The sequence below is a fragment of the Erythrolamprus reginae genome, chromosome Z, assembly GCF_031021105.1.
Source record: "Erythrolamprus reginae isolate rEryReg1 chromosome Z, rEryReg1.hap1, whole genome shotgun sequence".
Taxonomy (NCBI): Eukaryota; Metazoa; Chordata; class Lepidosauria; order Squamata; family Dipsadidae; genus Erythrolamprus; species Erythrolamprus reginae.
In genome coordinates, this window is record NC_091963.1 from 131,057,786 (window position 1) to 131,129,874 (window position 72,089).

The following is a 72,089-nucleotide window of genomic DNA, read 5'->3' on the forward strand; positions in this document are numbered from 1 at the left end:
TTTTACATGTTCAATCATATAACATAACATTCAGGGGTCTTTTAACTAAAGTTCTAATTTAATATTCAAATCTCCAGTGGTCTTAGATACATGTAATCCAGTAAATATTTTCAATCATTCAGATGGTTATTCCCAAGGTCCTCTCATCAGCTGATGACACTCCCTGCTTTACGGTGTGTTATTGGCAAGTCTGATTTTAATTATTTTAAATTATAATTTCAATAAGAAAACAGTATTAATTTGTAAAGTCCCTAGTTCCAGCATTTTAAAATGCCTTCTCGACACCAATTCTTCTTACGTTAGGAGTCCAATTTTTAAAAAAATTCCTCTATCTTGAATTCTGCAGTATTTTTTCAAAATGCTTGCTTATTGCTTTAACAAATAATTCTAGATATATATTCCCCCCAGATTTCCTTGGGGTCAAATTTCAACAGAAAATATTATTTCACACAATTAACACACCATTCACCGTATCTTCGCTCCTGCATTTTCTTAGGTATTCAGACTATCCCCAGCTTCATGGTAGCCATATTGACTGCTGCTGCTTCTCGTCTTCAGATGAGGAGGGTTTTCTGAGTCAGGGAGAAGAGATGCGTCTCGTCTCAACCTGCAAGGTCCCCCCCTTTACTTCACCACCCCTAAAGGGTGACTATGGCTCCTTTCGGAGCCCTTTGACGAAGAGAGCTCAGAGCTTGCGGTCCTCACTTCCAATAGCACTGGAAATACAGCAAGAAGTCCCCATTTAGTGTTTTTTAATTTAATGGCAACTCCTTTTGCTAAGAGTGCATTGAGAGAAATCCCAATTTTCCTTTTTTTAATCAGCTAAAATGGAAACAGATTACAAGATCTACCATTGTGAGATGTCCATGGGAAGAAATTACATTAGTTGATCAAGATCACAGTGGATGAGGAGCAATTGGTGCACCTTCCATAAAGAAGCCCATTCCAAAAAAGTTCATTCAGTACCTCCAAGGGCTACTTTGGGTAGCATGGAAGGGTAGTATATAATGATTACTGTATGCACGTAAGAGAAAGGAGAAAAGGAAACCAAAGTCAGGAAGATCTGTAGAATGTTGATCAAGATTCCAAAATATCCTGGCCCAGGGATAGGCAAAGTTGGCTCTTCTATGATTTGTGGACTTCAACTCCCAGAATTCCTGAGCCAATCATGCTAGCGCAGGAATTCTGGGAGTTGAAGTCCACATGTCATAGTAGAGCCAACTTTGCCTATCCCTATCCTGGCCTAATATACCTCGACTAAGAATATTTAGTCAAAGTATATTTATACAGATAATCCTTGTCTTACAACAAGTTAGTGTGTTTAATGAGAGTTTGAACTTACAGCGGCACTGAAAAAAAGTGATTTGTGATGATCTTTCACACATGTGACCATTGAATCACCCCGTGGTCATGTGATCAAAATTCAGCCGCTTGGCAATTGACTCATATTTATGATGTGTTTCAGTGTCCCAGGGTCATGGGATCATTTTTTGTGACCATCAGACAAGCAGTCAATGAGGAAGCCAGATTCACTTAACCACCGTGTTATTAACAACAGTTACGGTTGATTCATTTAACAACTGTGGCAAAAAAAAGTAATAAAATGGGGCAAAACTCATTTAACAACTGTCTTGCTTAGCAAGAGAAATTTGGAGTTCAATTCTGGTCATGGGGGGCGCAATGGCTAGAATGCAGTACTGCAGGCTAATTCTGCCAACTGCCAGAAGTTCAATCATGGAGCAGTATACAGTATATGTCCAATGCAGTGATAGCTAACCTTTTCCAGACGCCCAAAGCATGCGCGCATGCCCGAACCCCCAAAATGCAATGTGTGCTTGGCCCCATGCATGTGTGTGCCCCTGCACACCCCTGTGCACGCTCTCACACACGCCACATGCACACATACCCCATGCCCACACCTGGCCCCCCATGCATGTTCGTGCCCTGCGCCCTGCTTCATACATGCGCAGCAGGGACCCAATGACCAGCTGGCTGGCAGGAGGTACGCACGTATTCATGGGGGAACTGAACTGGGGCAACAGCTCACGGTCCCACAGATAATTTCTGCTGGGAATAGGTATCATACACAAAAGAAAAGCATCCAAAACTAATTTGCTTTTAATTACAAGAAATATCAAACACTTTTTTTGTCTCTGTACAAATAGTCTGATAGTGGGTTGATAGTTAAACACATCAAGAGGGGCTGTTCTTATAGACATTCTCTTACGTAGTAATCCCATAAAATGAGCTATTACAAAATAATAAATGCAATGTACACATAGCCATCTCGGTACATCAGTTGAAAGGGTTATTTAAAAAAATTAAAAGATCTAACAATCCGTGGGGAACTAAGAAATAAGTTTCAGGATTATATCTTGGACAGGAGAAGCTTGGAAATGCATACATATAGCAGAGCAATAGCAAAGGATTTTATTTTATTCTCCCAAAGGAAAACTGGAGACCGGAGACCAGCCCCAATCTCATTTGCAGTCAATAACCAAACTTCATTAATGGAACAGCTTTGAAATCATACCACAAAAATAAAACACATTCACCAAAAACAGGGAGGAAAAAAGTGTCCAGTTTCCCCTATTTTAACATGGAGGGACAATTTGGGATTACAATATACATTGGTGGAGTACCCTCCATATAGTTTGGGCAACAACCTCTGTCATGATCATAAATTGGAGAGTTTTGAAGGTTGTAATCTTCACCACTCAATAAACCTCCCCCCCTCTTTAACCCCAACTTGCCTGATACATGAGACACATTTTTATTTTTTAAAGTAAATTAAAAACCTCCTCCTCTTTTCGGAGTATATTCACAATGCAGACATACTGCTTTAGAAATTGTAGCTTATATTAGGCGGTTAAACTCACCACCCAGGAAAGAAGAAAAAAAACAATGGAATTGTAACTTTGAAATAGACACACCTATATCTTTACTTCCCCCCCTCCCCCCCTCCTCTCACCTCTTTGTCACCCCAATATCTTTATTTGGTCTCCTTCATAAATGGCATCTCACTTCTATCATCGTGTTACTTTCAGGGAGTCCGATGTTGAAAACCAGAATTCCAGAGTAATTCTGCCACGAATTGGAGTTGATGCACTAACAATTTGGAGCAATAACTTGTAATATATTGTGATTATCTGATGAAACTTTCAGCTAAGCTCATGTTTCTAGCTGGCTGCAGTTGGAAGGTATCTCCACCCATAATGAATCTGAGTATTGACCAACATTAATTTATGGGACTCTAGCTTCTGTCGAAACTGTTTGTACATTACTTCCTCGAAAACCAATCTGTCTTCATACATTAAGAATCCCAAATGATGGAGAACCCCCATTTCCTTAAGCTTCTCTGATACCCTCTACTCAAATGCAGCAGTGGGTTATGAGCCAGAATGCTAAATTGTGCTCGCCGCGGTAAGTTCTTGCAGGACCAGCGCAATTTTGCTGCTGCATCTATGGAGGAAGCAAAATCACACACAGAACTGCAGGTGCGCCTGTGTTTCAGTGAGGTTTTTTTGCTTCCCCGCATGCTGAAACATGGGCGCACCTGTGGCTCCGTGTGCAATTTTGCTTCCTCCACAGGTGCAGCAGCAAAATTGCACTGGCCCTGCAAGAACCTAAGACCCATGGTGGCGAGCGCAATTTAGTGTTCCATCTCATAGCCCACCGCTGCCCAAACGTACATTCTTCAGCTAATAAACCAAGGGTGAAATGCTACCAGTTCGGTGGTTAAGAGAACTGGTAGAAGTGGCAATATGAGGCTCTGCCCACCTGTTTGGATGTCACCATTTTATTTTCTTTTTTTAACCCTCCTGCACATGTGCAGGGGGTGAAAAAGTGTGATGTTGGCACATGCGTAGTAGGGGCTGCTGCATGGATGATGCGGTATGCCATCCCAGTTGGAAAAAATGGAGATGCACACGCATCTCTGCGTCTCTGACATGTGCCCTGGCGATCCTGCATGAGATTTGGCTTCTGCGCATGAGGACGTTCACGTGCATGAGATTCCGTCAATTTTTGACTTTTTTTTGCTTCCTGCACGGACACAAAGAAATTGCCTAAAACCGGCAGAATCTCACATACACAAGCGTTCCCACATGAGATTTCGCTTCCTGCACATGCTCAGAAGCCAAATCTCATGCAGGCGTACACATTCACCCATTTCGGTTACTGGGAGAGCACTGGTGATGAGGAGCCCTTCACTGCGCGTTTGCAAGCGTGTACTTCCAAACTGGTAGGGAAGGTGAGTAGATTTCCCCCGTTGCAGGAAACACAGGTACGGCGGCATTATATTCATTTCCAACCTTGACATTGCTTGCTGGCCCATGGGACCCAGCAAAATAAAACCAGAGAGCATTATTTCCCACCACAAAGCCAAGACAGCTTTCCAAGAAAGGATAAGTGACACAAAAACCTGGTCATCACTTTAACAGTCTTTCCAATGCCCCATCCCTATTTGCCTGTTTCATTTGCAAAAAAAAGGGGAGGGGAGGCAGAGATACCTGGTGCTATAGTAGAGGTTTAATCCCAAAGGTGCTTTTTAAAGAGGCAACTGGACTTTGTTTTTCCTTGAAGACGTCCAAGAGGAGAAGCAAAACGTCTTCAAGGAAGCATAAAGTCCAGTTGCCTCTTGAAAAAGCACCTTTGGGAAAACAATGACCTGGATCACTGAAAAAATCTCCATAAAGTACTAAAGGGTAAGCAACTGAGATCTACTGCAAAGATATTTAGCTTTTTATGATCAGAAGGATGCATCTGGCTGTTTAATTGGCATATGCTCTCAAAGCCAGACAAAGACGTTGAATTTTTAAACAAAAGAAGAGTCTACATGATTGCTCTCTGTGAAATTAATTAGTTCTTCCTCCTTCCTTATATTTAAAACTACAACTCAGTAGCAACTTCTGGAGAAGTTCAAAGGCTACATCCAGAGCTTCTGAAAGCCACAGGTTATTTTAGTGTTTCTCAACCTTGGCAGTGTTGAAATTGGTGGAAGTCAACTCCCAGAAGTGGATTTCAATTCCCATGTTGGCTGGGGAATTCGGGGAGCTGAAGTTTTACCTTACAGATGCTAAGGTTGAGTTCACCATCTTATCTTGTAGCAATGTCAGTTCTAGTAATATACTGAGCACCCTTTATCTACTTTAATTCTGACATATTTAAATCTTCTCCATTTAGGCAGAGAGGAAGGAGTTGGTAACACTCACTCTGGCAGTGAAAGCAACTTTTCTTTTTTTTGTTTGAGATAAATACTTCAGGTAAGGCCAAATACATTAATTCTACATACCTTTTCCATTACAATAAATGAATCAGGGGTAAGAACACAAAAGCAGAAACATGGTGGAATTAAAAAAAACAACCATACAGACTAGATCCGCCTGTAAGCAATCCCTAAAACATCGTTTCTTAACTTTGGCTATTTTAAGATGTTGGCTGGAGAACTAGGGGTTGATGTCCATACCACTTAAATTTGCCAAGATTAAGAAACACTGCCCTAAGGAGCTGATAAATCTACACTAGGAACGGGAGGATGGATAAAGTTTATGGGGCAGAACCAAGGGGTACAGTAAGGGGAAGGCCTTATTTCTATATAACTATTCTTACATTTAGCACAAACAAATCTACAGCTGTACCACCACCTCTGTTTGTGCACAGAAGACAGGCAGATTTGTTTCCCAACTGTTTACCATTAACTTCCAAAAATAAATTGACAATGTTCCCGCAGGCCAGTTTAGGGAAGCCAAGATAGCTGTAACAGAATATCACTTAAAAAAAAAGAATGTAAAAGAAATATCTGATGGGCAAAAAGACAAGCTATTAGTTTGATGGATCTGGGATTACAAAACTGTTGTTCAGAAAAATACATTGGCCAGTATAAATTCCCTCTCCAGTTATTGCTGCTTCCAGCCAACTGAATTGTATTAATTTTAAAGCACCTGGTTTTAAACGGTTTATCCAGTTCAAATTGGAGAGAGATGCTATCTATGGATGCAACTTTGCCTTACCACCCAACCCTATCACAGCTTTAATGAAGAAAAAAAAAAGATGCGTATTTTTTCCATACGATCACTCCAACTTTTGTCCTTCATAAATAAATCCAGCTACCATATCCATTGAAAACTTTAGCCATTTTTGTACATGACTGGACTAACAAAAACAGATACTTCTTTTACACGGGTGCAAAAAGCATTGAGGTGGGCCATTGGCAGAAAATTCTGTCCCTTCCTTTTCAGAGGCAGCTAGGTGCATGGTTAATTGCAGTCCACTCAGTCACTTCTAGTTATGAAACAAGCATCCTTTCTTCATTCTTCATGCCATAAACGGATCTTCATCCTTTTCATGGACTTCAAGAAAACATGCTGAAGTTCTTTTGTCTACCCTCTAATCATGCTCTTTTCTTAATACAAAATAAACTCTTAAGAAAATATCTCAAAATTGCTTGGATACACAATACTGCTTGTATATACAGATCCACAGGTTAAAGAGGGGTGGGGGAATTGAATGAATTCTGAAATCGAAGCTATTGAGCTAGGCTGTGTTTGTCTGTTGAAAAGAGACTAGTGGATAGAAGAAGACTTCATACCTTTGAATGTCCCAACAGCATATGTGTTGGTACAAGAGACTGGCTGCATAGTTGAGGGTCATTAGACCGAGTTTCCGAAATGGCATCATTCTCTTAGTCTGTATTTTCAACCAGGTGCCTCTCGGTTAAGACTGTGTCTTCGCACTCTTTCAGTCTGTTCTCTTAGATGACCTTTCCTCAAAACATATTCCCCGTTCATAGAAGGAAACCAACAGTGTGGGTTGGAGAGCTGGAATTCAAGACGGTTAAATAAAAAATGATAAACATAAGAGCAGATGATGGACAGAGAGTTTCGTAACAGGCTCAGTGGTATGTCACTTTGATTCCAGATAGAGAGATGGGCTGAAGCCAAGACGTATTTTTCCAGTACAAAGAAGCTGCACTGTCCCAGCACTTGGAAATAATACAAGAAGATGGGGAAAGAGCAAGGATTATTAAGCCCCTTCTGGAACTTGTTTTTCAGAAGAAGCATCATGGAATGTGTTTCAACACCACAATAAGAAATCTGAAAGTTAAAAAAAAAAGGCTTCTCTATGGGAAGAAGCAGGGATAAGGTGGTGGATTAGCTAATAGTCATTTGCTAGCCATATTTGGCCAAAAGGCTGCCAGTTGCTGACTACTGCAGTAGAGGCTGAAAGACTCTGTAAGTGCGGGCTGGCAGAAATGTTAGGGTAGGGAGAAGAAAGAGCAAAACAAGCTGTTCCTCCTCCTATAACCCAATCTCTTCATCTTGTTCGTCTTCAAAACTGTAGCCCTGTCCCTCCTCTTCTTCCTCCTCCTCCTCTTCCTCTTCTACTTTTGCATGTTGCTGCTGGGAGCATTCCAATGGGCTTGGGCTACCATCCCTCAATACTTCCTGATCCTGCTCTTTAATATTGTCCCAATCTTTATCCATCACTCCCAGCACATCGTCCAAGATGGAAGGGCCCAAGTCCAGCTGGAAAGAGAGAAGGGATTCGGCGTGGTCTAATGTGGGGCTATCCAGCGATAATTTCTCTTGCAGGTCCCAACCGTTTCCATTAGGAGGCTTCCAGCCAGGATTCTCCGGGCTCTGCAGTACCACAAAACTGCCATCAGGGGTCGATGTTGTTGGACTCTGGACTACTCCATTCCCGCTCCCAGGAGGAGAGAGCAGTTCAAAGCAACCAGAAACATTTCCAGAAGAACCAAGGGACCCAGGAGACACTGCTACATCATGGGGCAACCCATTAGTCTTGGCGCCTCCGTGGTTGCTGAGGAACGATGTGTCTCCAAAAGCATCGCCCCCACGGCCAATGTGCATTGTATGTCGAAAGTCCCCCAAAGGGGCGCTAATCATGGCTCGATCCAGATGGGGCTTCTTCTTGGAATGAGAAGCTGGAGATTGTTTGAGGATGGGCATCTGAAAAGAGAGACATACGATTAGGCTCCGAAGCGTTTCCACTGGAACCAGCACGAGTTCATTACTTTCCTAAAGACTTTGATTTGAATCTGATCACAAAGTTTGCCAAACCCCCCCCCCCCCCCCCGACACCTAGTTACAGCAGTGAAGGGCTGCAAACCTTTTTACTACCACACTGTGGGCATGGCTTATTTTGTGGGTGTGGCTTGCCGGCCATCTGACCAGGTGGGAGTGGCTTCACAATCATGTGACTGGAGGGTGGTTTAAAGGTCATGTGACTGGCTTAACCCTGCTGTTCTGTTCGGGTCTGTGAGACCCGAAATCAAGGTTTGAGACCCTGTAAAAAAATTTCCCTGCATATCTGAAACTTGAAATTTCATGACTTTTCATCATTTCAGGGGTTCTCTCTATGAGAATTTTTTTGGGGGGGTGGGAGGTTTCTTTCTTGCTGAAAAAAAAAACCTCCCTAATGTTATGTTCCCGGGTCACCCTGACCCGGACCGAAAACTCTTCATTTGCAGTGCTTATGTTTGGTCTTTTTGAAAGCTTTTTTCACTTGGAAAGTAGTCTGAACATTTCTTCACACAATGGAATGAAAATTGAACTGAAAAAATTAATCCTTATTGGTTTATTTTGCCCATAAATGTGCCTCCCCCCCCGTTTTTGTGAAAGTTTTTTCAATTTATGGATAGTTTTGGTTGCAAAATGCAGTCTATTTTACTGGAGTTGGTGTGGGAATGGTACCTTGAACATTTCTGAATATAAGAAAAATATAAAGGAACTGAAAAAAATGATTCTTACTGTTTTTTTAACATCAGAAATAAGGCCTCCCCCCCCCCTGGCTGCTTGCAACAATTTTCACTTTTTATTTTTTTATGCTCCAAATCCGAAATATTCTTTAAAATCTTACGCATTCATTTACTCAATTTAACAATGCTGATCATCAAAAAAATATTTGTGGGGGTGGGGGAAAAATTTTTTTCTTGGCAAAAAAAAAGTCACATTTACTCTGTTCGGGTCATATAGACCCGGATCAAAATGATTTTTTTTAGGTACTTGAATTTGGTCTTTTTGAAAACTTTTTCCACTGGAAAACTAGTTTGAACATTTATGAACATAATGATATGAAAATTGAACTGGAAAAATTGAGACTTATATTTTTATTTTGATCAAAAAGCCCCTCCCCCCATCCTTTTTGAATTTCGTGTCAATTTATATTTTTTAAGGCTACAAATCCCTAAGGAATTTCCCCCCAAAAGGTTTGATATACTAAATTGAACAATCCTGAACATAAGAAAAATATAAATAAACTGAAAAAAATGACTCTTATTGGTTTATTGTTTTATACTCGAGTATAAGCCTACTCGAGTATAAGCCTATTTGAGTATAAGCATGGGGGCCCATTTATGAGCAAAATAAACCAATAAGGATCATTTTTTCAGTTTAATTTTCATATCATTATGTTCAGAAAGGTTCAAGCTACCAATCCCACACCAAAATAGAATAGTAAAATAGAATGCATTTTGCAGGCAAAATTATCAATAAACTCAAAAGTTTTGATATACTAAATTGAACAATCCTAAACATAAGAAAAATAGAAATGAACTGAAAAAAAATGATTCTTATTGGTTTATTTTTGAATATAAGACCATATCATTTTATACTCGAGTATAAGCCTACTCGAGTATAAGCCTATTTGAGTATAAGCATGGGGGCCCATTTATGAGCAAAATAAACCAATAAGGATTAATTTTCTCAGTTCAATTTTCATATCATTGTGTGCAGAAATGTTCAAGCTACCAATCCCACACCAACTTTAGTAAAATAGAATGGATTTTGCAAGCAAAACTATCCATAAATTGAAAAAACTTTCACAAAAACGGGGGGGGAGGCACATTTATATGCAAAATAAACCAATAAGGATTAATTTTTTCAGTTCAATTTTCATTCCATTGTGTGCAGAAATGTTCAAACATGTTTCCAGGTGAAAAAAGCTTTCAAAAAGACCAAACATAAGCACTGCAAATGAAGAGTTTTCGGTCCGGGTCAGGGTGACCCGGGAACATAACATTAGGAACTTTTTTCGAACAGAACAGCAGGGTTAAAAGTGGCCAACTTGACATCATTCATGTCAAGGGTTTGGGTTAGGGTACCTGGCCTCTCCTCGCCTCATAGAGATACAATTTTCTTATCTATTTACTATTACTGAACATCCAAAATATACTCTTTAATTCTATGTATATATGACATGTGTGCATACATATTGCACACAGGCACACAAAAATATACATTATCTACTATATAAACTATGTGTATGTACAGAGAGAGAGAGAGATCCTAAAATTATACACATTCAACCTCATTTACCACGATAGGAAAAACATACCCACAGTCCAGAAGGAAAAAAAAAAAGAAAAGAAAATCAAAATTTTTCTACCGGTTCTGCATACCTGACCGTACCCCGTAGGAGCCCATCATTGAGCTACAGCCTAGTTATCATCTTTTGTGAGGCCCCATGAGAACAAAATGTCCTTCTGAGAATAAATAAAAGATTGCACATCCCACTGCAAGTCAGGAGCCCGAAGTACGAAACCAAAGCATGAGCTGTTTATTTATTTAAAACATTTATGTAGCCGAAGCATGAAACCAAAGCACTAGTTATTTACTTGTTTGTTTATTTTTAAAAAACATTTATATAGCTGCCTACCTTAAAGCCAATTCTGGGCGGCTCCCAATCAACTCTCGTTGAATTTTGTCCTAAATGAACATAATCCATTTTTAATCACACCATATATTAATTACTTTACCCATGGCAGGATGTTTGCCTTTAGTGCTAATGTTAACTTGCGATAGCCCTCTACGTAGCAGTTCTTGCCTTCCCATATTTCACATTTTCCTTGACTCACAACGCAGCTAACCCTCTGGGCACATGACACATCGTGAAAATCTTCTGCCATAATAAATTTGTTCAACTTGAAGGCAGCCAGCAGACAGTTGTGGCTTTCTTCTAAGAGAGACACTACAGGAACGGATGATATGAAAGAATAATAATCTCAGAACACAAGTTTTTGAATAACAGTTACGCTGTCTGGATTTGTATTTTGTTTCAAGGTGATAATTATGGTGACCATGGAGCTATCATATTTTAGCTCCTCTGAGATATAATAGACAAAAGAGAGAATCCCTTACACCAGAGGTCTTGAAACTTGGCAACTTTAAGACTTGTGGACTTCAACTCCCAGCATAGCTGGCTGGAGAATTCTGGGAGTTGAAGTCCACACAAGTCTGAAAGTTGCCAATTTTGGGGACCCCTGCCTTACACCAAGGAATTATCTTGGTTTTGCTCAATCTACCGAATTCACATAAAATGTGCTAAAATTCACAGGGCTGATTGATGCAAGACTATTACAGGAGCCGGTTTGGTCTTGGTTTCCTTTCAGTCTAAGGGAGCAAAGATTTCAGTTTTTGTGGCAGGTAGAACCTGGGATAAATGAAAAAGTTGCAGGAATACTGCTCCCTGCTAACCCAGGTTAGGATATTTTTCACCTACCAGCCACCCACATATAACTTGTCCAACCAGTTCTTTGATTAAGGAATACTTAGGCTGATCTGGAAGATTCAAGTTCCTGAAGAAGAGGGGTAAGATCTGTAGGCTAGAAGATTTTAAGGATGGCCAAGAGGAAAAGATCCAAAATTAGTTATCATTTCTTCGACAGAAGATTTCAAGTTGCCAAAAAAGCCTCTAGAGTTGTTAACCTGGTCCTACGCAGCTTCTGCTCAGGCAATCTCACACTACTCACAAGAGCCTACAAAACTTTTGCCCGAGCCATCCTAGAGTTTACTGCTCATCTGTCTGGAACCCATACCACATCTCAGACATCAACACCCTTGAAAATGTCCAAAGATATTTCACCAGAAGAGCCCTTCACTTTTCCACTCGAAACAGAATATCCTACGAAATAGACTAACAATCCTTGGCCTAGAAAGACTAGAACTATGGCGCCTAAAACACGATTTGAGTATTGCCCACAAGATCATATGCTGCAACGTCCTACCGGTCAATGACTACTTCAGCTTCAACCACAACAACACAAGAGCACGCAACAGATTCAAACTTAATACTCCAAACTTGACTGTAAAAAATATGATTTCAACAATCGAGTTATCGAAGCGTGGAACTTATTACCGGACTCAATTGTGTCAACCCCTAACCCCCAACATTTCTCCCTTAGAATCTCCACGATTGACCTCTCCAGGTTCCTAAGAGGCCAGTAAGGGGCGTACATAAGTGCACTGGTGTGCCTTTCGTCCCCTGTCCAATTGTCTTTCCTTTCTCTCATATATCATATATATTTTCTTCCTTTCATATATCCTCTCCTCTAAGTTCACTTTTACCCTTATATATATTACCACATGTCTTTTTTTCTTCCTAAGTATTTGTGTATTGGACAAATGAATAAAATAAATAAATAAAAATAAAAAAATTAGCTGTATTCATAGCGGAATATAGCATATCCAAGATGTCACAGATTATCTATAGCAGTGGTTCTCAATCTAGAGGTCAGGACCCCATTGGGGGGTTGAATGACCATTTCAGAAGGGAAAGACCAAGGGAAAAGACAAATTTCCCATGGTGTTAGGAAATAAAGCTTGTATTCTGGCTCCTTGGAAGATATTTTTACAATCTGACCAATCAGGCGTTTACTGTTGTGAGCCGCCCCGAGTTCTCGGAGAGGGGTGGCATACTCTGTTGGGAGAATTGGCGCTAGACTTATGGTTGGGGGTCACCACAACATGAAGAACTATATTAAGGGATTGCGGCATTAGAAAGGTTGAGAACCACTGATCTATAGGATCTATGCTTGAATTTACACAACACTAGGATGCATTATTTACTTAATTGTAGTTTATTAACCCACAATTGCCCAAGTTTTAACACATCAACCCATGATTAGGAAACCCAAGTCGCTGTGTTTACTCAGCACACTAAAGTGCAATGGGGCAGCTTGTTGTATTAAAACAAACTAAGTCTATCCATGGGTAACTGGAATGGATGCATTATCTAAAAAACAGTGAGTTCCTTTCTGTACAATGCTATGAACACTCGTGGTAATCACATCAGCAATATCGTTGGATACTTTAGTATGGAATTTGAGGTGTGGAAGGGAATGGCTGTTAGAGCAGGAGAGGGTTTTTTTCCCTTCCCTTCCCTTGACTCAGATACAGAAAACCAAACTGCAAGGAAGATCTCTCTGCTTCCGCGTTTTGGGTGCTTTCCCCCAAATATTGTCCTGATGGCATTGTTGGCCCTCCCCTACAAACGAAGTGGACCAGGCTTACAGATGTTGGAGTTTCCTGTCTCTCGTACCTGCCCAGCATTGCAAAGTTCTCGTCGGAGGTGTGATGATCTAAGAGAGGTGATTCATGTTGAATGGGAATAATGGAGCTGCATTGGGGGTGGAAAGGAGACATTGTCTGGGCAAGTGTGGAGGAGGGAGGCAGAGGAGGAGAAAGGAGAGTCAAACAAGGCTTCTCCCGAGAACAGAAAGTGCTGACAGGAGCGGAAAACGGCCTAAGAGTTGACTCAGCTGTGGGTGGTAAATAAACCCAGCATAGGTATCAGGAGTCAGGGGGGAAAAAACCCTCCAGGAGGCCTGGATTCTTTCATCTTCGCTCCTGAGCTTCCTTGTTCCCTTTCTTTGGAATTCAGGAATCTCATCCCGTTCTTGATAACGAATCCCATTGATACCGAGGTTAGTTTCAGGAGTTGGCGGAGGGTGGGGGACCTTTTCCTTTGTGGGTGGGAAGGGATGAGGAATCAAGGATGTTACAAATATTACTCAACTTACAACAGCTCATTTAGCGATCGTTCGAAGTTATGACGGCACTAAAAAAAAAAGCGACTAACGTTTTTTCACACGTACAACCACGCAGAATTCCCACATGATCAAAATTCAGACTCTTAACAACCATAGTTATGGACAGGGAAGGGCTGCCCATCGCTGTTGCTCCCAGTGTGCCCCTGGTGGCGAGTGTGAGCGGGCACTTGCGTGTAGGCACTGTCACCAGCGCGAGATTTGGCTTCATGCGCAAAAGCTGATTCTTGCGTGAGGGTGCTCATGCGTAGGATTTTGCTGACTTTCAGTAATTTCTTTGTCTCTGCAGATGCACGGAAGCAAAGAACCACTGGAAATTGGCAAAATCTCGCGTGTGTGAGCATCCTTACATGAGAATTGGCTTCCTGTGCATGCGCAGAAGCTGAATCTCGCGCTGAAGCAGGTGCCCGCCCACTGGTCAGCTGGAGCTGCCTGTGTGGTTCCATTTTTCCAACCGCAACTGTGCACCTGACTGTACTGACTACAGCCCAATACTGGTTGTGACGGTTGAGATAGAGCCGGGGATCCCATGATCAGTTTTTCCAACCTCCCGACAAGCAGAGTGTACGGGGAAGTCAGATTCACTTATTACTAACCTAACATCTGCTGTGATTTACTCAACAACAGTACCCAGATAGGTCCTAAAATGGGTCAAAACTCACTTTAGCAAAGGCCTCACTTAGCAACAGAACCTTTGGGTTCAATTGTGCAATTTACGATTCAAAGGAATCGTAATTCCTTTTTCCTCTGTTCCTTTTTATTGGAAAGTATTAGAAGCACAGAAGAAGAAAGCCAATAGTCCAACAGGGTCCAGGGCAGGGGTGGGCTGCTGCCTGGACAAGGGGGGGGGAGCAGTGGGGTAATGAAAATGGAGCTCCACCCCAGAGCACCCAATTTGCACTGAAAGATGTTGAAAGAGAATGCAGGGTGTCCTGCATAAGCCACGCCCACAGTGTGGTGGTAAAAATGTTGGTAGCCCTTCACTGGTTCAGGGGTCATGAGAGGGACTCTTCCTCTTGAAGGATGTCATTTCCTCATAGGGAATCTCTTTATGAGGGTCCTCTAGGGCAGTGTTTCCCAACCTTGGCAACTTGAAGATATCTGGACTTCAACTCCCAGAATTCCCCAGCCAGCATTCGCTGGCTGGGGAATTCTGGGAGTTGAAGTCCAGATATCTTCAAGTTGCCAAGGTTGGGAAACACTGCTCTAGGTATCCATGATATCCAAAATGACCAAAGCAACACTACGTCACAAACTCCCACCTTTTCACACTCATGAACAGCTCCATGATGCACGTATAAGAGGGCAGGTAGTTTGCATTGCATCAGCCCGATGTTGGCTACTCTGGCTGTGCTATTCTGGCTATTCTGCAAAAGACTCCTTGTTAGTGGGTGATATTAATCGTTTGGTAGAAATAAAGCCAATTCTCTAGATTCAGTTCCATAAAAAATATTTTAAATCAAATAGGGATACAAGCATCTTACCTATCCAAAGCACTAACATTTTCTGCTCAAGGTTGCAAGGCACAGACGTGGTTTCTTACCGGTGCACCCTGGTGAGCCGTTCCAGTAGTGGCCCTCCAATTGCGCAATCTGTGATGGTGGCTCAGGTGCTGGTTTGCTGGTCCATGTGCAGCGCCATCTTTTCCCCCTAATTTCCGGCAGGGTTTTTTTTAAATCTCTGAGCATGCGCAGAAAGAAGATCATCCCTCTGTGCATGCGCAGAAGTAAAATTGTATGAGGGGAACACAGGAACATGCACAATCATAGTGAGCACACACACGTGCGAAACATCACAATGCACAAACAACGCACTGCTAGTAAGGTAAGAGGAACCCACCACTGGCAAGGCAGCTAGGGAAGGCAGCTACACAAAAGATGCAACTGCCTTAAAGAATTTTTGAGAACTAAACCCCCAAAGTGTCCCAGGCTGAAGATCTTTGACACAGCCTGCAGTGATCTGAAAGCAGCCCAAATCCATGTTTCTCAAACTTGGCAACTTCAAGATTAAGTCTTCAATTCCCAGAATTCCCCAGCCAACATTTCATGGCCTAAATCAACAGTCCCTGGTCTTTCTATTCATTTAATTAATTAATTAATTAATTAATTAATTAATTAATTAATTAATTAATTAGCTAGATTCTGCACTATAACACTGGGGATTTGTTGGAAACATTACCTATTTTACACAATTAATGCAGCAAACCTTTTTTGCCTTACTACTCTTTTGCATTTTAATATCTAATGATTATGGGTCTCACAGTTTTCAGGATTATAATATAATTATAGTATAATAACATTTATTATACTACAGATAATATATAGATACTGTATCTATTATAATATAGATAATAGATATTATCTATAGGATAATAGATATTATTATACTATAACAATATCTACTATACTTGTGGCTTGTATGTTATTTATTATTTTATTCTAAAAATTTTAACTGGATATTCCTGGCGTGTTTTAACTTGTTCTGGTTGCTGGTCTATGACTGTAATAAACTTACTTGGCTTAACCTTGCTTAGCAACAGAATTTCTGGTCCCAATTTTGGCCATAACTGGAGGACTTTAAGAGGATGTCAAATAGTTTCCTAGACAAGCCAAAAAAGTGATCCAGAGTTTGCCTGATTCCTGCTGAAATGTATGTTTACAGGGACAACTTATTCCATGATGATTCCAATTTGGAAGTAGGCTCTTAAATGCAATCCTTTTAATTCCAGAGCCCTTGATTATTATTTTAAGAGATAATTGGCCACAAAGTAGCATAACTGGCCGCTTAGGATGAGCTTAAACCTGCCGCAGCTTACAAATGGAAGATGCAAAGAGAAAAAAAGAGGCAGAGCCAGGAATGTGTTTCCTCTCTTCAGTTTAAACCAAAATATCCCAAGGGGTAAGGAAGGCCTCTTGCTTTTTAAAAATGAAAATGAATTTTTCTAGGGAATGCTCTAACATTGAGAGCAGTAGGGATGGGGCGAAGGGACTATCTTGAGAAAGCCATATGAAAATTGGAAGCGCCATTTCCACCCCTGTCCCGGTTAAAAGTGGCGTTCCCCAAGGCAGCATACCAGGACCTACTCTATTCATTCTCTACATCAATGACCTCTGCGATCATATCACAAGCAACTGTGTTCTTTTCGCCGACGATGTAAAACTTTTCAACACCACGGACAACACATCTACTCTCCAAAAAGACTTCGACTTTGTCTCACATTGGTCTAAAAAATGGCAACTTCAAATATCAACCAGCAAATGTTCTACCCTCCACATCGGCAAAAAGAATCCGAACTTCATGTATAAACTGAATAAACAAAATCTCACAGCCAACCCCCACTCAGTAAAAGACCTTGGAATATTAATATCAAATGATCTAAGTGCCAAAGCCCACTGCAACAATATCGCCAAAAAAGGCTTCTAGAGTTGTTAATCTGATCCTACGCAGCTTCTTCTCTGGCAATCTCACACTACTCACCAGAGCCTACAAAAGTTTTGCCAGACTCATCCTTGAATACAGTTCATCTGTCTGGAACCCATACCACATCTTGGACATCAACACGCTTGAAAATGTCCAAAGATACTTCACCAGAAGAGCCCTTCACTCCTCCACTCGAAACAGAATACCCTATGAAAGCAGACTATCAATCCTAGGTCTAGAAAGCTTAGAACTATGCTGCCTAAAACACGATCTAAGTATTGCCCACAAGATCATATGCTGCAATGTTCTACCTGGCAATGACTACTTCAGCTTCAACCGCAACAACACAAGAGCACGGAACAGATTTAAACTTAATATTAACCGCTCCAAACTTGACTGTAAAAAATATGACTTCAGCAACCAAGTTGTCGAAGCGTGGAACTCATTACCAGACTCAATAGTGTCAACTCCTAACCCCCAACATTTTTCCCTTAGACTATCCACAATTGACCTGTCCAGGTTCCTTAGAGGTCAGTAAGGGGCGTGCATAAGTGCACCAGCGTGCCTTCCGTCCCCTGTCCAATTGTCTCTCCTTATCTCATTTATCTTTTCTTCCTTTCAAATATGTTCTCCTATACTTTTATATCTTTTCTTCTATTCTTTTATTTATATTATTACATATCTATTCTCTTCAATGTGTATTATGTATTGGACAAAATAAATAAATAAAATAAATGTATTTGTGGGAAGCATGACATTCACAAAACAGTGGATAGGCAAATTACCTTTGAGAATGAACAACCTTTAAACCAGTGCTTCTAATTTTGGGGCAATCTGGCTGGGGAAATAAAGTAGCCCTGCTGAGGAATTATGGCCATTTGAAAGTCCACACATTTTCAAGCTGAAAGCCTTAGTTATCAGATCAAACAAACTTTTATCGAATAAGTCTATTTTCCTTTCAAAGCTTTTTGCTCGAAGCTCTCAGCGGCCACTTGAGGTCTGCCTGTAGGGAGGCTTTGTGCAGCTTGTGGACAAGAAACTTGCATTTGGTGTGGGTTTTTTTTTAAAAAAATGCTTTTCAGCAGAATCCCAGCATTCAGGAATGGCACGTTGGCTGCCTACCACAAAAACACATCACAAGGGCATACAAAAAATATGAGGCGGGGAACAGCTGAGAATCAGAACCACTGGATCTGACATGATCTTGGCATGATCCCAGGCAGGCTTATTCTAAAAGGTCTCTTGGGAAAATATATCTATTCCTTTTCCTTCCATCCTTCCCCTCTCTGTGTGCGGATGACAGATATGGTTACCAGCCCCAGAGGACAATGACGGAATTTCCTTCCCAAAAAAAAAAATTAACACAAATCCTTTTGTAAATGCTTTAGCACAGCTGGGATGAAGGAAACAGTTGGGCACTCGGGCAGGGGTGGTGGGATTCTGGTGGGATTTTTCTAACGCTGACGGAGCAGAGAAACTACAACTGTGTGGAGAAGGGCCTCATATTCTGTATTTAATCTAGAAAAGGAGCTACACCCAGCAAGCAGGAAGCGGAGAATGAGTTAGAAGAATGCATTCTGGGGTCCTTAAAGGGAAAAAGGATATCTAAAGGAATATTGGGCTAAAAACAACAACCTGAATTGGGATTTCAAGGGGAAAGTTGGTGGACCAGGAGAAAAATCTAGGGAACCACAGAAGAAAGGATCTAGAAGGAACAAGAGGGCATTTTATATCAGGGATCTTCTTAAGAACTAGGTTAGTGATGGCGAACCTTTTTTTCCCTTTGGTGCTGAAAGAGCGTGTGTCAGCATTGTCGCCCATGCGCAAGTGCCCACACCCATAATTCAATGCCTGGGGAGAGTGAAAACAGCTTCCCTGCCACCAGGAGCCCCCAAGGAGGCAAGAAATGGCCTGTTTCCCAACTTCTGATGGGCCCAGTAAGCTCACGTTTTGCCCTCCCCAGGCTCCAAAGGCTTCCCTGGAGCCTGAGGAGGGTATAACGCCCTCTCCCATCCCCCTGGAGGCTCTCTGGAAGCCAAAAACGCCCTCCCGGAGCTTCTGTGCAAGCCAAAAATCAGCTGGCCAGTACACACATGCACATTGGAGCTGAGCTAGGACAACGGCTGGTGTGCCAGCAGATATGGTTCCGCTTGCCCCCTGGGGCACCCGTGCCATAGGTCCACCATCACTGAACTAGGTTGTTCAAGAGCTGAACCTCAAAACAGTGGGGGGGTGTGGGGAAGAGAGGTGGAGGGGGGTTGCCTTGAAAGTTTTGAGATGCCAGTAGAAAAATCCCATGAAATCAAGGCAGAGATCTGTAGCTGGTGGGGTTAATGTAGCTTAGCCGCAGCCCCCGCTCTTGTGTCGTGTTTTCAACCTGGCCCCGGTTTGATTTATGACCCCCTCACTTATTCCTTCCCCTCCAGACACACACACACACACACACACACACCACAGACAAGACTTTGTGCTGCCACACCCCCAAGTTTCCTTTTAATCCTTGTGCCGAGATTAAAGGTCAGTTTACCCCCAGCTTTAGAGAAGAGAGCTATCCGAAGAGATCATCCTTTTCCCCGATGCCTGCATTGCCCACCAGGTTAGGTTAGCTCTCCAGGTGAAATGAGACACACAATTAGTTTCTTTTTCAGCTCTCTGAACTCCCAGGGTCTCATTTTGAACCTACGATCCCCTGCTGCAGTTCCAGCTCATCCGCTAGCCATCTTAAGTCACACTCTATAGTAGGGGGCTAATGAGTCCCAGTTCCTGGCTGGCTTGTTTTACTACAGCCCAAGATACAGTCAGAATCCCACACACACACCGCCATCCCATCCCCACCGCAACACCAATTCCCTGCAGCCAGCCAGGAGAGATGTCAGATGGTTCAACACATGTCTTTCTTCAACTGCCCGGCCAGAGTTCCCCAGGCGCCGAAAGATAAAGGGGGGGGGGGGAAAGCAGGTCTTTTAAGTTAGCAAACTTACCTTTGGTAAAAGGAGCAGGGCAGCTGCCTTTTTCCCACACCTCAAATGACTCAGAGCAACGTCCCGACTCTCTTCCTGCTTTTGTAGTCACCCCAATCCGCTGCCTCCGCCAAGGGGCCGTGCCAAAGGAACCCACAAAAAAAAAAAATCACAACCCACTCAATATCCTCCCAGCATTCAAAGTTGGATCCTGTTCCACTTTTGTCCAGCAATGTCCGGGAAGTTTGCTTCGAGTTCTCAGAAATCCCCGGAAAATTTCTTTTTCTTCCCTTTCATTTGTCCACCTCTCCGACTCTCTTTTCCTTTTCTCCCTCCTCCTTCACCAGCGTTCCCCCCACCTCTTCTTGGGTGGCGGCCCAGAAAGTACGTTATTTATACCTGAACAAGAAAGAAAATATCGCAAATGTCAGGAACACCATTAAAATCCAAACTGCGCCACAGAGGATATTGTAAGAAAGGAACTGGGAGCCAAAAGCCAAAACAAATATTATCCCCGGGCAGGAAGTTTAAACGCATACCCACACATTAGGGGGAAAATAAACAATTTCTAACTTTGTATAAAGTTTAGCACATTCCTGAATTCCATGGTTTGGTTGGCATATTCGGAAACCCGGCTAAGAACCAAATGACAGATAATGCAGATATGTGAAAGGAGAGTCTCTAAATGTTAGGTTTGAAAAGTGAAGTGACACGTACTGGCATGTGTTTCACACACACACACACACACACAGATACTAGTTAGACAAGGATGGCTGAGCTAACCTCACCTTCACTTTTGCCAAAGAAACTTGACAGCTGTATGGGAAATAAAAAAACAGCCACGTGGAAACCATGTTTGCACGGTCCTCAACTTATGACCACGATTGGGAGCAGAATTTCTGTTCTAAATTTATTAAATGATTCACACTTAATTTTACACTCAACCTTTTTGCCATGATTGCATGAATTGCCATGAATCCTCAATCTGAGTATTGTATTGGCAGTTCTGTGTTAGCAAAAACTTCAGAAGAGAAGGACTTAGGGGTAGTGATTTCTGACAGTCTCACAATGGGTGAGCAGTGTGGTCGGGCGGTAGGAAAAACAAATAGGATGCTTGGCTGCATAGCTAGAGGTATAACAAGCAGGAAGAGGGAGATTATGATCCTGCTATATAGAGTGCTGGTGAGACCACATTTGGAATACTGTGTTCAGTTCTGTAGACCTCATCTACAAAAAGATATTGACAAAACTGAATGGGTCCAAAGATGGACTACAAGAATGGTGGAAGGTCTTAAGCATAAAACGTATCAGGAAAGACTTAATGAACTCAACCTGTATAGTCTGGAGGACAGAAGGGAAAGGGGGGACATGATCGAAACATTTAAATATGTTAAAGGGTTAAATAAGGTTCAGGAGGGAAGTGTTTTTAATAGGAAAGTGAACACAAGAACAAGGGGACACAATCTGAAGTTAGTTGGGGGAAAGATCAAAAGCAACATGAGAAAATATTATTTCACTGAAAGAGTAGTAGATGCTTGGAACAAACTTCCAGCAGACGTGGTTGGTAAATCCACAGTAACTGAATTTAAACATGCCTGGGATAAATATATATCCATCCTAAGATAAAATACAGGAAATAGTATAAGGGCAGACTAGATGGACCATGAGGTCTTTTTCTGCCGTCAGACTTCTATGTTTCTTATGTTTCAAAGTTTTGTAGTTGTTCAGTGAATCATGTGGTCGTTAAGCGAATCTGGCTTCCCTCATTGATTTTACTTGTTGGAAGCCAACTGGAAAAGTTGCAAATGGCAGATTGTATGACTTCGGGATGCTGCAACTATCGTAAACAGGGCGGTTGTTAAACACCAAAATTTTGATCACATGATGCTGGGGGTCATGTGGTGGTTGTTGAGTACGAAGACCATCTCTAAGTCATTTTTTAAATAATGATGTTATAACTTTGAATGGTTGCTAAATTACTGACTGTATGTCAAGGGTTACCTGTATATACCTATACAGGTATTCTTGAAGGAGATCAAAAGTGTAGAACAGGAGTGGGCTAATGCCCGGACTGGGGGGTACACAATGGGGTAGCAAAAATTGAGCTCTACCCCAGAGCAGCCAATTTGCACTGAAAGATGTTGAAAGAAAATGCAGGATGTCCTGCATAAGCCACGCCCACAGTGTGGTAGTAAAAATTTGGGTAGCCCCTCACTGGTGTAGAACCACTAACAGAGATAGTCAGAAATTTAAGAAGTGGCTGGCTAAGGAGGCATACCTTTACAGACCGAGCCAAGTTCTGTAGTCCAGTGTTTCCCAACCTTGGCAACTTGAAGATATTTGGACTTCAACTCCCAGAATTCCCCAGCCAGCGAATGCTGGCTGGGGAATTCTGGGAGTTGAAGTCCAAATATCTTCAAGTTGCCAAGGTTGGGAAACGCAGCTCTAATCTTCTAGAACTAAAACTTACAAACATACATCTCTACTTTGTGTCCCCCTCCTTAACTTTCCAGTTCATCCTCAACATGGGTTCTGAAGATATGACAGCACAAAAATTTGCATTGTTCTACATCTACATCTTTCCCAGGTAACGCCAGTTCTTTGGTGTGGTGGCAGTGGCAACAAATTTGACAACTCCCCTGCTATAGATACTTTATGTTTCAAATATTTCTTAATTTAAGAATATCCTCGGAAGTGTTTTAAACATAGTAACAGAGGCTTTAAGTCAGGTGTTTTTTTTTAAAGAAAAATGTCTCTATGTATGTACATGTGTACATATTTGTACCTAAATCACAGAGACAAAGAGTGATGCTTGAATCACCATTCCAATACAATGCAATAAACACATTAATAACAATTCATGACATGTTGTATAGATCAGCATTTAAAATATATCCTGGTTTAAATCCTGTTTTGCCAAGCAGAGACACATTCTGTTGATCAGCATGAAACATAATTCATGATTTTTTAGCATCTCATGTGCATTTTAAGGAACCCAATAGTGGTGAGAAAATTAGAGAAAGAAAATAGAGAAAAATGGCCAATGATAATTAGCTTTCAATGTGAAACTCTTCATAAATAAAAGTCTACACAGGCAAAAAAAAAAAAAAAAATCAGAGCATTTCCTTCCAACATGCCAGCCATTTTTAAGAGTTGTTTAAAAAATTGCTTTTATCCAGGTTTTTAATTATAGCTTTCTTATAATCTCATCATTAGCTGTCTTAAATTGCTACTTTTAGTAGAAAGATGGACTAAGAAACTAAACAAACATATTCATGGTTTATGACAACTGCAGTTAGTTACTATATAACCCAGCATACAGATAGTCCTAGACTTAGAACTATAATTGAAGCCAAAATTTATGTTGTTAAATGAGACATTTGTTAGTTTCTTTTTAAAGTGCCTCTTACATTATGGTGCACATAGAAAGATTAAGGCTTTGATCAAATACAAGTAGTCCTCAATTTATGAATACAACTGAGCCCCAAAATTTGTAATACTGAGATGTTTATTAAGTGAGTTTTGTCCCATTTCTTGCCACAATTAAGTAAATCACTTATCAATTGATAAATTAGTATGCCGGTTGTTAAGTGAATCTGGCTTCCCCATTGACTTTGCTTTCCAGTATGTCGCAAAAGGTGATCACATAACATTGGGACACAGCAACGGTCATAAATATGAACCAGTTGCCACGTATCTGAATTTTGATCATGGGATGCTGGCAAAAGCTATAACTGTGAAAAACGGTCATAAATACCCATTGCAACTTTGAACGCTCACTAAACAAACTGTGGTAAGTTGAAGACTATACTCTGCACATGTTTGGAGAACCTTTCCTCATTGCTTAAACCAAACCTTGAATTGACCAGAACAGAAATAAAACTATAATACAAAGGTTTTTTGCCAGTGATATTTTGCTTCTGACCAAGAAGCTCTTTTTTTTCCTTTTGGAGAATGGGTCAAGAAACCCACAGATAAATGAATCAGCCCAGACTATTTAGAATATTATTTTTTTCCCTCTTAATTGAGCAATTAACTCAAATCATGAGTTGACAAACATAGTTGGCTTACTGCCCCTGCATTCCAATGGATTGATGTAGTGTTGGAGACAGAAAGAGGGTGAGATTAAGGAAAAGAACAGACTAAAAGATGAATGGTTGAAGAGGGGAAGAGCGATTGCTCTGAAGATTTGTTATGTTTTTCTTTTTAAAAAAATGGGAAGGCAGATCTGAGATGGTGTATGGAACACAGGGGTGAAAGAGGTTAGTGCAAATAGCCATAAATCTCCCTGAGGATTTTTTTTTTATCTCTGTTACTGAACATCAGGTTCAAAGCTTATATTTCAGAGTGGACAAAACAAGGAACGGATAACGAGATCAAAAGGTGAGCAAGAGACAGCTAGGGGTCTCTGTAGCCCCCTTCTACCACATTCCTCCACCATCTCAGCATCTTTCTTGATCTATTTATTTATATCTTTTTTCCCCCCAGAGAGTTGAGGAAGGCCTTCATTTCTGCATGCTCAGGTTGACTTCTTTTTATTTTATTTTATTTATTTATTTGTCAAACAATTATAGGGTGATAATTTGTACATATAAAACATTAGATAAGTAATGATAAAAAGTAGACAATAGGACAGGGACAGTAGGCACAATGGTGCACTTATGCACGCCCCTTACAGACCTCTTAGAAAGGGGGAGAAATCAATTGTAGATAGTCTAAGGTTAAAGGTTTTGGGGTTAGGAGTAGAAACCACAGAATCAGGTAGTGCATTCCAGGCGTTGATTACTCTGTTGCTGAAGTCGTATTTTTTGTAGTCAAGTTTGGAGCATTTCACATATAGTTTAAATCGATTTTAAGAAGTTCTAGCAAGCAGAGAGGGGAATTTCAACCCTCCAGTCACCTGAACTGGCATACTTGATCATTTATCTATTTATTTATTTTTCCTGTTTTATTAGCCCTATAAAAATGGATACCGTTAGGTTAAACCTAAGATTAAAATAAACTACGGTTAGCCTAATGCAGGGGTAGGAATATATCACCTGGCACCTTTCAACTCTGCCTAACTTGAATATCTTTTTGTTTTAAAGGAAACAACACAGCAGTAGAACAAATGCCCTGTTGTTAACATCAACCTTTTAATGAGATGACCTTGGGCCTCAAATATCTCCGCAGAGAATAAAAAGTTGTAATCCCTATTGGTTATTTTGAAATGCCCCACCTTCTCAAAGAAGAGGAGAAAAACACCGAAGGAGGATAGAACATCTTGAAAGAGTTAGTAAGGAAAATGAATTAAAACTATTTCTCTTTGGAGAAAAATGCCGGGACTGCTCATGTCTAGGATTTGATTTTGATTAATGGCCCACCTTTATTATTGTTACAAATAATTCAAGGCAGTGAAAAAAAGCCAGTATATGTTTCTCCTCCTATTTTCCCCTTGAGGTGAGGTAAGATGAAGCTAAAGTGGGACTTGAACTCATGGTCTGATATGCTGCACTAATAAAAATTTATCAATTCAGGTTTGCTGATCATTGGGCCAAGAGTAGACAAAGTTGCCTCTTCTATGACTTGAGGACTTGTGACCAGCACTGGGCCACAGCATGCAGAAACCAGGCCACCCAAATAAGCAAAGCCCCATCTGAAAGAGACAGGCAGTACATGAAACCATTCTGTTCTACTCCACTGTTCTAAGCCACAAAGGAGGCGCTTTGAGAGCTGTGTGCCATGAAATTTCACTTTAATGTGTGCCGATTAGTGTACATTAAAAGTGACAATAACATTATTCTAATATCTATCACCCAGGCTTGCTACAAGGGATTTGCGGTCCCCCAGTCTGGAGCATTCCAGATTGAATATCTAATTTGACTCTAATTAAAGCAGGGCTATCCAACGTTAGCAACCTTTAAGATCTATGAACTTCAGTTCCCAGAATTTCCTAGCTAGCATGGTTGGGTGGGGAATTCTGGAGTTGAAATCCAAAGGTTTTAAAAGTTGCTGAAGTTGAACAGCTCTGTGTTTAGGTCCATGGCTGATGCACCTCTGTGTAGGTCAGGGGTAGGGAACATTGGCTCTTCTATGATTTGTGGACTTCAACTCCCAGAATTCCTGAGCCAATCATGTTAGCTCAGGAATTCTAGAAGTTGAAGTCCACATGCCATGGAAGAGCCAACTTTGCCTACCCCTGGCCTGGGCCCATGCGTGAAAAAACTTATTTTGCTGATCTCACCATTCTCTGCTCTTGACGATTGCTGGAGGGATGGAATGATGAGCAAAGGGCATATCTGATCCCATTCTGCTAAAGGCCGGGAATTGGGCCCATTGTCTAAAACTAGGACTTTATTTGGCAAATATTTACAACCCAGCAAAGGCTCTGTCTGACACCCAGCCCTTTTATACAGAATTTCAGACAGTCTAGTCCAGGGGTAGGCAAACTTGGTTTTTCTCTGACATGAAGACTTCAACTCCCAGAATTCCTGTGCTATCATGATTGAGTCAGGAATTCTGGGAGTTGAAGTCCACAAGTCATAGAAGAGCCAATGTTCACTACCCCTGACCTACACAGAGGTGCATCAGCCATGGACCTAAACACAGAGCTGTTCATCTTCAGCAACTTTAAAAACCTTTGGATTTCAACTCCAGAATTCCCCAGCCAACTATGCTGGCTAGGAAATTCTGGGAACTGAAGTTCATAGATCTTAAAGTTTGCTAAAGTTGGATAGCCCTGCTTTAATTAGAGTCAAATTAGATATTCAATCTAGAATGCTCCAGACTGGGGGACTGCAAATCCCTTGTAGCAAGCCTGGGTGATAGATATTAGAATAATGTTATTGTCATTTTTAATGTACACTAATCGGCACACATTAAAATGAAATTTCATGGCACACAGCTCTCAAAGCGCCTCCTTTGTGGCTTAGAGCAGTGGAGTAGAACAGAATGGTTTCATGTACTGCCTGTATCTTTCGGATGGGGCTTTGCTTGTTTGGGTGGCCTGGTTTCTGGCATGCTGTGGCCCAGTGTTGGTCAACAGACCATGATTGGGGATCCTTAGTTTAGAGAATACCAGATTGGGCAAATGAGTTCTGCATAATTTTATGACCCTTTTTCCCCATGGTTGTTAAGTGAATCACTGCAGTTGTTAAGTGAATCGCATGGTCATTAAGCAAATCAAGCTTCCTTATTGACTTTGCTTGTTGGAAGCCAATTTGGAGGTCAAATAACCCCGGGATGCCCCTAATATTTATGTTTATGTTTATTAGATTTGTATGCCGCCCCTCTCCGTAGACTCGGGGCGGCTCACAGCACAATAAAAAAGAGTTTATAACAAATCTAATAAATTTACAATTTAAAATATTTTTTAAAACCCCATTATTAAACAGACATACACACAAGCATACCATACATAAATTGTATGGGCCCAGGGGAGATATTTCAGTTCCCCCACGCCTGACAACAAAGGTGGGTTTTAAGGAGTTTACGAAAGGCAAGGAGGGTAGGGGCAGTTCTAATCTCTGGGGGGAGCTGGTTCCAGAGAGTCGGGGCCGCCACAGAGAAGGCTCTTCCCCTGGGGCCCGCCAACCGACATTGTTTAGTTGATGGGACCCGGAGAAGGCCCACTCTGTGGGACCATGCTTGCACATTGCCAAGTATCCCAATTTTGGTCCTGTGACTGTGGGGCGTGTAAGTGCAATGACCAGCTGTTGGGGTTTTTTTCAGTACTATTGTAACTTCGGATGGTCACTAAACCAATGGTTATTAGCAGGGGTGAAAGGCTCCCAGTTCACTGGTGCCTATTGGTCATAGGAGAATCAGTTGCGAAAGGAGCATGAGGCTCCACCTACATGCCCAGACACAGGTGGGTGGAGCCTCGTGCTCCCCTCGCGACTGGCTCTCCGACACATGAACAAACCGGGAGCATTTCACCCCTGATTATTAGTCAAGGACAAGGGCTAGTTTTGATTTATTAGGCAAAACAGCCATCTCCTAGTCATCAAATCTGTTAAAATGTCTAGGTAATAAACCTTCAACAAACTTTAAATAGGCTTAATGTAGCAATGTGGGTTAGTCAGTCAATGAATCAGACTTAGTACAAAATAGAACAATATTATTATTTACAGATAGGCAAATAATCAATAGTAGTTACACAGTCCAAATGTCATACGCATATAATCCTAATAATATGCACACAGCAAAATATACACACAGCAAATACAAATATCTCTAGTATAAACTCCCCCAAGTGTAACGGCTCCCTCTTATGGGCAACCAGTAAATATTTCTTAAAAGTACAGTCCTTAACTTACATTGTTAGCTTCTGTATATTTGTTATATTTGTTAGTATACTGTATGTAACCATGTTGGATATTGCAATATATCCAACATGGTTACATACAGTATACTAACAAAATCTATACTATAGAATCATCCTAATCTCATTTTGGGGTGCATGGTCATTATGATCTTATAAGCTGAAGTTGCAAACACAGGATATTAGGAATTAGAAATCTACAGAAATTCCATAGGTAGTAGTGTTGGGCAAACCGAACCCGCACAATTCAGGTCCAAACCAAATTTTGTGGTGTTCGGCATGCTTCGGTTTGGCGTTCATGTTGAACACCGCGAAAGCCACTGCCCAGCTGTCATCTGCTGAGAAGAGGAGGAGGAGCCGGGCACTGGTGGTGAGAAGAGGAGGAGGAGGAAGGCGAACACCGGGGAGCTGTCGACCGGTCGGGAGGCACAAAAGGAGCTGGGGAATCCCACGAAGAGATTCCGGGTGGCGGAGCTTTGACATCACGTATATTGGCAGGTTGCTAAGGACGCCAAGGTGATCACCTTGGCATCCTTAGCAACCTGCCGGTATACGTGACATCAAAGCCCCCCCCTGGAATCTTTTCGTGGGAGGGATTCCCCAGCTCCTTCAAATGGAGGTCTTTTCATATATATAAAAAAATATTTTTATGAAAAAGAATGCCACAGCGGCGCTGCAAGCAAAGGGAGGTCTTTTCACGTAAATTTTTTTTAAAAAAATTACGTGAAAGGACCTCCCTTTGCTTGCGCTGCTGCTGCGGCGTCCTTTTTCGTAAAAATAAAAATAAAAATAATAAATCCGTTAAAATAAAAAATGATGGGATTCCGGGGGCAGAGCTTTGGTGCCACGGACCGTTCAGGTTCGGGTTTGGCCGAACTTTGCGTGAAGTTCATCCGAACTTGCCAAACCCGAACACCGTTGGGTTCGCCCATCAATAATAGATAGTCCTTGACATAGAACCACAATTGAGCCCAAACTCTATGTTGCTAAGTGATACATTTATTAAGTGAGTTTTGCCCTATTTTACAACCTTTCTAGCCACAGTTGTTAAGTGAATCATTTCAACTGTTTAATTAGTAACATAGTTGTTAAGTGATTCTGGCTTCCTCCGTTGATTTTATTTGTCAGAAATTGAAAAAGGAGATCACATGGCCCTGGGACATTTCAACCATCATAAATACGAGTCAGTTTAAATCGAGGACTGCCCTTGTAGATATGCAGGAAAGTTATGGGCCATCGAATTTCCATCCACATACACACAGGTCACAGATATTGTACTGGATGTTCACATACCAAATTGATTCTGCAAAACCCCCCAGCAATATTACCATATAAAGATCACGTTCAGAGTTTCATCCAATAGATCCTGGGATCGGATCACCTTGGATTGAACTGAGAATGCAGAACAAACCAGCATTTCCTTCCAAGCAACCACCATATCCCAGCCAGCATTATTTTCCAGATGTTATCCATCCTACACTAAAGAAACCATTTGCTGTGGCAAGTAAAGTGATAAACAGGTTTTCAAATTTCATTGCTCTTGGCTTGTGCCGAAGTTTAATGTCTTGTTTCTTTTTCCATGCTGAGGTGCTAAGCAGCAACACTTTTCTCCAAAGTGGTTTGTTTGGCATCTCTAATTAAAAGCCAAAGGCTGAATTTAGGCGAGCTGGAGATTTTCTCCTAAAATTGTTTTGCCTATGATATTGGTCATAAGCCAGGGTGCAAATCTGGTCGAGCGGTCAGAACATTGAAATTCAGTTCCACACTCCGTGCAGTTTACAAAGCATGCCCTGGGATGGCCTTCTTTTTTTTATAAGCAGCAAACAACATGCCCTGTTTCACCACGTTACTCTTGAGAACTCATTTTCACTTAGACCTAATTACTCCATTCAAAAACATAAGAAAGACTATGCTAGCCTCTACTTGAGGACTTTTCTAGATAAGAACCAGGTGTTCAAGATTTTTTGCCTCTTCTTAAGAACCATTTTCTACTTAAGAACCTGGTCACGGAAGAATTTCCTAGGATATTTGAGAGCGGCTCAAAGGCCCAGCCAGTTTCCTGCCATTCCCCCTGGGTTTCTCTCTCTGGCGCAGTGGGTGGGAGGCAGCCTCCTGCCGGGTGCGTGCTCCTCCTTGCCGCCTCAAAGTACCTCTTTTTAAAAAATAAGTCTGAAAATTTTGCATTTGTATTTTTTTAAATTCCCCTCACCTCACTTTCTTCCTTCTACAGCGACTGTCCTCCTCCTCCTCTTCCCACCCAAATTCTGGGCTTTTATTTCTTTCCTAATGGGTTTGCATGCATTATTTGCTTTTACATTGATTCCTATGGGAAAATTGCTTCTACTTACAAACTTTTCTACTTAAGAACCTGGTCACGGAACAAATTAAGTTCTTAAGTAGAGGCACCACTGCACAGGTTTTTAAGTGAGACATGCCCAATTTTATAATGCCATGGTTATTAAGTGAATCAACTCAGTTAAATGAATTCTGTGCTCAAGCAAATCCAGCCAAAGCCCCATTGACTTGTCAGAAACCAGCTGAAAAAAAATGCAGATGGCCATCCCATGACTTGGGACAATGCCACCCTCATAAATACATGCCAGTTGTTCAGTGCTCAAGCGACTGTGGGGATGTTTCAATGGTTCTAACTGTGTGGACCGGTCACAAATCATTTTTTGCAGTGCTGTTGCAACTTTAAATGATTGCTCAACAAATGGTTGTAAGTTGAGGTGTACCTATAAATCATCGGTTATTAGAGTACAAGTTGTTCTCAACTTACTAACACTTGTTAGTTAGTGACTGACCAAAGTTACAATAGGACTGAAAAGTGACTTGTGACCATTTTTCACACTTATGACCATTGTAGCATTTCCATGGTTACATGATGAAAATTTGGATGCTTGGCATTTATATTTATGACGGTTGCAGTGTCATGGAGTTACGCACTTCCCTTTTGCAACAAGCAGAGTCAATGGGGAAACCAGGTTCACTTAACGATGTTACTAACATAACCATAGTTGATGACTTTCTATAGTTAAATAGAACTTCCCTATACAGGAGAAGTAGCTCTTTGAATACAGAGTCTAGCGAGAAATGGCCACTGTGACCAGCTCTATCTATAGACTTTCTCGAGACAATTTTGGCTGCTGAAAGCAATTGGTCTAACTATAAAAACCCAGTAAGGATTTGTTTATTTCATTATCAAATTTATATCCTTCAGGAGCCCTTCAGGTGAATTACTCAGTGTGCTCAGTGCTTTCTTCCTCTTTTCCCCCACAACAACCCTGTGAGGTAGGCCAGACTAGAGCAAAAATAGAAGCTACAAAACAAGGTTGACCGTCTAGTATGTGCCTAACATGGTTAATCCAATTTTCATGTGAAAGTGACCTAACGGACAGCAGCAACATTAAAACGGGGGGGGGGATCAATTTATTTATTTATTTATTATTTATTACTTGGATTTGTATGCCGCCCCTCTCCGAAGACTCGGGGCGGCTCACAACATGTAGAAACAAATCATAAGTAATCAAACAATTTAAAATTTTAAAGATTTTTAAAAAAAACCCATATACTAACAGACACACACACAAGCATACCATATATAAATTAAACGTGCCCAGGGGGAGATGTTTCAATTCCCCCATGCCTGACGGCAAAGGTGGGTTTTAAGAAGTTTACGGAAGGCAGGAAGAGTAGGGGCAGTTCTAATCTCCGGGGGGAGTTGGTTCCAGAGGGCCGGTGCCGCCACAGAGAAGGCTCTTCCCCTGGGGCCCGCCAACCGACATTGCTTAGTTGACGGGACCCGGAGAAGGCCCACTCTGTGGGACCTAATTGGTCGCTGGGATTCGTGCAGCAGGAGGCGGTCTCGGAGATATTCTGGTCCAATGCCATGAAGGGCTTTAAAGGTCATAACCAACACTTTGAATTGTGACCGGAAACTGATCGGCAGCCAGTGCAGACTGCGGAGTGATGGTGAAATATGGGCATACCTAGGTAAGCCCATGACTGCTCTCGCAGCTGCATTTTGCACGATCTGAAGTTTCCGAACACTTTTCAAAGGTAGCCCCATGTAGAGAGCATTACAGTAGTCGAACCTCGAGGTGATGAGGGCATGAGTGACTGTGAGCAATGAGTCCCGGTCCAGATAGGGCCGCAACTGGTGCACCAGGCGAACCTGGGCAAACGCCCCCCTCGCCACAGCTGAGAGATGTTGTTCTAATGTGAGCTTTGGATCGAGGAGGACGCCCAAGTTGCGGACCCTCTCTGAGGGGGTCAATAATTCCCCCCCCCCAGGGTAATGGACGGACAGATGGAGTTGTCCTTGGGAGGCAAAACCCACAGCCACTCCGTCTTATCCGGGTTGAGTTTGAGTCTGTTGACACCCATCCAGGCCCCAACAGCCTCCAGGCACCGGCACATCACTTCCACCGCTTCGTTGACTGGGCATGGGGTGGAGATGTAAAGCTGGGTATCATCCGCATATTGATGATACCTCACCCCATGTCCTTGGATGATCTCGCCCATCAATGCCTTATGCAAGAAGGGAGGGGGAGAATGAATCACATGGTGCTCATTTCAATAAATCAATAAAAGAACCCAATTTATATAACATACAGTAGACCCCGCTCCCTCCCGCTGCCCTAGAGATCAGGAAAACGCTTCAAACTTGTAATCTTCAAAGGTGTGGCTGGGAGCATAGACCTCAGCCCAAATAGGGCAGGTTTTGCCTAGGGGCACAGGCTAACCTTGCTTCATACAGCTCAAGGATACCATAGTGTTATTGAAGTTCACTAGAAAATCCACAATTCTCCGCCCCAATAATTCTGTCAGTCCTGGGGCCCAGCTGCCTTGAGTTTCTAATCTTTTGGAGAGCCCCCAAAATGCAGAAGTACTGTATACTTCTGCCCCACGTCTACTTAAAATATCCACTGGTTCCCAAATGCCCTGAGCCCTAATTCCTGCCCCACTCCCCCACTTATTTTTCCATCCTGCCCCAACCCAACGCCACAAAAAAAAATATGCCACAATATGGTACAATATTCAAGATTTTGTGGTGGTGGGAGAAAACACAGCCGTTGCACAAGGACCAGATACACCTTCGTCCTCGTTTCTTAACCTCGAGTTTGGGTGGATTACAGCTCCCATCATCCTTGCCCTGCAGGGCCAAAACCGTGCAGAAGAAAGGCAATTCGACCTAACTCACCTTTAGAAAGAGGGAGGAAAGCCCAGCAGAGAGAGAGGAAGGGGGTGGGGGGAAGGCTTTGGCGTCCCTGCAGTTTTACGCCCTCCACCCTTTGTTTCGCCTTCACTGTACGCCTTTTCTGCCGTTCCTTTTGAATTGATTCAATTCCACGCCGGTGGCTCACAGCTCACCATTCCCACGTATTGAGACGCCCCATTTCTCCACCGCTAGCCCGCCCCACCTCGCCCCACCTGGACACCTCACACCTCTCTCCGAGGTAGGCACAGCCAAAACGGCAAAACCGGGGTGGGGGGTCCTGCAGACCAACGCCTTTCTCCCAGGAGAGAAAAAAACCCCCACAATTTCATTTACCCGCTGGAACTCTCTGTTTTAGGCTCCACTCCCTTCTGCCACGAATCGCAGACACGGGCTGCCTTTTGTTCGGCTGCGACCCATTAGTACTGCGCTGCCCCACGCGAAGCGGTCCTCCTTCGGCAACTGCGCCGCTCCCCTCTCTGCAATCACCTTGAAGCGCTCCCACACCGGTTTCTAATCCACTAAACCCCGCGTCCCTCCCCTTCCAGCAAGCCCAAGAATCCCGTTAATCTGTTGAGATATCAGGAAGGTTTCTTTCTTTCTTCCCCAGCCCAGGACTTCCAAATCTCTTTCTCCGCTTCTTCTTCTTATGATTATTCTCTTTCCCTCCCCACCACCCCAAAACGGAGCAATTAATCCCAGTTATACCGGCGACGCGCTCTTACCTGGAGCGTCACCGCCAGCCTATGATCCGGCTTACCGCTTTCCAGAAGAGGCAGCTCCGGGAAGCTAGTAGTTAAAAAGGGAGTGGGTGTGTCTTGCAAGCCACGCCCACTTTCTCGAAGGGGGGAGTTTTGCCCTAGCCGTCTTTTTTCTTAAAGCAGCATCCCCCCCTCTCTTATACACACTCACGCACATCCCAAACCGAGTAATTGCAAGCGCTCGAGGCGATCAACAAACAAACAAATGGGGGGGGGGGAGAAATGGGAGATAATCGATTTCCAGGAGACCCAGAGGGAGAGCGTAGATCGTGGAAAGGAGGAAGAGGAGGAAGAGGAGGCAGAAGGGAAAACGCATTGCTGAGAAAGGGACTCTCGCTCTATCCCCGCCCCCCTCCCACCCATCCCAAGGTTTACCCAGCCCGAAGATGGAATTTCCTGAAAGTTTCTTTCCCAGGGAGAATAATTAGTTCCAGATGGAAGGGGGGAGGGAAGGGGGAGGAAAAGCAGGAGGGTTGTTGGAATAGAGTAAAGAGGAGGAGGAGGAGACTGGAAGGTATATGGAGGAGGGTCCGCCTTTCCCAACCTGGCACCCTTCAAATTGCGGTTAGTCTCATCACCTCCACGGGCGACGCGCTTTCTGCTTTGGGAAGCCAGAGAAGGGCTCGCAAGAGAAGCGCCAGGACGCGTACGGCGGGAGAGTGCCGGGTGGGTAAGGCAGCAGGCGACTGAATGGCTGAGCAAGCGGAGGAGCAGGAGGCACCTCCGCACGTATAGAGTAGACCAAGCTTGTTCTAAGCACGTTCCATTAAAGCATGGTCACGCCTGCCTCTTTTCAGCGCGTGTGAATGCAGAGCAGGCGGGGAGAGCAAGCAAAGGTCCTGCGTTCAGGTAACGCGACGCTTCAAGGGAGCTGGGTCCTAGAATTAGTAACAGCCTGAAACGCAGCCCACTTCCCGGGTTTAGGAGTTTTGGGGAGGGGTGAGTTGGGAAGAGCCTGCTGCTCCGAGCCCTCCAAAAGAGCACGCCCAGACACTGCTGCTGCTGCTTTCCCACGAGCGATCTCCGTGGCCGGAGAGTGGGTGGAACGGCGATGGGGTATTTGCAATTGGGGCCCTCCGGAGCCTCACGAAGCCTGCTTTTTGGGGGGATCGCATTTTCCCTGGAAAATCTCTTGCCAACTCCCCAGAAACAGCAGGGCTATGGCTGGTTAGGGTCCATAATACCCCCCCCCCCACCCATATTCCATTGCTTTATCCCTCCCTCTTTTTCTCCCATTGTTTTAAATTTAATATGTTTTTCTCTTTATAATTTTTCCTCTTTATTTTTTCACCCCCATGATTTTCTTACTCTCATTTGTTCTCTTTTCCTTATTTTTTTCCCTATTATTTTTCTTCCTCTTCTCTTTCTTTTTTTTTTCAACATTCCCATTCTTTTCTTTTTTCCCATTGTTTTCAAGGAATCCTCGGAGAGGGGCGGCATACAAATCTAAATAATAAATAAATAAAATAAATAAATAAATAAATAAATAATCAAAATCACAACCCGGAAAAAAGGTTGGAAAATTAAAAAAGCATCCCATAATAGTGTAAATAATGAGGAAAAATACAATATTAAACCTAAATGGATACACATAGAAGGTCCATCATTATAAGCAATATGACATGTTACACCAGAAAGTTGCAGATATCCTTGACTTATGACCATTTGATTTGCAACCATTCAAGGTTACAAAGGTGCTGAAAAAAGTGACATGCAACCAGCCCTTGCACTTATGACACAGTGTCCTCATGGTCAACCTGTTTAAAATCTGGTCCTTCAGCAACTGGCATGTGCATATGACACCTGCCATATCCAGGGGTTATCTGGTCACCATTTACTACCCTCTCAACAGGCTTCTGACAAGCGAAGTCATATTAGATTAGATTAGATTAGATTAGTAGAGTTGGAAGGGACCTTGTAGGTCATCTAGTCAAACCCAGTTCCCTGCTCAAACAGGATGCCTACACCACTGATGGCGAATCTTTTTTCTCTCGTGTGCCAAAAGGGCATGCGTTTGCACTATTGCGCATTTGCGAGTGCCCACACCCATAATTCAATGCCTGGCGAGGGAGAAACCAGCTTCCCCCAGACTACCCAGAGGCCAGAAACGGTCTGTTTCCCAACTTCTAGTGGGCCCAGTAGGCTCGTGTATCGCCTTCCCCAGGCTCCAAAGGCTTCCCTGGAGCTGGGGGAGGGTAAAAGTGCCCTACACATCCCCCCCTCGGAGGCTTTCTGGAAGCCAAAAATGCCCTATGAGAGCCTCTATGACAGCCAAAAATCAGCTGGTCGGCACACACATGCACGTTGGAGCTAAGCTACAGTACACAGCTTGCTTGCCAGCAGATATTTATTTATTTGTTTGTTTTGTCCAATACACAATAATACACAATGAAGGTTATAGAGAATACAGTGATCCCTCTATTATCGCGAGGGTTCCGTTCCAAGACCCCTCGCGATAATCGATTTTTCGCGATGTAGGGTTGCGGAAGTAAAAACACCACCTGCGCATGCGCGCCCTTTTTTCTATGGCCGCGCATGCGTAGATGGTGGAGTTTGCGTTCCCCGCCGCCCACGCAAAGGGGAAACCCCGATTCGGCTCCTCCCTGCTGCGCTACCGAGCAGATCAGCTGCTGGGCGGCCGAAGGAACCTTCCCTGGGTCTTCCCGGCCACCCACGCAAAGGGGAAACCCCGGCTCCTCGATGATGCCCGCCGCTCGCCCGCCCGCCAGCAAGAGGGGGAAGACCCAGGGAAGGTTCCTTCGGCCGCCCAGCAGCTGATCTGCTCGGCGCAGCAGCAGCGAGCAGACGAAGATCGGGGTTTCCCAGCCGCCCACGCAAAGGGGAAACCCCGGCTCCTCGCTGATGCCCCCGCTCGCCCCGCCCGCCGCCCGCCGCCCGCCAGCAAGAGGGGGAGAGATAGAGAAAGAGAGAGAAGGAAAGAAAGAGATGAGAGAGGGAGGAAGAGAGTGTGAGAGAGGAAGAAGCAAGATAGAGAAAGAGAGAGAGAAAGAAAGATGAGAAAGGAAGGAAGAGAGTGACGTCATCGGGTGGAAAAATCGCGATATAGCGTTTTGCGAAGATCGAGATTGCGAAACTCGAGGGATCACTGTATATACGAGTAGAATGTATCAAAGAGAGTATAGAAGAGAAGATATAGGAGTAAAATATAACTAGAGAGAATAGCAGAAAATATAAGAGATAAAAGAGATAGAAGAGAAGATATATGATATATAGGAGAGACTATAGGACGGGACGGTAGGCACTCTGGTGCACTTATGTACGCCCCTTAATGACCTCTTAGGAACTTGGTGAGGTCAACCGTAGATAGTCTAAGGGTAAAGTATTGGGGGCTAGTCCGGTAATGAGTTCCACGCTTCAGCAACTCGATTACTAAAGTCATATTTCTTGCAGTCATATTTGGAGCGGTTAATATTAAGCTTGAATCTGTTGTGTGCTCTTGTGTTGTTGCGGTTGAAGCTGAAGTAATCATTGACAGGAAGGACGTTGCAGCATATAATATTGGGGGCAATACTTAGAACGTGTTTGAGGTGTTGTAGTTCTAAGGTTTCAAGATCCAGTATTGTAAGTCTTGATTCGTAGGGAACCCGTGGCACCCGTGCCATAGGTTCGCCATCACTGGCCTACCCCATATGAGACAAATGCCCATCCAATCTCCCTTTGAAAGTCTCAAGTGTTGGAGCTCTCACAACCTTGGCAGGCAAGCCGTTCCACTGGTTGATCACTCTCACTGTCAAAAAATTCCTCATTTCCAGGTTGAATCTCCCTTTGGTCAGCTTCCATCCATTGTTCCTAGTCTGGCCTTCTGATGCTTTGGAAAACAGCCTGACCCCTTCCTCTGTGTGGCAGCCATCAAATATTGGAAGACTGCTATCCTGTCTCCACTGGTCCTTCTCTTGTTGCTCAGTTCTTATAACCACTCTTCATATCTTTTAGTTGCCAGCTCCCTAATTATCCTTAGATTTGTTGATCTAATTTTAATTAATTAATTAGATTAGATTCATTTTAGAACTGCAGGGTTCACTTTATATCCATGGCAAAAATCGTAAAATTGGGCATAACTCAATGAGCATCTTGCTTACCAGCAGAAACTCTGGTTCCAATTGTGATAGAAACTTGAGAACCACCTGTATAATAATAATATTAAAAAGGGTATAATAACTAATGCATTTGTAAAACAGGCTGATACATTTTCACATCAGCCAAACTTGTCTTGATGAGCTGCGATCTTCATCATCACGAGGTTATGCAGTAATGCTGCAGTGGCCTTTCTAGTAAAGTTATCTAGAATTTTAATGTGAACTTTCAGAAGATAACACCAACAGATCAGAATGAGTTTCCTTAGCAGTTACGAGTAGAGTGAAAACAACAGCAGTGTGTTGGGGTGTGCCATGTAGTATTAACACCACTGAGAGGTTCCAGTAGGACAAGTTCAGTCTTCCATATTTCTCACTCCCATGGCACCTGGGAGAAAACCGGAAAACTTTTAGGAAATTTTTAATAGGCACGGAAGCAATATCTCTCTCCCTCCCTCCCTCCCCTCTCTCCCTCCCTTTCTCTCCCTCCCTCCCTCTCTTTCTCTCTCTCTGTTTCTCTTTCTTTCTCTCTTTCTCTCTCTCTCCTCTTTTCATCCCCCCCTCTCTCTTTCTTTCTTTCTCTTTCTCTCTCTCCCCCTCTCCCTCCCTCTCTTTCTCTCCCTCTCTCTTTCTTTCACTCTTTCTCCTCTCTTCCTCCCTCCCCCTCTCTCTCTTTCTTTCTCTCTCCCCCACCTCTCCCTCTATTTCTATCTTTCTATTTCTTTCTCTGTCTCTGTCTCTCTCTCTCCCCCCCTCCCTCTCTTTCTCTCTCTCTGTTTCTCTTTCTTTCTCTCTTTCTCTCTTTCTCTCTCTCTCCTCTTTTCATCCCCCCTCTCTTTCTCTCTCTCTCTTTCTTTCTGTCTCTTTCTCTCTCTCCCCTCTCCCTCCCTCTCTTTCTCTCCCTCTCTCTTTCTCTCCCTCCCTTTCTCTCCCTCCCTCTCTTTCTCTCTCTCTCCTCTTTTCATCCCCCCTCTTTCTCTCTCTCTCTCTTTCTTTCTGTCTCTTTCTCTCCCTCCCCTCTCCCTCCCTCTCTTTCTCTCCCTCTCTCTTTCTTTCACTCTTTCTCCTCTCTTCCTCCCTCCCTCCCTCTCTCTCTTTCTTTCTCTCCCCCCACCTCTCCCTCTATTTCTATCTTTCTATTTCTTTCTCTCTCTCTGTCTCTCTCTCTCCCCCCCTCCCTCTCTTTTATACCATCTCTACAGTAAAACTAACAGTCCAGGTACGTATTTCTCAATCTTAGCAACTTTAAAGTACAGTGTTCCCTCGCTTTTCGCAGGGGATGCGATCCGAGACCGCCCGCGAAAGTCGAAGTTCCGCGAAGCAGAGATGCGGAAGTAAATACACTATTTTTGGCTATGAACAGTATCACAAGCCTTCCCTTAACACTTTAAACCCCTAAATTGCAATTTTCCATTCCCTTAGCAACCATTCAGATTATTACTCACCATGTTTATTTATTAAAGTTTATTTTAAAAAATATTTATTAAAGGCAGACGAAAGTTTGGCGATGACATATGACGTCATTGGGTGGGAAAAACCGTGGCATAGGGAAAAAACCTGTGAAGTATTTTTAAATTAATATTTTTGAAAAACCGTGGTATAGACTTTTCGTGAAGTTCGAACCCGCAAAAATCGAGGGAACACTGTATATGAAGTTTGTATGTTCCCCAGACAGCATGCAGAATTTTGGCTGTTGAAATCTACATACCTTAAAATTGCCAGGGTTGAAAAACCCTGCCTTGGATAGCCTTTACTTAATTTAATTTGCTACTTTATATTCTATTAAAACTCGTGTGTCAGTTAGATTGTTTGCAATCTTCAGCTGTGTTAAGTAGTGCAAAAAGGGGCAACAATTTGCAACCAATATCTGGAACCCATGACTCTGCCCCGATTAAAATTTGACAAAAATGTGGTGGCTTTAGTACAGCTATGTGGTTTCAGTTGTGTGATCATCATTTCCAACCTGCCTTGTTAGTTTCCTGCAAGAAAAATCACTGGGAAAACCGACAGGAAATAAGAAGTCACTCCTACTGGTCATATCTTTCTTTCTTTGGTAAGGAAATAACTTTGAAACAATGAGTCAACCTATTACAGGTCGCCTAGTCCTTTTTATAGCAAGAAATAAGCTGCATTCTTGTTGCAACCCAAACTGCTACCAAGCAAGGAAATAATTCTTCCCCTGCACCAACATTGCTGTTTGTCCAGTGATGAATGCAAATCAAGAGACTCTCCTTTGGCAAATAGAAATTTAAGTAATCTCCCTTCTTATCAGAGGTCATCAACGCATACTGTAGAAACAACATCCATAGATTAATTTCTGTCTGACTGAGAATATGCGCTACCCAATCAATTTCCATACGAGCCCTCCTGGAGCCAGAAAGAATAGGAAAATTCCCGTCTCCTTGTGGAATGTTACTCATAATTTTATAGGCCTTTGAGACACAATCTCTTGGCTAATCGCTAGCATTTCAAATACTGTTGTCCTCATCTCATGATTATGGTTGTCTTTTGTTTTAAAAAAATCTTTCCAACTCTGTATCAGATTTTGAATGTTGAATCAAAATAAAACTTGTAGATTCTGTGAAAGGACTATTTTACTGAAGGCTTGAATCCAGTTCTATACAGTTTGTTCACTTATGGTCAAATCCTGCTGCATTCAATGGGCTCCCGCTCCTACAACTCAAAGTGTAAAACTGCAACCTCACGGTTTAATTGAGATGCAGCCATTTCTGTATGTATTTGATGAAACCTTAAATCAGACGTCTTCAAGTCCCATAAAGATTTAGGCGCAGGAGTCCCCAAATTTGTCAACTTTAAGACTTGTGGACTTCAACTCCCAGAATTCTTCACCAAGCACAGCATAGCATAGCTCTGATGGTTTAGCTACCCTAAATCTTTACGAGCCTGCTAGACACTTAGGAGCCGGTAGATGCTCTGTGATTTGGCTTTAACACCATAAATTCACTCAAAAATTTATTAGTCTAGAAATTCTTAGTTGACTCTCTAATTCAACATTATTTTTGAACTTATTAATCTGAATGGGCATAGTGATGTTGATTTATCAGACTGCCATAGCCTGATGTCATTTATTTATTTATTACATTTATATAGCTTTATACCGCTGCCCCTCTCATGCAAATGACTTTGGATGGCATACATCTTTAAAAGACAAAGTTGAACAATAAGCATAATTCAAACATAACTGTTAAAAACCAATTTTTTGCAAAGAAAAGAAATCTTACAACAAAAAGAAATACATTCTGAACTTGTACTGTACAGTATATTATTATTTATTATTTATTTATTTATTGGATTTCTATGTCACCCGGTGAAGGGCTACCAAAATTTTTACTACCACACTGTGGGTGTGGCTTTTGCAGGACGTCCTACATTTTCTTTCAACATCTTTCAGTGCAAATTGGGTGCTCTGGGGTGGAGCTCCATTTTCACTACCCTACTGTGCCCCCCCATCTGGGCAGTAGCCCACCCCTGCCTGTCAGTCTCTCTCCAAAGACTCAGAGTTCGCCCCTCAATTTGTTATATTGTTTTCTAATAGCTGAGAATTGTTAACTCTTTAGTTCTTTTACAAGTTGCCTTTCCTATTGTTATTTGTCCGTCCATCCATCCATCCATCCATCCATCCATCTATCTATCTATCTATCTATCTATCTATCTATCTATCTAATCTACCAATGATCTATATACTGCTAAAGATCTTATCTATTTCAGATTCCAAATAAAATTCCAATAAATTGAATCAATCTAACATTAAAGCAATGAAAATCAATTAAGAATGGTAATGGTTAGACAAATCCCTCTGTATTCCTAATTAAACTGAGTTTCTCTCCTTCCTACTATAAAATAATAATAAAACAAGCATAAGTGGTATGGAACAGAGTAATTTTTTCTGGTATTACCTGAGAAGCAAAAAAGAAAAAAACAGCCCCCATGTATTTTGCTAAGTTGGTTGAAAGTACATAAACAGGACAATGCCTGAACTACTAAATCAGATTAAAGCTGTGACAACTCACCACTTCCCATCATGGCACAAAACCAGATTGGCCAAATGTAGCCTGTACACATGATGGAATTCCAGGGCCTATCAGCCATTGTCAACATGGTCAATGGTGGGGGATGCTTACAACTCTAATATCTAGAGGCCCATCCTTTCCTTGACCCTGAAATGCTGTAGGAATTGGTTGCCTTAAGATCAGAAGCTTCCAATAAGATTACATGCAAATCCTGAGCAGTGTTCAAGCTTGTCTTTTGAACTGCTTGATTAGATTTGCTTCTTGCTCCTTCTGAGTCCTGAGGCAGATAAAAAGAACTTTTGAAGTGGACTGAGACCTTCAGCCGGCATGCAAGCTGCCCTCTTCTCCATATGTGGCCAATCCACAACGTTCAAAGCAACTTAGAGGAGAAATCACAGCTTCTTTACAGCTCAGAAATCTGCATTTTACAATATATGTTTAGGTATCGGTCCTTCAGCCTTCCTCTTTCTTTCTCCCTTCCTTCCTTCTTTCTTTTCCTCTTCTCTTCCTACTTCCCCCAAAATAGTCACACTGGAAATAAATTTCTCTTTTAAAAAATAGCAGTTGAGTTTGCAGCCTGCTAGAGAACAGGATGAGCGCATAGGAAAAAAATTAACCTTTTTTGAAGAATTAATTCCCCCAAACTCCCAAAGATTAGATAGATAGATAGATAGATAGATAGATAGATAGATAGATAGATAGATAGATAGATAGATAGATAGATAGATAGATAGATAATAGATTAGATAGATAGATAGATAGATTAGATAGATAGATAGATAGATAGATAGATAGATAATAGATTAGATAGATAGATAGATAGATAGATAGATAGATTAGATAGATAGATAGATAGATAGATAGATAGATAGATAGATAGATGATAGATAATAGATAATAGATTAGATTAGATAGATAGATAGATAGATAGATAATAGATTAGATAGATAGATGATAGATAATAGATTAGATAGATAGATAGATAGATAGATAGATAGATAGATAATAGATTAGATAGATAGATAGATAGATGATAGATAATAGATTAGATAGATAGATAGATAGATAGATAGATGATAGATGATAGATTAGATAGATAGATAGATAGATAGATAGATAATAGATTAGATAGATAGATAGATAGATAGATAATAGATTAGATAGATAGATAGATAGATAGATAGATAATAGATTAGATTAGATAGATGATAGACAGATAGATAATAGAATAGATAGATAGATAGATAGATAGATAGATAGATAGATAGATAGATAGATAGATAGATAGATAATAGATTAGATTAGATAGATGATAGATAGATAGATAATAGATTAGATAGATAGATAGATAGATAGATAGATAGATAGATAGATAGATAGATAGATAGATAGATACATAGATACATAGATAGATACATAGATACAGGAGATAGAAGGTATAGTCAGCAGTGTGCAGCAACAAACAGGAAAGCTAATACAATATTGGCTGTATAAACATAGATATAGAAACAAAATCATGTGAAGTATAAACCATTTGTTTCCTATGGTTTTATATTGGAATATTATATTTATTTATTATTTATTTATTACTTAGATTTGTATGCCGCCCCTCTCCGAAGACTCGGAGGTTTGATCACCACATTACAAAAAGATGTTGAGATTTTGGGGGGGGAAAAGTCCAAAGAAGAGCAATTGGGATGAATAAATGCCTGGAGACTAAAACACATGAAGAGCAGTAACAGGAACTGGGTATGGGTAGTCTAGAGAAAAGAAGGACTGGGGTGTCGTAATAGCAGTATTCTAGTATTTGAGGGGTTGCCACAAAGAAGAGGAAGGGATCAACTTATTTTCCAAAGCACCAGAAGGCAAGACAAGAAACAATGGATGGAAATTAATTGAGGAGAGAAGCAACCTGGAATTAGGAAGAAATTCATAACAGTGAGAATAATTAGCCCGTAGGACCACTGGAGGTTTTTAAGAAGACAACTGGACAGCCACTTGTCTGAAATGGTATAGGATCTCCTGAACTAGAAGACCGTCAATATCTCTTCCAGCTCTATTCTGATTATATCTACAATATAGTTTTAGACAGTTGTATCAATGAAATGTAACAATCCCATTTCACTGTAATGAAGAATAATTTACTTCTTGTTCATGTCACAGGTCATCAGGTTTTTCCATTCACAGAATAATTGGGCACATATATTTATCTTTCCTCTGTTGGGCTATTCTCTTAATGTCAATCTTTAAGGAAAGGGTAGAGAATCTAACTCTATTGAGGAGCATTCAGTTTCCATGTAACAGATACATAGTTGAAAAGAAAGTAGAGGTCTGAACATATTAAAGCCTGCCTTAATGCCCAATTAATATGAACGATAACTTCTTCCCAGAAGAGACAACTGATAAGGTTAATTAGAATTACATGTGAGACAAAAGGGAATAGAGAGACAATCTGACGACAGAATTTATAGCTAATTATTATTAGAACTTTTCAGAGTTCTGTCCTTTCAAGATTATAGACAATTCCTTTCTCTCTCAAAACAATGGTCTCTGCTTTTTTCAGTGTCTTTAAAGTTACATTTTGACCTCAATTCTTTCCTGTTCCAGAAAAGGTCCAGGAAATTATAATCAGCCTGTTTATTCTGATGAAGTTGATGAAAAGCTTTAACAATATGATAATCATGGAAAACACTTTTTTTTTTCAACTTTGAAACCTTTAAGATGTGTCTTAAGAATTCTGGGGAGCTGAAGTCCGCATATATTAAAGTTCCCATGATTGAAAAACATTGTCTTTACATACTTAATAAGGTATTGTTAAAGCAGTTGATTAAAAAAACAAGCAGAATTGAACTGAGGCTTTTAAAATGTGTTGAAAAAGAGCAACAGATAGATAAGTTAGAGAAGGTTTTTGACAAAATCCTTTTCAAAGCTCTTGAAATAAAAAGAGGTCTTCTTAAAAATCAGTAATCCGTTAAAGAACAGAGCGTTCTTCCCTCTTTAGAAGAAAAATAAAGACAGGCAATCCTTGACTTAAAATATCTGTGGCAAGAAAGGTCGTAAAATGGGCAAAATTCACTTAACTTTTTTTTTTTCATTCAGCAACAGAAAGTTTGGGCTCAATTGTAGTCACAAGTCAAGGACTACTTGCAGTGACAGCAAAAAATATAAGAAAGTTATCAACCGTTGTCCATATAATTTGGATTTTCTATAAATTGGACGAAAGTCAACTGCAAATTAAAATGTTGTCTTAAAGAAGGTTAATAAGTCACAGGTTTTTTTTGAAGTGGAGGGATATAAACACAAGTTCTACATGGATTAAATGTAGATCTATTTTTGTTTGGTTGCACCAAAGGTTCTTTTTCAAAAGACAACTGAACTTCCTTGGTTTTTCCTTGAAGAGGTTTTGCTTCTCTTTCGAGAAGCTTTTTTCAGTTCTGAATGAATGGTAGAGAATGGAAAGATTGTGGAAGGGATTAAAGTCTTGTTGCCTCTTGAAAAAACACCTTGGGGACAATCAGGATCTGGGTGACTGAGGATCTCCATAGATATTTGCTTGTTTGTTTTAGGCTTGGCTGTAGTGGTTCTTCTTTGACATCTCCTTTAAATTGGTCCTTGCCAGGCCTGCTGAGAAACTCCGGGAATTAATGTGAATTAAAGTTGCGAGTGTCCAAAGCAGCCTGGCAGGCAGATCTTCTTGCCACAAACATCTCTGAATTGCCATGAGGGAAGAGAAGATTATATGCATCAGAAGCCAGATGTTAAATGGGGTGAATAGAAGAGGCAGACAGAAATGGCTTCAAAACGACAGGAGCTGCCAGACAAGTCTAGCCAATCCCCAGTCAGTATTTTCCCTCCAGAATGGAGGACCTGATTGAAGCCTATGTGTTTCATCTGAGAATGTAACACCAGATTTGCTCCAAACATCATATTCTGCTGATTTCTGAGTTTACCTTTGAGAGGGGGGGGGGATATCAAGCCATATTTTTCCCCTAGTGCAACCATATGCGACTATAAGATACTTAAGACCAGGTGGGGGTTGCTGCTACTGCCGCTACCAGTGCGCTGCGCATGCATCTTTGGGTCTCTGGCATACACGCATGCGCCTCCCAGCGACATTTTGCTTCTGTGCATGTGTAGGAAGCAAAATCTCACAAGGGGACATGTGTGTGAGAGATTTCGGCGATTTTTTGCTTCTGTGCATGCACAGAAGCAAAAAAATGACAAAACCTCATGGGCATGCGCATTCCCTCATGAGATTTTGCTTCTGCGCATGTGCAGGAAGCAAAATCTCACATGGATGTGTGCATGCGCACACTAGAGACCCAAAGCTGCACGCCTAGCTCCAGTTTTACTAAAGGTGCGGCAGCCTCATCTGTACCAGTAGGAAGCTGATACAGTGGTCCCTTGACTTTTGCAGGGACCACTGGCGAAAGTCAAATTTTCGCGAAGTAGAAACGCTCCCTTCCTTCCTTCCCTCCCTCCCTCCCTCCTTCCCTCCCTCTTTCCTTCCTTCCTTCCCTCCCTCTTTCATTCCTTCCCTCCCTCCCTCCTTCCTTCCTTCCTTCCTTCCTCTCCCTTCCTCCCTCCTCTCCCATTCCTGGTTTTATTATCCCCAGAAGCTGTAGGAGCAACAGGGCGGCAAGGTGGGGGCTTTGCTGCGCAGCGGCGGGCAGCAGTACGGCTCAGCTTCAAGTGGAGCGCACCAACGCTCTGAGAATTAAAGGGGAGGGATCGGGAGGCTGAGGCAGAAAGCGGAGCTTTTATTTAAAGAAGCAGGATGCCTGCAGTGGGGGGGGAGGAAGGGAGTTAAAACGCACAGTAGTGTACATCAGGCGGCAGCGGGAAAATGTTCAAATGTTCAAAAAAATCCAGTTAATGGGTTTTTTGGGGTGGGTGGGGCGGGGCTGGTAAATAGTACATTTTCAGTTGAGACATTTTCAGCTGAGCTGGGGAGGGAATAAGTTTTTCATTTCCCCAGTAAATCAATTGGTTGCAAGCAAAGTAGAGGGCAGGAAATGCGTTACGGGCCCTGCTAATTCCCCTCCTGGGCCCAAGGCTGCAGATTTCCTGTGCTGGGCCCTGGCCTGTGTGGGAGGCTTGAGTATGAATTCGAAGGTAGATTTATACACAGCAGAGAAAATTGACTAAAAAGAATTCCTGCCCGTCTGGAAAGTTATTGTAGTGTGCGAGAGCTGGGAAGACCTGCAAGCTGAGGCTAAAACTTCTAATTGCTCAGAGAAATAGAGAAAGATGAGGTAGATTGGAGGAACCACATAGTAACTACTTGTTGATTACAGGGTACTTGCAAATTTCCCAGGGAGATAGATCTTACACCTCAAGTGTAAATTTAGACTGCAGACATTACCAACAAAGGAGAATATTTCTAGCTCAGGATTGAAAAGAAGGGGTCCTTGATGTTCTCTGAGCTTGGTGGGGGTTTTTTGCAGACATTTCATTACTCAAACAAGGTAATATCAGTGCTCATGATACACTGGTGATGTTACCTAGCTTGGGTAATGAAATATCTGCCATGAAACATCCAAGATCAGAGAACACCAAGGACGCCTCAATACAGATGTTACTTTATCTACAGGCATATATGTAAATAAAGATAATTAGGGGACTGGAGGCTAAAATATGAAGAATTGTTGCAGGAACTGGGTATGTCTAGTTTAATGAAAAGGACTAGTTGATACCAGCACTGTTCCGGTATCTCAGGGGTTGCCACAAAGAAGAAGGAGCCAACCTATTTTCCAAATCACCTGAGGGTAGAACAAGAAGCAATGGGTGGAAACTAAACAAGGAGAGAAGCAACTTACTTGCTTGCTTGCTTGCTTGCTTGCTTGCTTGCTTGCTTGCTTGCTTGCTTGCTTGCTTGCTTACTTACTTACTTACTTACTTACTTACTTACTTACTTACTTACTTACTTACTTACTTACTTACTTACTTACTTACTTACTAAATTCTATGCCGCCCGAAGGACTCAGGGCGCCTTACAACAACTTAGAACTAAGGGGAAATTTTCTCACAGTTAGAACAATTAATCAGTGGAACACCTTGCCTCCAGAATTTGTGAATGCTTCAACACTGGATGTTTTAAAGAAGATATAGGATAACCATTTGTCTGAAGTAGTGTAGGGTTTCCTGCCTAAGCAGGGGGTTGGATTAGAAGATCTCTAAGGTCCCTTCCAACTCTATTATTATTGTTGTTGTTGTTATTGTTGTTATTTATTAGACTTGTATGCTGCCTTTCTCCAAAGACTTGGGGAGGATCACAGGGTACAATACAAAAACAATGTATTTACAAATCTAATGTTATTGTTGCTGTTGTTGTTGCAGAGTGAAAGGGCCAAGGGTTGCATCATTCGGCGACTTACAATAACCTGATCAAACCTATCCCACAATGTTGCTGTGAGAATAACAACAGGAGAACCAAGTACAGTCTGCTTACAATACCAGCTTATCTGTCTGTAGATCTAGGTATTCCTTATACAGATATGAACTGCAAGTAATCCTTGACTTACAACTATACATTTAGCAACCATTTATGGTTACAGTGGCAATGAAAAAAACGATTTACAAGTGATCTTCACACTTGCAACCACAGTCACGTGATCAAAATGTATGCACTTAGCAACCTCCATGTTGGCCATGTGATCACCATTTGTGATCTTCTTGACTGATTTCTGAAAAAGTCTGTGGGGAAACCAGATTTGTTTAACAATAAAACAACTTCACGCATCATAAAACAACTGCACAATCATAAAATTTGGTGTAACTGACTTAACAATTGCTTTGCTTAAGAATAGAAATTCTGGTCGCAATTGTGGTGAGGACTACCTGTATATAGAAATAAAAAGCCAACTAAAGTTGCCTGGTTTATTAACTTACCCACTTTATACCCCACACCTTTAACCAAGATACTTTCCATCTAAGTAAGCAAGGAAAGAATTTGCAGATCTTCAGTATCAGCCAGGCACAGATTTATTTATTTATTTATTACTTAGATTTGTATGCCGCCCCTCTCCGAAGACTCGGGGCGGCTCACAACATGTAAAAAACAAATCATAAGCAATCAGATAAATTTAAAATATTTAAATATTTAAAAAACCCCATATGCTAACAGTCACACACACAGACATACCATGCATAAATTAAACGTGCCCAGGGGGAGATGTTTCAGTTCCCCCATGCCTGACGGCAAAGGTGGGTTTTAAGGAGTTTACGGAAGGCAGGAAGAGTAGGGGCAGTCCTAATCTCCGGGGGGAGTTGGTTCCAGAGGGCCGGGGCCGCCACAGAGAAGGCTCTTCCCCTGGGGCCCGCCAACCGACATTGTTTAGTTGACGGGACCCGGAGAAGGCCCACTCTGTGGGACCTAATCGGTCGCTGGGATTCGTGCGGCAGGAGGCGGTCTCGGAGATATTCTGGTCCGATGCCATGAAGGGCTTTAAAGGTCATAACCAACACTTTGAATTGTGACCGGAAATTGATCGGCAACCAATGCAGACTGCGGAGTGATGGTGAAACATGGGCATACCTAGGTAGGCCCATGACTGCTCTCGCAGCTGCATTTTGCACGATCTGAAGTTTCCGAACACTTTTCAAAGGTAGCCCCATGTAGAGAGCATTACAGTAGTCGAACCTCGAGGTGATGAGGGCATGAGTGACTGTGAGCAATGAGTCCCGGTCCAGATAGGGCCGCAACTGGTGCACCAGGCGAACCTGGGCAAACGCCCCCCTCGCCACAGCTGAAAGATGTTGTTCTAATGTGAGCTGTGGATCGAGGAGGACGCCCAAGTTGCGGACCCTCTCCGAGGGGGTCAATAATTCCCCCCCCAGGGTGATGGACGGACAGATGGGATTGTCCTTGGGAGGCAGAACCCACAGCCACTCCGTCTTATCCGGGTTGAGCTTGAGTCTGTTGACACCCATCCAGGCCCCAACAGCCTCCAGGCACCGGCACATCACTTCCACCGCTTCGTTGACTGGGCATGGGGTGGAGATGTAAAGCTGGGTATCATCCGCATATTGATGATACCTCACCCCATGTCCTTGGATGATCTCGCCCAGCGGTTTCATGTAGATGTTGAATAGCAGGGGGGAGAGGACCGACCCCTGAGGTACCCCACAAGGGAGAAACCTAGGAGTCGACCTCTGGCCCCCCACTAACACCGACTGCGACCGGCCAGAGAGGTAGGAAGAGAACCACTGAAGGACAGTGCCTCCCACTCCCAACCCCTCCAGCCGGTGCAGAAGGATACCATGGTCGATGGTATCGAAAGCCGCTGAGAGGTCGAGGAGCACCAGGACAGAGGATAAACCCCTGTCCCGGGCCCGCCAGAGATCATCCATCAACGCGACCAAAGCGGTTTCCGTGCTGTAACCGGCCCTGAAACCCGACTGCTGGGGACCTAGATAATCGGCTTCTTCCAAGGACCGCTGGAGCTGGAGTGCCACCACCTTCTCGACAACCTTCCCCATAAAGGGAAGGTTGGAGACTGGACGATAGTTGTTAAGTACGGCTGGGTCCAGGGAGGGCTTCTTGAGGAGGGGGCGCACAAGCGCTTCTTTATAGAGTGATGGAAAAACTCCCCTCCCCAAGGAAGCGTTGGTAATCTCCTGGGCCCAGCTCCGTGTCACCTCCCTGCTGGCCGAAACCAACCAGGAGGGACACGGATCCAGTAAACAGGTGGCGGAACTCACAGCTCCAATGGCCTTGTCCACTTCATCAGGTGTCACCAGATCAAACTCTTCCCAGACAGGTGGACAAGTACGTGCCCCAGTCACCTCGACTGACTCGTTGTCAGTCGACTCTGTTTTACAATTGGAGTCGAGGTCGGCCCGGATCTGAGCGACTTTATCAGCGAAAAACGTGTTAAACTCCTCGGCACTACTCTGCAAGGGCTCCCCAACTCCCCCCTGGTTAAGAAGGGAGCGGGTCACCCTAAACAGAGCGGCCGGGCGGGATTCCGCTGATGCAATCAAGGCGGCATGGTACGCGCATCTTGCCGCCTTGAGCGCCACTTTGTAAGTCTTAATAAAAGCTCTTACAAGTGTTCGATCGGATTCAGACCTACTCTTCCTCCATCGCTTCTCTAGACGTCTCTTTTGGCGTTTCAACTCCCGGAGCTCCTCGTTGAACCATGGGGCTCTACGGGGTCTAGCGCCATGGAGAGGTCGCAAAGGCGCAATCCGGTCAAGAGCCCCCGCTGCAGCCCTGTTCCAGGCCTCCGCGAGAGACTCCGCCGAACTGTGGACGAGTGCCTCTGGAATAACCCCAAGCGCCGTCTGAAAGCCCTCTGGGTCCATCAGGCGCCTGGGGCGGAACATCTTCATTGGTTCCGCCTCCCTGCGGGGGAGGATTGGAGCCAGGAAGTCAAGCCGTAGTAGGAAATGGTCTGACCATGACAAAGGCAACACTTCTAAGCCCCTTAGTCTCAGACCATTACTCAATTGCTCGGAAAGGAATACCATGTCAGGTGCGTGCCCTCCCTCGTGAGTCGGACCCTGAACTACTTGAGTCAGGTCCACGGCTGTCATGGTGGCCATGAACTCCTGTGCCAACCCAGAGGTTTCGCCGAGTGACGGCAGATTGAAGTCCCCCAAGACAATAAGTCTGGGGAACTCTACCGCCAACCCGGCTACCTCCTCGAGTAGCACAGGCAGGGCTTTTGACACGCAGCTGGGAGGCAGGTACGTGAGGAATAAGCCCACCTGAACTCCTAAGTCCAACTTCATCAAGAGAGACTCGCAACCCGCTATTTCCGGAGCAATGAGTCTACGCAGGCAAAGGCTCTCCCTGGCTACAATAGCCACTCCTCCCCCCCTCCCCTGGGGTCGCGGTTGATGCCATATCTGAAACCCGGCTGGGCAAATTTCAGAGAGAGGAACACCTCCCTCCGGGCCCAGCCAGGTTTCAGTAATACATGCCAGGTCGGCCTCCTCATCCAGGATCAAATCCCGGATGAGGAGAGCTTTATTAACCACCGACCTGGCATTCAACAGCAGCAACCTGAGCCCAGGGCCAGAGTTACACTCATCACCAGTACCCAAGGTTGGGCTCACAGAGCCAGAACAGGGGACCGTTATTAAGCAACGGTCCCTCGTTCCCCTGGAACGGCTAACTCTGTGGCCCCCGCCATATCTGCCTCTCCCCAGCAACACTGGAATATTCCGACCCTCTGCCACCCCAGAGATCGGTGCCCCTCCCTCTCCCGTCTCCCGGGCGTCAGGTGGGCCAAATCTATCATTCACACTACTATCAATCAACTCATCCATACTATAACCCCCCCCACCCCCACCCACCCAGTCATACCAGTCATTCCATTCATACCCATAAGTATACGTACCCCAGTCACTCATTATATAAAACCCCAATTATGTTAAAAACAATTAAATTGATAGCAATATAAAAATAGCAATTAAAAACAATATTAATATTAAAACACTATTAAAAAACTGAATAAAAATAACAATAAAAATACAGAGAATACAAACATAGGTAATAATGAATAGTTCAATTCGCTTAGGAAATCCGGTCAGCAGCAACTAATAAAGTGCTAAGTTCTCAAAGTGCCAAGTTTCCCAAAGTGTCAAGTTTTTCAAGTGCCAAGTTTTTCAAAGTGCCAAGTTCCTCAAAAGTGCCAATTTTCTCAAAGTGCCAAGTTCTCAGGGGCAGAGGTTATTCAAAAATCAGGGATCATTCATCATCTCTCTCTCTCCCCCCCTTCCAGGATAGGGAGGGGGGCGTCCATGTCTGTAAAACTCTCCCACCACCAGACCTTGATCTACCAGTCCTCCTCCCTTGGTCTCCTTTCAATCTCCTCTCTCCTATTGCAATGGTCGGTCCTCCGTCCGCCAGGTCTTCTCCAGCGCCGAGCGCACCCACCTCACAGCTGCTCGGCGTCTCGGTCTGCCTGGCTGTCAAGTTCGCTCGCTCCACAGCGGCCGCCATCTTCCGAGCCCCAGCTGATCGAGGCTCCCAGCTCTCAACTCTCCCACAGCAAAACCAAGGAGGGGACGCCACACAGGAACCGGACACCGAGACAAGGAACTTCCAACTCACTAAACATGCACACAGGCGTTCAAACCAATTCAAAATCACCTATATTATTGTTGTTATCACCGTAGTCCAGCGGAGCAGCGGCATCCCTCCTTCATTCCCACTGCTCCGCCGGAACCGGAAAAGGAAAAGAAAAAAAACCGCCAGCAGCCCCCTCCGGTCCTCAGCTGAGCAGGAGTCCTTGGGAGACGCCAAACACTCTGTGGGGTTGGGTTTTTTTGACATAGACAATTTTTCTTGATGCAGTAAGAATTTATTAAATATTACCCTAGTTGCATTGGATTAACTGTCACTAATAGGGCTACCATTTCTAGGCTGCCAAAAACTGGATGACCACTAGGTGGCAGGAAAGGAGGATAATTTTCTGTATTGCTGTCCTCTGACTGGTTATCTCAATTTTTGTAAACCATTTTATTTTGTAATAGCTGTAGTCAATGGTATTTGCTAGCCACATTAGTAAGCAGGGGTGGGTTCTAACTTACCTCCTTGCTATTTGCTTCCTCCTCCGCCACATGGCTGCATCTTGTGGGCGTGGGTGTGCTTTGCACGCACACGCATACAAAGTAACAAAAATTCAAATAAAAATTCCCACCAAAAGCCAAAACCTGGCTTCTGCACATGTGCAGAAGGAAAAAAAAAAGCAAAATTCCTACACAAAAAAAGGAATTAAAAAAAAAAATCCAAAGAAATTTTTAATAAAGATAGCTCCCTCCATGGACGGGCACCAACTGATCCAGTTCCGTGACATCATTGTGACATCATCAGCAGGTTGCTACCAATTCAGACGAACCAGTCCTAACCAGGAAGAGCCCGCCTCTTATTAGAAGCAACCTACCACTAAGGAGAAATTTCCTAATGGTGAGAACAATTCACCAATTGATAGTTAACAATTAACCAGCTTGCCTTCAAAATTTGTGGGAGCGCCATCCCTCTGTCAAAAGTTCTGTTATAGTCATTTAACAGTCTCTTATGTTCCTTGTAACTCTCTGGAAGTAGAGGAAATGCCAAAAGGTGAATTTTAAAAAGCCAAGCACAACCCTTTCACTATTTTTCAAGCAAGCATAATTGCTATTTCCTTGTTTCTTGAATTCCTGAGAATTCCACAAGGGTTTCGGAGAGGCCACCCTGAAAATAACCAGGCCTGATTCATAGTTTTCCTACAAAGGTTAACCTTTGACCTTTCAGCACAATTTTCTCCATGAAGTTTGACCACAACAGAAGGAAAATGATTCGGGACTTCCCACCCAACTATATCAACCTCTCCAGGGAATCCATGATATCAATGTGCAAAACTACATTATTTACACATTTTCTGTAATTATCTTTAATGATATCAATACCAGCAAAGAGCGGGGTTGGGAAAAATTTGGATGTAGTTCCCAAGAACAGCCATGCTATATGACACCATCAAAGTTGTGGAAACTGAGCACAGAGCTGATGGAGATAGGATCTTCACTGGTGTAGCTAAAATTGTGCTAGCACAACTGGAATAGCTTTTGTTCCCTCCAGCCATGTTATTAAGATGGGTGTTTACGAGGACTTCTCCAAGTTTCCATCATGTCCACATATAATATTGGGACCATGAAAGTATTATTTGCATGTTCCAAAGAACACAGTAACTCCAAGTAACGCCAGAAGAAAAGTTGAGCATCTTATACAACATCCTATGCACACTGTGAATAGAGCTAGGGTCTGCATGTAGCCCCAGCCTGCAGAAAACCAATAAGGAACTGTAGAGGTCTGTTTCACTATGGGAGGTCCAGTGGATGACTTCAGTATGACTGAAGAATTTTGGAAACTTTCCTTGCCCCTTAAAGAAAAGGCCATTTAGCTACATTTAGATAGTGAAATCACATTGGCATTTTCCCCTCCGCAAGTCATATGAATTAATTCCCAGATCGTGTCATTGTGGGGACTGAAATGTTTCAGATCTGTTCACCCATTTGCCAGAATTGATTTAGTATCAAATCAAGATTCTGCTAGAGATTTTCAAAGATTCCCGCCTCCTTTATCTGATTAAACATAACCCACTGGGCAGGGATGGGCAGCAGGCAGGATGGGGTGGAACACAGTTCCACCGCTGGAAATCTGTTCTGTTGAAGAAGCTTTTCCCGTACCTTGCCATTTTACCATCTACTGTAGACTCCACAGACACTGTTGGATTCCTGTTTTAGTCATCTTCAGCTAACAACCCCAAGCAGGGATGATGGGAGTTGCAGTCTGTCACCCATAGGGCCCTCGTTTCTCAAATCTTTTTATTTATTTATTTATTTTGTCCAATACACAATAATACACAATGAAGGTAATGGAGGACATCTTTGAGGAATTAGAATTAGAGAAAGAATAGAAGAGAGAATATAGGATAAAATAATCAATGAGAGAATAGAAGAAAGATATAGGGATAGAAGAGAAGATATGTGGGATATAGGAGAGACAATTGGACAGGGGCCGGAAGGCACTCTAGTGCATTTATGCACGCCCCCTTACTGACCAGGAATCTGGAGAGGTCAACCATGGACAGTCTAAGGGTAAAATGTTGAGGGTTAGGGGATGATACTACGGAGTCCGGTAATGAGTTCCACGCTTCAACAACTGTATTACTAAAGTCGTATATTTTACAGTCAAATTTGGAGCGGTTAATATTGAGCTTGAATCTGTTATGTGCTCTTGTGTTGTTGTGGTTGAAGCTGAAGTAGTCATTGACAGGCAGGACATTGCAGCATATAATCTTGTGGGCAATACAGTACTTGGATCATGTTTAAGGTGTCTTAGTTCTCAGCTTTCTTGGCTCAGGATTGTAAGTCTAGTTTCATACGGTATTCTGTTTCGAGTGGAGGAATGCAGGGCTCTTCTGGTGAAGTATCTCTGGACATTTTCGAGGGTGTTAATGTCTGAGATGCGGTATGGGTTCCAAACAGATGAGCTGTATTCTAGGATGGGTCTGGCAAAAGTTTTGTATGCTCTGGTAAGTAGTGTGAGAGTTCCAGAGCAGAAGTTACGTAGGATTAGATTAACAACTCTTGAAGCCTTCTTGGCCATGTTGTTGCAGTGGGTTTTGGCACTTAGGTCTTTTGTAATTAGTACTCCGAGGTCCTTAACCGAATGGGGGTTATCTGTGATAATTTGATTATTCTTGGTAAAGAAAGAGAGGGAAATAGGCCGTTCCTTTAGATCGCTCAAAGCAAAGCATCCTCGTTTATTTTCAAGAATGCCTCAGTTTATTGGTTATAAAATTGACTAATGACATTCCTCGCGAGACTTAATGGGAGCCTTTGCCAGTAAATATAGTCTTGCACACTGGAAACCAAACATGCTCTGCATAAAAATGCTCAGGCTGGCCTGGAGAGGAGGAAGACATAAAAGGAGCGCATTTTATGAGGGAAGGAAGTGGATTTTCTGACAGGATTAATGGCTCGCAAAGAAGAAACAGCCGACCGGGTGGATGGGGAACAATTCAGCCGGCTCTGAAAATGAATGGGCACACAGATTGGCGGAGGATAGTATACGGCCCCACAATTCGCCTCCCCAGTTTCTTTAGCCCACGCGCTGGGGTCAGAGCTGAGCTGGCGGGATCCTATTTCAGAACGAAAACAGAACCACTCTAAATTATTTTGGTTAAACACAAGTTTCTTGACCGGAGCCAAAAGCACCGAAAACCAGCTGTTTCTTCTGCAACCCCTTAGCTACATGCAATGAGCACTGGGGCTTATGTGGGGGGAAAGACAGAGAGGCAAATATGTAGGTCAGGAGTATTGCAAAAGGAGCCAAAGACATATGCCTGTACATGGCACACACATCCAGAAAAGAGTTGGGCAATCATAAGGCCTTAAAGAGACACAGCTGGGGTTGGGTTTAATTGCCCAATTCAGGGTCTGCTAGGGATTGACAGCCTGTGAGCCCCTGCCAAAAGAGGAAACTCAAGGGAGCAGTGGCTAGGCCCGGGCATAGGCAAAGTTGGCTCTTCTATGACTTTTGGACTTCAACTCCCAGAATTCCAGCCAATCATGGTAGCTCAGGAAGTCCACATGTCATAGAAGAGCCAACTTTGCCTACCCCTGGGCTAGGCCAAACATCGGACCAGAATATCTCCGGGACCGCCTTCTGCCGCACAAAACCCAGCGACCGATTAGGTCCCACAGAGTTGGCCTTCTCCAGGTCCCGTCGACTAAACAATGTTGTTTGGCGGGTCCCAGGGGAAGAGCCTTCTCTGTGGTGGCTCAGCTCCCCCCTGAGATTAGAACTGCCCCCACCCTCCTTGCCTTCCGCAAACTCCTTAAAATCCATCAGGCATGGGGGAATTGAAATATCTTCCCTAGGCCTATACTGTTTATGTATGGTATGTTGTGTGCATGTTTTTTTTTTAAATTATGGGTTTTTAGCTTTCTAATTATTGAATTTGTATTATATATTGTTTTCTGTTGCTGTTGTGAGCCGCCCCGAGTCTGCGGAGAGGGGCGGCATACAAATTTCATAAATGGATGGATGGATAGATAGATAGATAGATAGATAGATAGATAGATAGATAGATAGATAGATAGATACGAAAACTTCAGGCCTGGAAGGAAAAGGGAAGAACAGAAGCAGCACAAAATCGTTTGATGCACAGAGAAAGATAATGATAATATAGTAGAATAGAATAGAATTCTTTATTGGCCAAGTGTGATTGGATACACAAGGAATTTGTCTTTAGTGCATCTTCTATTATATCAGATCATTCTGCCTAATTCTATTGTCCACTATCATTGTTTTTAAAATTTCAGCCCTACTTGGAATGAACAGGAGCTCATTCTAACATACAGTGGTCCCTCGATCATCGCGAGGGTTCCGTTCCAGGACCCCTCGCGATGATCGATTTTTCGCGAAGTAGCGGTGCGGAAGTAAAAACACCATCTGCGCATGCGCAGATGGTGTTTTTACTTCCACCGCCGCCCGCCCTTCGCCCGCCCACCCCGTTGCTCGCGCCTGGGGTTTCCCCGCGCACGTGCCGCCCGCCCGCCCACCCCGTTGCTGGGGCCGCTTCCCAGCTGGGAAGCGAAGCTGGGATGTCCCCAAGCGCGCGCGCGTTGCTGGGGCCGCTTCCCAGCTGGGAAGCGGAGCTGGGGTTTCCCCAAGCGCGCGCGCACCGCCCGCCCACGCTGTTGCTGGGGCCGCTTCCCAGCTGGGAAGCGGAGCTGGGGTGTCCCCGCGCGTGCCGCCCGCCCGCCCACGCCGTTGCTCGCGCCGCCGCTGGGGTCTTACCGGGGCAAGAGGGGGAAGACCCAGGGAAGCCGCCCAGCAGCTTATCTGCCCGGCGGGAAACTCCACCATCTACGCATGCGTGGCCATAGAAAAAAAGGCACGCATGCGCAGATGATGTTGTTTACTTCCGGGTTGAAAACTCGCGATATAGCGTTTCGCAATACTCGAGATCGTGAAACTCGAGGGATCACTATACTCAGAAAAACAATAAGCGCAGGGGTAAATGTCCACATATATAATAAAATCTATATGCCTCTGTAGCAAACTGAACCAGAAGTGTCAGTCAGCAGCCAAAAAAATCTAATACAATCCTTGGTTGTGCAAATAGAAGCATCGAATCAAAATCACATGAAATATTAGTACCGCTTTATGAAGCCACGCCTGAAATACTGCATCCAATTTTGGTCACGGCATACAATATCTTCAAAAAAGGATATTGAGACTTTGGAAAAAATGCAAACAACAGCAAGTAAGATGATTAAAGACCTGGAGATTAAAACATATGAAGAACTGTTGCGGGATTTGGGTTTGGCTAGTTTGAGGACTAGTGGGGACTAGTGGGGACTATCGTAGCAGTATTCCAGTATTTGAAAGGCTGCCACAAAGAGGGCAGGGGATGTTAATTTATTTTCCAAAGCACCAGAGGGTAGGACAAGAAGCAATGGATGGAAACTAATCAAGGAGAAAAGTAATCTGGAATTAAGAAGAAACTTCCTAATAGTGAGGACAATTAACCAATGGAACAGCTTGCCATCAGAGGTTGTGAGTGCTTCATCACTGGAAGTTTTTAAGAAGGTACTGAATAGTGACTTGCCTGAAATGGTATAGGGTCCCCTGCTTAAGCAGGGTGTTGGACTAGAAGACCTCCAAGATCCCTTGGTCGTGCAATGGTTAGAGTGCAGTACTGTAAGCTACTTCTGCTTATCACCGGCTGCCAGCAGTTTGGCTGATCGAATCTCAGTACGCTCCAGGTTGACTCAGCCTTCCATCTTTCCAAGGTCAGTAAAACAATGGCCCAGATTGTTGGGAGCAATATGCTTACTTTCTGTAAACTGCTTAGAGAGGGCTGTAAACACTGTGAAGCAGTATATAAGTCTCAATGCTTATTTCTATTGCTATCCCTTCCAGCTCAATTCTCATTGATTGACTCTGGGAATCAGGAAAAACCTCAGTGTTTGATTAGTGGATGTGAGCTTGGTAATAGGGCGGCATTGAATAAATTCATAATTCTGCATGGATGTTGTCCAATTTTAATGGATGTATAGAGAATTTCATTTCACAAAGGCTATAATTTAGAGGGGTAGCAACCCAGGGCAGAAAAATTCCTCCGTGGTTACCTAATTCTTCCCCACTGAGATGATTCACTTGTATCTGGATCTTTCTGGAGTATTGATAGGGGTTTACAATAACAGAGAATCCATATTATTGAAGACAGACATTGTTAAAGATGCGACCACATCAATACAATTATCTTTAATAGTTAATTTTCTGTGGTCAGAGGAGGTAAGGAAGAATGTGTGAGCAACAATACACAAGTGCACAATTGATTCAAACTCAATGTAAACCGCTCCAAACACAACTGCAGAAAATACAACTTCAGCAACGGATTGATCAATGCCTGGAATGCACTACCTGACTCTGTGGTTTCTTCCCCTAACCTCAAAAACTTTAATCTTAGACTGCCTACAGTCAACCCCACCCCATTCCTATGAGGTCTGTAAGGGATGTGCATAAGTGCAACATTGTGCCTACCGTCCTTGTCCTACTGTCCTATTGTCCAAAATTACCTGTCCTTACTTTGCTTTTATTTATGTTCATACCAATACCTGCTATCTTGCACCTGTTTTGACAAAATAAATAAATAATAAAATGATGCATAATCCAACCTTTCACTTTTGCAGGAATACACTCACATGTCCATGACTGATGGTAACCCAAGACTCCATTTACAAAGGGAAAACTACAAGTATTTCTGAAAATTGTAACGTGTTTAAATTCCTCCTAATACTCAACCTAAATCCTTCGTCCTTATCAAGCTTAAGATATCAACAGAGAACAGATTGTTCCCCTCTAGGTATGTTTCTTAAAGAGTTATGCAGCTCATTATTATACCAATTATCAGTTTTCAAGTTAAATGCAACCAGGGATTTTAATTGCTCTTCCTGGGACTTGGTTTCTAGACTCCTTAATCCTGGTTGTTTGAATCCTCTTCACCTTCTCTGTGTCCTGGTCCCACCATAACTTGAAATGAAATCTAACTAGCAAAGAGTAGAATGGGACAATTACTTCTAGCTATCTGGACATGGCATTGGTATAGCAAAAATCCTCCTCCTGTCTCTTTAACTGCTGCATCTTACTTCTTGCTCATATTCAGTTGATGATCCACAAGCACTTATAGACCATTTCTCATCTTTACTTCTGCCAATCCAGGTTTTGAGACTGAACCTCTTTGCTTCTTTCAAGCCTTAATGGTTTTCAATTTGCCTGTGAACTGGTGGGAGGGAAGGAAGGGAGAAATGGAATGCCAATAATGTATGGGGAGATCATGAGAGCCCTCAAGCCATCAAGGTCACCACTGCAGGTGCTTGAGATAGAGATGCACTCTCCCACAAAAGGACATTTCATAATTGGACAATGGGATCATCAAGGGTGGGGAGAAGGGGAAGCATTTCATGGGAAAACCTGAATTGTTTTTGTTTCTTCAGTACTGATATGGCATATTCAATAAAGTTTTTCTTTAGGAAATTCAAATCTCCCGAGAGTGTTTCCTTGTTTTGGGTTCTCTAATTGGACAGGTCTCCTTAATTCAGGACTTGTTTTTTTCCTCTCTATTCAGATGAAAGATTCATGCTTGGTCACCACTGAACATCATCATGCTGGATTTTTGTTCAACGTCAAAAAAATGTCCAATGATTTCAGAGTCAATTATCTGCAAATTTGCTTTCATCTATTCCACTTTCTAGAAATTGGAATGTTGATTAACACAGAAGCAAAGATGGAGCTCTACTGAGCCTTATTTGACAACTTTTCTCCAGAATGATTGAGAATTATTATTATGATTTTCTGATGGATATGATTGTTCAACCAGTTGCCAGTCTTCCTGTGGGTCTTTTGCCTGCTGTCCACAAAGTTACATCCTGGTTTGCCAACTCATTGCAAAGAAACCTCAAGACCCACATAACTACCATATTTTCCTGAGTAAAAGACGCACCATAATAATAATAATAATAATAATAATAATAATAATAATAATAATAATTATTATTATTATTATTATTATTATTAATTAGATTTGTATGCCGCCCCTCTCCGAAGACTCGTGGTGGCTCACAACAATAATAAAAAACAATATTATAACGAAACAAACCTAATATTAGAAAATAAGCATATAAAGCCCTATCATATTTAAAAACCAAACAACACCTACATACCAAACATAAAATATAAAGAGCCTGGGGAAAAGGTGTCTCAACTCCCCCATGCCTGGCGGTATAGATGGGTCTTGAGTAGTTTGTGAAAGATGAGGGTGGGGGCAATTCTAATCTCCGGGGGGAGTTGATTTCAGAGGGCCGGGGCCACTGCAAAGAAGGCTCTTCCCCTGGGGCCCGCCAAATGACATTATTTAGTCGACGGGACCCGGAGAAGGCCAACTCTGTGGGACCTTATCGGTCGCTGGGATTCGAACCTTAGTTTTGGGGGAGGAAATAATCTGCCGACTAGGTGTTCATCTGGCTAGTTTTTAGTCTGGTCAGCTTCAGGACATTAGTTTGCTGGTTTTGAACCCAGGTGTTTGCTTTTTATCCCCTGGTTGGAGATAGAAAAACAGTTTCTAAAACACTTCGCTTCTCTCTCTCTTCAAACAGAAACAATGAAAAAATCAGGCAAAGAGAAGATTGCTTTGCTAGCAATCACTTCACTCGTTAGCACCTCCTTAGGGCTGAAAAAAGGCTTAGCTGATTGTTGGAGGGAGCAGCAATGAAAAAAAACAGCCAAAGGGAAGATCGCTTAGCTAGCAAAGCACAGAAGATGTGTTGGCACCTCATTAGGTCTAAAAAAAGCGCACCAAAATTTTCATCCTCTTTTAGGGGTGGGGGTGGGGAGTGCATATTATACTCTGAAAAATAGAGCACTTGGACAGTTGACTAATCCATAATAAAATTCTGGGTTTTCCTCCAGCCCTTCCCTATTCCCAGCACCTTCTATGGCTGCTTCCTTAATGGAGATTGCTGCTGGTTGGGAAATATATAGCAAGGGGAAGATCCCTGAAGAGAGATGTGTGTGTGTGTGTGTGTGTCAATATATTGGAATTTGGCAACTGAAGCGGTATTTCTCGTCAGAACTGAGTCATCTTCTGTGTAGCTCCCAATCCGATCTTAAATACCCTTGTCAAACCAGAACTCGCATTCTACTGTCAGCACATGGTATTGTTTATCTTGAAACTTCTGGAATCCTCGCTGAGCTGAGTTCGTGGGATCAAACCACGACCCTATGGACTCAACATGCCGGGCAAGACGGGAGTCCACATTCCCCCTCGCACCATTCTGCCTGGCCGGTTGAAGTTGGTAGGCCAAGCCCATGTTGGGATCCACCCTCCAAAGCAGGCTCAGGCCTGCTCCGAAAGGATCTGGCCTTCTCTGTCAGGAATTAGAAGAATCTGCTTCCATAAACAGTGCTTACCACAACGCTCAAGTTGTTCAAAATCCAGACACTTTCCTCAAAACAAGCTGCTTGGACCTGCTTTCCTCCAAGCAAGGCCAAATAAGCAGTGTTGTGGTTTTTGTCTAGCAGTGGGAGGCAAGAAGGGAGCTGTGTAGAAATTGATGTATTGGACAGGCGTGGAGAAAATCCAGGCTAAGTTCTCATTAGATCATGGACGTTCACTGAGGGTTTGATTTTTTTAAAAAAACTGTAAAGGGTGTTGCTATTAGGGTAAAATGATGACACCACATCCATTTCTGGTCACTATGGTACAAAAAAGATGTTTCTCTCCACCCCAAGAGGTTTAAATTTCCCCCCCAACAAACGTTAATCCATCAGTGTATCAGCTGAGTACAACATTTTTGTGTCGACATTTTTACATTTATCACCATTTTCTTAATATTTATACAGCTCTATTTTTACAGTAGAATTCTGTAATCTTCTATCGAAATATTTTCATTCTTGCTTTATTTAATTTCAAATCTCCTTTAATCTACATTCATTCCAATGATAAAAACACTCCCACATCTTATAATACTCCCAATTTTTCTTTTCCTTTAATTGCTATTGTTAGTCTATTCATTTCTGTGCATTTTAATATTTTCTTCGTAGGGATTTTTTCTTGCTTTCCAGTTCTGTGCAAATACAATTCTAGCTGCAGTCATTATGTGAATAATTAAATATACATTTCCTTTATTGTATTTCTCTGACAAAATACCCTACAAAAACAGCCCTGGCTCAAATCAATATGTTGCTGTATTATCTTTTCTAGCCACATTCAAATTTGTGCCCAATAATGTCTCGCTTCTGCACATGTCCACCACATATGATAATACAATCCTGGTTCCTGGTGGCATTTCCAACATTTAATTGATTTATCCTTAAACATTTTTGCCAACCTTCCCAATGACATATGCCGATACAAAAAAGTTTTTGAAGAACTGGGTATGTCAAATCCAGGGTTGGGTTCCAACTTATTTTGCTTAAGGTTTCCTTCCTCCCACGCCATGTGGCCATGCCAGGTGGACGCATGGGTGCAAATTGTGTATGCACATGCACAGTACAACCCCCCCCCCTTTATAAAAAAAAAAGTCAAAGGTAAAATGACAATGCATGCACAGTGCTAGAAACTTGGCTTCCGCAGATGCACAGAAGAAAACAAAATCAGAAAAAAATTGGAAAAATGGTGGCAGTGCCCAAGGATCAGCACTGACCGATCCAGCTTGGTGATGACATTGTAACATTACCAGTGGGTTGCTACTGGTTGGAGCGAACCGATCCAAACCGGGAGGAACCCACCTCTGGTCCAGTCCAATGAAAAAAGGGAATAAAGTGATAACAGTTTTCCAGAACTTGAGGGGTTGTCACAAAGAAGATAAGGTGCTCCTATTCTACAAAGCACCTGACAAAAATTAATAGATGGAAGATTATCAAAGAAAGACCCAACCTAGAATTAAAGAGAAATGTCCTTACAGTGAGAACAATTATTTAGTGAGATGGCTTGCCTACAGAAGCTGTGTTTCATCACTGGAGGTATTTATGGTAAGAAGAGATTGGGCCACCTTTTTTCCAGGTTGATATAGGGTCTCCTGCCTTGAACAGGGGTTAGACTAGTAGACCTCTAAGGTCCCTTCCATCTGGATTATTCTATGTTCTATGTTTGGGACACTACAGACACAATCCCGCTGAACCAGTAGAAGAAAATATGGAATTCCACCAAAGACTGAAAATAATTTTATGTTTTGTCCTTCTATGGTAAATGAAAAACATTTTTGCCATTTCTCCAATGTTCCTTTTATTTTTCTCTTTTCACTTCATGTGTCCCTATGTCACACCTTGATAAGCCCATTTCACACTGCAAAACTAAGAAGGAGGTCACCCTTCAGAATTGGCCTTCTCCAAATGCCATCGGCCAAAGAGTATGGATTGGCGGGGTCACCTGCGAGGGCCTTCTCTGTGGCGGCTCCATATCTCTGGGTCGCTGAGCAAGATCAACTAGCCTGGCCCAAGAAGTGTGAATGTTTGTTGAATGATTATTGTGTTTTGGGGTTTTAACTGTTTTACAGTATATTGCTATTGCTTTATTATGATGTTTATTATTGTTTATATTGCTTTTATATTAGATTATCTTTATTAATGTATGCCACCTAGAGTCCGCAAGGAGTTGGGAGGCTTAAAAGTCAATTAAATGATTAAATTAAATTAAATTAAATTAAATTAAATTAAATTAAATTAAATTAAATTAAATTAAATTAAATTAAATTAAATTAAATTAAATTAAATTAAATTAAATTAAATTAAATTAAATTAAATTAAATTAAATTAAATTAAATTAAATTAAATTAAATTAAATTAAATTAAATTAAATTAAAAATTAAACCTACTAACTAGGGGTGGGTTTTATTTACCTTTGATACCAATTTGGGAACGGGAGCACATGCATAACGCTTCTGCGCATGCACGGAAGCTCCGTTATGACTTCCTGGTGGGTGGGCGGAGCCTCCCACAGCTACTGGTTCTCCTGAATCAAACCGAATTGGTAGTAACCCATCACTGCTACTAACATATTTTTAAACTACAACTGTACTTTCTTAAAATCAGCATGGGATAATATTAAGATGACTCCAGTTTATAAAAATAGAATAAATATGAATAACGAGTTTTAGGAGAAAAAACAGCCCTGGAATTATGTAATGGTTTAACACAGAAGAATACAACTGAAACTCTACCGCTAAAACAGACCAGTTCTATTTCTACTGGGTGAGATGAAAACATCAGTATGTCAATAAATGGTCAATGAAAATCCTAATGAGATTAATAGACTGGTGTACTTGCATCAGTTGCCACATTATTCAATGCTTGCATACATAACTGAAAATGTATCATGAGGCAGGTTGTTGTTCGAAAAATTTATTTACAGATTTTTAATACAATTAACAAGGTCTTCCATAAAATCTCCCCAAGTCCTGAAACAATAAGAGATAACTGCATTTCAATCATGTCCCACTATAACAAACAAGTAGTTGGCCTCTTTGGAAGTTTAGAGAAAATAAATCATAAAATGTGCAAATTTTAATTAGTTACCAATGAGAGACGGTCTCTTGTGCGGGTTATTTTTTTTGACGGCACTAAATTTGCTGGGTGCAAACTAAATTGAAGTCCCTTACATGTAGTCCTCAACTTCCGACTACCATTGAATCCAAAATTTCCGATGCTAAGCGAGACATTTGTTAAGTGGGTTTTGCCCCATTTTATTGACACATTGGCTAAGTGAATCAGTGCAGCTGTTAAATTAGTAACACAGTTATTAAGTGAATTTGGCTTCCCCATTGGCTTTGCTTCTTGGAGGGTTGCAAAAGGGGAGCACGTGACTGGGGTGAATTCCATTTACTGCCGCTATCGGTGCACTTCCCACGGAGTTCTGCAACTCTGGGCCGCGCCCGCATGCATCCGAACAAGATTTTGCTTCTGGGCATGCATAGGAAGCAAAATCTTGTCAGGGGATGGAAGAACGTGTGAAATTTCTGCATGCGCAGAAGCAAAAATCACTGAAATCTCGCATGTGTGTCCCCTTACGAGATTTAGGTTTCTGCGCATGCGCAGGATCAAAATCTCACTCAGATACATGTACACGCATACCAGGGAAGCAGAGCTGTGTACGTAGCTCCATTTTCTCTACCGGAGCTACAGAGTGGCCCGTACTGGTAGGAATCCAATACTGCACGTGACTCTGGGGTATTGTCATAAGTGTGAATCAGTTGTCAAGCATTTGAATTTTGATCACGTGACCATGGGGATGCTGCAACAAGTGTAAGTGTGAAGGACAGTCATTATTTCCCCCCCCACTGCAGTTGTAACTTTGAATGGTCACTAAATGAACTGCTGTAAGTCAAGGACTACCTGTATTGGAATCAACAGCGCCCCCACAAGGAGTAGATGATCTTTGGCTTGATTCTTAGTCCTACAATGATGGTCTCCAGCAAAACAGCCAGAGAACAGAATTTCCGGCGTTAAAAATGCTGTTTAAAATGTTGTTTCCTGGGAGGTTTACATGCTGCTCAGAAACCCATTTGGCTTAAAGGGCCACTTAACCATAGACCCTATTCTAGGACGAGCTTTCAAAATCAATTTCATTATTTTTTTTAAAAAAGAAGTTTTAAAAATCAATCTTGTTAAAACAAATATTAACAGTAATTTTGTATAAATAGGCTTAAAATAAATATTTATTGCATTAGATTTATTATGGGAAAGCAGCTTACAGTGATTTTTAACCATCTATACCTTTCTCTTTCACAAAAAACCATTAATCTTACCGGAAGCTTGGAGTAAACAATTCGTGGAGAACTGCTAGTAGATTTAGATTTAGGAATAAAACTGAACTCAAGAAACTTCTAACGAAAATTGCCTTAGTAGCACAACAATCAAAATGGTGGTGCATTGTTCAACATATGCTCACATGTTCACAACACAATTCATCAAATTGTGAGAAAACTATTGGAAAAAAGAGCCAATTAAATAGATAGCTAATACACACACACACACAAATACATAAATACACATATACATACATACCCTATTGAAACCTCAGCACAGCAAGTTTCAAGGCAAAGGGCCCCCATTTTATTTATTTTTTTAAGTTGAAACATCACATTTTCCTTCAAAGCAGCCGATTCAGTTCATTTTCCCCATAAAAATGCTTTCAGGTCAATAAGAACAAGCTGTTTCAAATCTGGGTAAATCTTTTTGATTTGCAGGGAAAATTATTTTGTAGCTAAACAGCTTGGTTTGTCCAAAGAAGCTGCTGACTGCCACCTAGCGACCAAAGAGGTATCGCTCTGTGACAACAAGGTCTCTGAATTTTATGCAATTAACTCTTATAATAATAATTTGTCATCCTTTATGACATATACTTCCTTAGATTATTCAATTTTTTTATGCTGAGCTATTGTTTCACAGGAACCTATCAAAGAAAAGAACAAGTGGAGTCATTTTGGCTAGACAGGATGATCTGCTTTTAAAAGTTCACAGAGTTGCAAAATGTCACTCACTGGACATGCAGGCAGAATTCTGACTACAATTCCTACAATGTTCTGTGAATTGAATTAATTACACTGTGTATAAAGTTATTGCCTTTATGTAGACTTACATGCATAGTTCACAAGATCGTGCAACTGAGAAAGAAAAATATCCAGCCTGATTTTTAATGAAAAAAAATAATAAAATTGAATGGGTATATAGCACACACTCTATCATATTTGTACTTTCCTACTGAGAAATCGAGAGATAATTCTACAAGGAGATGAGCAAATTGTTCCAAAATGGAAATAGTGTAGATTCGATAGGACAGTGATGGCGAATCTATGGCAAGGGTGCCACAGGTGGTACGCGGTGCCATATAAGAGGGCACGCAAGGCTTTGCTCTTTGTCAGTTCCAGTGCCCATGTGCGCGCTAGTCAACCGATTTTCAGCCTTCTTTTTGGCCATGTTTGCTCTCCCCAGGCTTCAGAAATGCCTCCTGAACCCTGGCGACAGTGAAAAATGGCCCAATGGGCCTACCAGAAGTCCAGAGACTTCAGTGAGGCCCTGCGTAGTAGTGCGGGATAGCAGTACAGGGGGTTGTGTGCATGCACAGGGGGAGGGCATTGTATTATGAGTGTGGGCATGCACACAGATGCTATCGCGTGCACACACACCCTTTTGGCACCCAAGCCAAAAAAGTTTCGCCATCACTGCTATAGAACGTAATTATTTTCTTTATTTCTTTAAAAAAAAATCAAGATTAAGGAACAGGGAGAGTGCTACAAGATTTCTCCATGAAACTGGGAATACCAGTCGGTATCTCTTCTTTATAGTAAATCAAGAATATAAAACACCCACAGTAACAATTATTTCTGATCTCCCTGCACAATGTAGATTCTTTCTGACCCTATAGGAAGATCTGGCGTTTCCACGTTTCTTTAGCAAAGTCACACCGTTACACAAAGGGAGCTCTCTTAGTTCAATCCTTCTGCTTTTTTTTTTTGTCTAGCCATCACAGCCTCCAGCTCCGACATTTTCTCAGAATCCTAGAAGAAAATAATGGAAAGTTAAGGATGAGGTGCTTGACTTCAAGCACAAAACTCTCATTAACAGATTTAACACACTCCTGGCTTTTCAAAAGGTTTTAAAAATGCACTTTTGTCGGCAGGCTTGGTGCCGTTGAGCATTGATACTCTGCTCCGGCTAACAATATGATTGTGGTTGGAATGAATTAGGTGGAATGGTTTTAAATTTTTTAGGTTTTAGTTTTAGGTTTATACTTCGGTTTTTTATGTATTTTGTATTCATTTTATTTATGCAAACCGCCCCGAGTCCCTTGGAGAAGGGCGGCCTATAAATCCAAATAAGTAAGTAAGTAACAAAATAGCAAAATAACAAAATAGCAAAATAACTAAATAGCAAAATAACTAAATAGCAAAACTACCTACCTACCTACCTACTTACCTACCTACCTACCTACCTACTTACTTACTTACTTACTTACCTACCTACCTACCTACCTACCTACCTACCTACCTACCTACCTACCTAACTAACTAACTAACTAACTAACTAACTAACTAACTAACTAACCAAATGACTAAATAACTAAATAACTAAGTTGGAAGGGACCTTGCAGGTCATCAAATCCAACCCCCTGCCCAAGCAGGAGACTGCCTCTACCTAGGATCAAACTCACAATCTCCTCATTGTGAGTCAAGAACTCCACCCCTGGGCCACAGCAGCTGGGTTTATGTTATCTACTTGCTTGAAACTTTGACGTCCTATGTACTTGTCCCATCCCTCTCATCCCTCCTCTTCCAATCCTTATATCTTTGCTGATATAATTTCTAGATTTCTTAGTTTCTTGCGCTCTTGATGGTCAAGAATGGTCTCAGTTCACCACCCTTCTCCCAACCCTTAGAGGAGATTGCAAAATCCCTGGTACCTTTAGGAGAGCTTTCTGGATGGTAACTTGGCTGTAGACTCGAGGTCCTTCTTCTGAGCTGATGGCTCTAAGCTCATCCTTTTGCAAGGCAAGGAGCTGAGCGCCATTGAGAATTCCCAAGGCATTGACAATCCTGCAGGAAGGAGGGAAAAGAGAAGGTGGAATAAATAGAGCATCATAGGAAAAAGGAGCCATTCCATTTAAACTCTGAAACCAACTTGTAAGTGGCTCTAACCAGGTCACACTTTGGCAGCTCTTTTGACCAAAGAGCAGAATGTCTAAAGCAGTGTTTCCCAACCCTGGCAACTTGAAGATATCTGGACTTCAACTCCCAGAATTCCCCAGTCAGCAAATGCTGGCTGGGGACTTCTGGGAGTTGAAGTCCAGATATCTTCAAGTTGCCAAGGTTGGGAAACACTGATCTAAAGAACTGATGTAAAAAAATCCCCATTGGGTTTATTATTTATTTACTTAGCATACATTAGCTAGGAGATCACAATTCTAATGCAGAGCAATAGTTTGGCTACCTAAGTTTGCAAACCCTCCTTGATTCATGCTCATGCATTTTCCAAGATGCACCATGGAGGCTGAGCTAGCTGCACACCGGAAAGAAAAATGAATCACTTTTCTTCAGCTTAATCTGGGGCCCTCTCTCACCACTGAATTCATTTGACAAGTGTGCATTACAACTGGGAAGGTCCAGTGCCAGCAGGATTCTAACTGCATGAAGCTTGTCTCCCCACCAAAGCGGGATATATTCATTTGCTGGCATAGAACATGTTTTTGAACTGCTAGTTGGCCTGAGTTGAGCTAAACTGAGCTGAATGATGGGAGCTCACCGTGCCAAGCAGTGCCAGGACTCAAACCACTGCAGCAAAGTCCATCTCTGACATGATTAGGTCAGTAAGCGGCCACACCTCCATTGGGTAAGCGACAGCCAATCAGATAGTTGTTAGGTCCATAATGACTGGCGTTGTTAGCCAGTGAGAGGTTCTTCCCCCCACCTGCCCCAATCAAACAGGAATCTTATTTAACACCTGACTCAGTAGTGTCAACCCCTAACCCCCAACATTTTCCCCTTAGACTATCCACGATTGACCTCTCCAGGTTCCTTAGAGGTCAGTAAGGGGCGTGCATAAGTGCACCAGTGTGCCTTCCGTCCCCTGTCCAATTGTCTCTCCTTATCTCGTTTATCTTTTCTTCCTTTCAAATATGTTCACCTATACTTTTATAACTTTTCTTCTGTTATTTTCTTTATTTATATTATTACATATCTATTCTCTTCAATGTGTATTATGTATTGGACAAAATAAATAAATAAAAATAAAATAAATAAAACACAGTTTTGCCCTTAACTTTAGTTACCATTGATTAGGTATAAGCCCAAAATCCATAGTTAATCATAGTTCAGCAGCAAATTTTAGAAGCCTACCAATTAATTCAGGAAAGCTGCTGCTTTATATGGTGGCTATTGAGAAGTCATTCAATGAAA

The 72,089-nt window shown here is 42.4% G+C and overlaps 2 protein-coding genes and 1 long non-coding RNA gene across 9 annotated transcripts in view; 1 reads left to right on the forward strand and 2 right to left on the reverse strand.

The window, feature by feature from the left end:
* Positions 1-2,102: 2,102 nt before the first annotated feature.
* CDC42EP5 (CDC42 effector protein 5) lies at positions 2,103-35,107 on the reverse strand. 6 transcript variants are annotated; one of them, XM_070729915.1, is made up of 3 exons: positions 35,086-35,107; positions 20,248-20,625; positions 2,103-7,970 (listed from the first exon to the last, which is right to left on the reverse strand). In XM_070729915.1, the coding sequence occupies exon 3, from the start codon at positions 7,968-7,970 to the stop codon at positions 7,299-7,301; it is 672 nt and encodes a 223-aa protein (XP_070586016.1). In that variant the 5' UTR covers positions 20,248-20,625; positions 35,086-35,107; the 3' UTR covers positions 2,103-7,298. The 6 variants fall into 6 exon arrangements, with proteins under 6 accessions (XP_070586016.1, XP_070586014.1, XP_070586012.1 ...); XM_070729913.1 differs by lacking the exon at positions 35,086-35,107 and adding an exon at positions 34,507-34,568; XM_070729911.1 differs by lacking the exon at positions 35,086-35,107 and adding an exon at positions 34,472-34,556.
* Positions 35,108-60,833: 25,726 nt separating this feature from the next.
* On the forward strand, positions 60,834-61,677 carry LOC139154877 (uncharacterized). Its single transcript, XR_011556980.1, has 2 exons — positions 60,834-61,006; positions 61,113-61,677. It is a non-coding gene; the product is annotated as an uncharacterized lncRNA (long non-coding RNA).
* A 4,847-nt stretch (positions 61,678-66,524) lies between these two features.
* Positions 66,525-72,089, reverse strand: part of EPS8L1 (EPS8 signaling adaptor L1) — a 75,338-nt gene continuing 69,773 nt past the window's right edge. For both annotated transcript variants that reach the window (XM_070729018.1, XM_070729019.1), the window contains 2 exons: positions 70,598-70,730; positions 66,525-69,695 (listed from right to left, as the gene is read on the reverse strand). In XM_070729018.1, the coding sequence (XP_070585119.1) occupies positions 69,624-69,695; positions 70,598-70,730 (205 nt within the window). In that variant the 3' untranslated portion in view covers positions 66,525-69,623. The remainder of the gene's footprint in view (positions 69,696-70,597; positions 70,731-72,089) is intronic.

What these genes read in the sequence shown, in the direction of transcription:
- CDC42EP5 (XM_070729915.1), bottom strand. Translation starts at nt 7,970, where the DNA reads ATGCCCATCCTCAAACAATCTCCAGCTTCTCATTCCAAGAAGAAGCCC.